We start from the raw sequence: 72,089 nt of genomic DNA on the forward strand, positions 1-72,089 counted from the left end.
ATCTTTATCCCTAGAATATAAGCAGCTTCTTCAAGGTCCTTCTTAGCGAAACACTTCCCAAGCTAGGACTTAACCTCCTACATTTTTTGGATGTCATTTCCTATGAGTAGTATGTGATCTACATACAACACCAGAAAGCTAACTATACTCTAACTAGCTTTGACATATACACATGACTCATCCTCACTTCTTGAGAAACCAAACATTTTGACTTTATCATCGAAACAAAGATTCCATCTGCAAGATGCTTGTTAAAATCCATAAATGGATTTCTCAAGCTTACACACTCTATTAGGATACTTTGCATTGACAAAACCCTCTGGCTGATTCATGTAAACATCTTCAGCCAACTTCCCATTAAGAAAAGTGGTTTTGACATCCATTTTCCATATTTCATAGTCATTAAATGCAGCTATGGCTAACATAACCCTTATAGATTTAATTTTGGCCATTGGTGAGAAGGTATCATCATAGTTAACTCCAGGAGTTTGAGTAAAGCCCTTCGCCACCAATCGTGCCTTATATGTGTGTACTTTCCCAACCATGCAAGTCTCTTCTTGAAGATCCATTTACATCTGACTGTCTTACGGCCTGGTAAATTGTCAACCAAGTTCCAAAAATGATTTTCATACATGGACTAAATCTTGCTGTCCATCGCCTCTTTCCATTTAGTAGACTCAAGGCCTTCCATGGCTTCCTTGTAGCTGTTAGGTTCATCCAAATTTACCAGTGTGCTATCACTGATAAGTGTATCACCTTCAGTAGTAATATGGAAAACATAAACCTCAGGTGTATTTATAACTCTACTGGAACACCTCAGAGGTAAGGACTCGTCAATTGGTTCAATAGATGTTTCCTCCTCGGGTTGAGCGTTAGTGTTTGAGGTTCCTTCATCACTTAACTCTTGAAGATCTTCAAGGTCAATTTGCATCCCACTGTCCTTTTGTCATATGAGTTCTCTCTCGCGAAAGACTCCCCTCTTTGCAACAAAGATGATATTTTCACTCGGTCTATAGAAGAGATATCCAAAAGATTTATGTGTGTAGTCAATCAAAATACATCGCTCACTACGAGGTTCAAGCTTGTCGTGAGTCTCGTCTTACGAAAGCCTCGCAACCCCAAACCTTGATATGTGCTAACAAGGGAACCTTCCCTGCCCACATTTTGTGAGGTGTTTTGGCAACCTTTTTAGTTCGAACTAGATTAAGGATATAGGTGGTAGTTTAAAGCATACCCCCAGAATGAGATAGGTAACGAAGCTCAACTCATCATAAAACGAATCATGTCTAGCAAGGTTCGATTGCACCTCTCAGCCACACCATTAAGTTGGGGTGTCTTAGGCAGCCTTAATTACGTAAAAATTCCACATTCCTTAAGATAATCGTGGAACTCGATACTAAGATACTCTCCTCCATGATCAGATCGAAGCATCTTTATCTTCCTACCCAATTGATTCTCTACTTCTTGCTTAAACTTTTTCAACTTTTCAATGGTTTCTGACTTATGCTTCATTAAGTAGATATAGCCATATCTGCTGTAATAATCAGTAAAAGTCACATAGAAGCGGTTAACATCCCTTGTGGTAGTTCCAAAGGGTCCACACACATTGGTGTGTATGAGATCCAACAACCTTCACCCCTTGCACAAGAACCAGTGAAGGGTGACTTGGTCATCTTTCCAAGTAAAGAAGATTCGCATGTGTCATCCGACTTTAAGTCAAATGACTCCAACACTCCATCCTTTTAGAGTTGGGCTATACTCTTCTTGTTGACATGTCCAAGACGACAATGCCATAAGCATGCTTTATCCAAATCCTTGGATGAATCAATAAGCAACACATTATTTCCTAAGTTATCTACAACCATCATAGTTTCATATACACCATTACAAGGCAATGCTTCAAAATAAAATACACAATTATAATAAACATTAATACTACCAATTTCATTATTAAAATAAAAGGTAAAACCTTGTTTATACAAACTATAAAAGAAAATAATATTTCTCGCCACACCAGACGAGTAGCAATAATTATTCAAATCTAAATTTAACCCACTACTAAGCAATAAAGAATAAACTCCAATCGTGGTGACAAGCGACTTTTTCCTATTCCCCATGATCAAGTTTAACTTCTCGTGCTCCACATCCCTACTTCTTTTTAGACCCGATAAATCATAAAAAATGTGAAAACCACATCCCATATCAAGGACCCAAGAATTAGCATGTGATGAGTTAGTAGATAGAATAGTATCAATACCAACAAAAGAGGGCTTGATATTCCCAATCTTTATTTCCTGCTAGTATTTGGGAAAGCTCCGTATCCAGTTCCCTTTTTCATGAAAATGGAAGTACTAGGCTTCCTTTGGATTGGAAGAGGGTTTAGCAGAACCAACTTTGGTCCCACTAAAATAGGATCCATCATGGGACTTTCCATTGTGACTCTTGGAAGGAGTTTTCCTCTTCTTTCCCTTCTCATGTACAATTGCCAAGACAGGGGTTGATGAAGTAGGAGTAGGTATAACAGATTTTCCTTTCAAACTACTTTTAGCAATTCTCAAGAGACCTTGAAGCTTTCTTATAGTGACCTCATCCTTGTTCATATGATAAGTCATATGGAACTGATCATAATAGGGAGGTAAAGAGTGTAGAATAATATCTATGGCTAACTCTTCATCGAAGTTGACATTCAACTTCATCAAGTCGTCCACAAACCTTTTCATATTTTGCAAGTGGGCCGTGATGGACTCTCCATATTTCTTTTTGGTCGTGATCATGGAGGCAATGATCTCATACCTCTCCTGCTAAGCACTTTGATGGTACTTTTCCATCAAATCCTGGTGCATTTCATAAGGACAAAAGTCCTCATAGGACTTCTGCAGCTTAGCAGTCATAGTAGCGATCATTATACACGACACTTTGGTCGCGTCCCTCTCACGAGTCTTGTACTCGACAATCTGTTCGGGAGTAGCAGTATTTTCATCAATCTCCTTAAGCTCTTTATCAAGGACATATTATTTGTCCTCGTAGCGAATGGCCATGCGGATGTTTTGAATCCAATCATTAAAATTTGATCCATCAAAGATGACCCTCCCACATAAGTGTTGGATAAGGTGTCTAAGTCCATAACTATTTCTGGTATGTACTTGAGTCGGTTTAGCATGGTCCATTTGGGTTGCATGGCATCATGCATTTGGATAGACTAAAATGAGAGAAATAACACTTAAGGTTTATTATTATATTATAAGTTCTAATATATTAATAATATTATTTAATTAGTATTGATCAAGAATTAATTTAGAATTAATTAAGTGATCAAAAGAATACTAATTAAATATATAGTGGGCTAATGCTTCATGGATTATCAAGTTGGGCTAAAACCCATAGGATGCTCCATAGATGCTCCATGTAGTTTATAGAAACCATGGTTCATGGAAATGAAAAGTCATGACAATTAGGATTTACATGGTGTAATACTAATTGTAACACACTATATAAGCTTCATGTTGCTCACCAAAATCAGCCACTAGACATACAAGTAAGGGCTAACCGATTTCAAGTAGTGTGACATTTCTCTCAAGATTATTCCAAGTGCATTTGGTGTTGTGTGAGACATTTGAGGCATCACACTTGAGGTGCTAGGCTCACAAGGTTTTTCAAGGAATCCAAAGTACTACAAGGTATTTTTTTTTCTTACCAACTTTTATGTTTAAAAGTTCCCCATGTATGCTAGATAGTATTATGAACCTTGTAAAAATCATTTTGCATGTTTTTAGTCAAACATAGATCCAAGGTTTCTAGGGTTGCGTATACACCTTAGGAGTGTTAGAATGCTCAAAACCCTTCAATAAGTTCATGATGGAGAAAGATCCGAAAGGTATTGAGTTGGAAACATTGTTTAAAGTAGACAATTGAAAAGAAAGACAAAGTTTAGATTAGATAAGTATCCTTAATATGTCACCCAAATGAAATATTAAGGCTAGGAACCAACACAATATTCTACAATTTGGAAGAGGGATGTCGTAATCCAATTGTAAAATATTTGAAGGTATGTAAATGATTAGTTTACTAATTTCCACCATGAAAAATGAAATTGAAGATTAGGTCTTAAATGAATTTAAATTCCTATATGCTTTTAAGATTCCTTGAGCTTTTCAATGACATGTTTAAATCTCGATTATGTCCTTCAAGTTTGTGACTGGGATGCCGAGGATCACAAACAAGGTGTAAATAACCATGCAAATGTGCTTGGTACTCTTAATGATAAATATCACCCAATCAATGTGTCAGTTAACCACACACGCTCCTTTAATCCATGATTAACATCAATCTACCCTTTTCCACACATTACTAGTTTCATATTAGTGCGTCAGTTAACCATGCACGCTCCACTAATGACTTAGCAAGGTGCAAAGTGCAATTTCATGGAATAACACCATTCTCACATTTTTCTTAAAGTAACTAAGATTGAGATTTATAAGAGTTTAGTTACTTTAATAATTATCATTATACTTATTAATGAGAATTAATGTCCTATCCTACCCGTTCGACTAACGACCCTCCACCAGTCAAGGAAGCGGTGGCTGAGAGTTGACACCCATTAAAACCCAATTTTATAGGCAGTAACCTTATACCCCCTTATAGACCATCTTCGTGAATGATGCCTACTAACGGTAAGACTGACTTGTCTTATACATATATAAATAATAAACTTTAATATTATAATAGTATAGGGTTGAATTTTAAACTTTTAAAATTCTATGGTTTGGAATTAAAGTTTCATTAATGTAACTTTTCAAGTTCCAAAACTTGAAGGAAAGTTTTGTAACTTGTCAAAACTTTTGATTTCCATAACTTATGGAATTATTGTTTCATTGATGAGACTTTTCTAATTCCATAAGTTGAGGACAAGTTATGGACTTTACAAGACCTTTGGAATTTCATAACTTATTAGAATTAATGTTTCATGAATAATGACTTTCCACATTCCATAACTTGAGGACAATTTATGGAACTCTTCAAGAAACACTTATAGATCAAATTAACTAATCAAATTATCATATAATGATCATTTACCAATTTGACCTAATTTGATTCATATTACATGATAACTGTTGGAATAGTGTCTAAGGCTGCAACTATATTAGGCAAGTATTTGACCCGATTGTGCATGGTCCTTTTGGGTTGCCTTCACCATAGCAACTTGGTAGGATGATTTATTATGAGAGAATAGATATTATTAATATATTATGAGAATAATATAAGGAATAATAATATATTTATTTGATTAATATAAGTCATATATTAATTAGTATTAATTTGGTGACTTAAGGAGATTAATTAAATAAGAGGGTATAAACTGTCAATTGTTTGATAGTTAAACTTTAGACTGTAAATCCTTATTGGATAAAGGGTTGGACGAATTCTAGGCTAGGATAAGTCCTAAATTCGTCCAAGGCATTATCTTGGAAGGATCTGGATTGCTTTGAGTAATAGTTATCCAACTAGGGTTTAAGTTGTAACCCTTAAGGAGTCTACAAGTATAAATAGACCCTATGGGATAGAGAATTCGACACATATTCTAAAGTAAGGATACTCTGGTCGAATTCCATCCCTTCTCCTCTCTCTCAAATCATCCTCTTTGCTAGTTGGTGTTTGTAAGCCATTAGAGGAGTGACAATTGTGACTCTAGAGCTCCAAGACAACAAGATCAAACAAGAGAATCAAAGGTATGTTTCTAGATCTGATTTTGTGTTGTTCTTACACCTAATAAGTCATTAGAAGTCTTGGATTCAAAGCATGTTTAATAGAGAAACCTAGATCCAAGCATTAGGGTTTGTATGCGCACTTAGGAATGTTCTTATGTACAAAACCCATCAGTGGCATCAGAGCCTTGATTGGTTTCTATTAAATTGATGCTTGAATGTTTGAATCTTAACTGAAAATTTCAATTTTTATGTTTCTGAGTCATGGACTCGGCGAGTCCCATAGTGGACTCGGCGAGTTGGCCTGACTCGGCGAGTCCAGTGTGGGTACTCGGCGAGTCCGAGCGTCAGGATTAGCCAAAAACGGGATTTTTTCATATTTGTCTTATGGAAACTTACCTTAATCATATTAGATCAACCCTAATCCGATTTTGTGATATATATGACTATATTTTTGATCTAATTGAAGATAATTATCAATTAATAAAATATTTGATTTCCTTATATGATAATTATTAATCAAATATGGATAATTATGTGACTAGATTATTTGTTATTTGATCCTTTATGTTTTAAATGTTTAAAACTAGTCCTCAAGTTTTTGAAATTTATGTTTTGTGATTAAAAGTTTAATTTAGACAATTTAAATTTCAAACCCTAGAATTTTACAAGTTTAAAATCCAACCCTATATTAATATAATATTACAAGATTAATATCTATATATGTATGACTTAAATGCTAGTCTTACCGTTAGTAGGCCTCATTCACGAAGCCGGTCTATAAGGTGGGTATAAGGTTGCGGCCTATAAAATGGCGCTTAATGGGTGTACACTCACACCCACCGCTCACTTGATTGGTGGAGGGTCGTTAGCCGAACGGGTAGGATAGGGCAACCTCATCCTCTCATTAAAAGTATAATAAGAAATACAAAGTAACTACATGTTTTCTTAAAATTTCCCAATCTTAGTTACTTTAGGAAAAGTGAATTGATGCAATCCCATGAAATTACACTTTGCACCTTGCTAAGAAGTTAGTGGAGCGTGTGTGGTTTACCGGCACACTAATTGGTTCTAAGCGAAGGTGGCAAAGGGTGAATCATTCTTTATCATAGTTCGATGGAGCGTGTGTGGTTTACCGGCACATCGAATAGGTGATCGTTACAATGAAGGCACCATGTGAATTTGCATGGTAATTCACACCCGCTTTGTGATCCTCGGTATCCCAATCACAAACAAGAGGGGCATATCGAGATTTAAACATGCCATTGAAAAGTTTCAATGAATCTCATCCGAACCTAGGAATTCTCAATACATTTAGGACTTAAAGTTATGTTTTTCATGGTGGAGAATTAGTGAATCGTCATTCACTTACCTTCAAATTGTTTGCATGTTAGATTACGGCATCCCTTTTCTAATGTGTAAATATTGTCGTTGGATCCTAGCCCTAATTTTCTTATTGGGTGAATATTAGGGATTCATATTCTAATCTATCTTTGTCCTTTCTATAGATGTCGAACGCCAACAATGCTGCTGCGAGTTCTTTCACTTTGATGAGCCTTTGTCAAAAGGTCACCTTTGATGGAATGAACTTTAGCGAATGGATAAGATACATTCGCACGATTGCTCGCTATGAGGATAAGGAGTATGTCCTCGATGAGAAGCTCGCGAAAATCAACCCCGAAATTGCTACTCCCACCGAAATCACCGCTTTTGAAACTCACGAGCGTGACGCAACGAAAGTGCATTGCATCATGATCGCGACTATGAACTCCGAATTCCAAAAGTCCTACGAGGACATGTATCCATACGAAATGCACCAAGACTTATTGGAGAGATACCATCAAAACGCGATACAAGAGCATTATGAGATTTTCACAAACATGATTTCCGCTAAGATGGGTCATGGAGAGTCTCTTACCGTGCACTTGCAAAAGATGCAAAGGTATGTCGACCGCCTTCGCAAGTTAAATGTTGACTTTGGGGAAGACTTGGCGATCGACATGGTGCTTCACTCTTTGCCTCCGAGCTACAATCAATTTAGGATGACCTATCACATGAATAAAGAAGAGGTCACCCTAAGCAAACTCCAAGGTCTCTTGAGGGTCGTTGAGAGCAACTTCAAGGACAAGTCTGTTGCACCAACTCCCAATCCGCCCGCTGCTCCTGTCTTGGCAATTGGACAAGGAAAGGGAAAGAAGAGGAAGTCTTCGTCAAAGAACCATCGCAAGGTGAAAGCCCGAGATGGCGCCTCTTCTAGTGGGACCAAAGTTGATCCCGCTAAACCCTGATCCAACCCAAAGGAGGCAGAGTGCCACCACTGCCACAAGATAGGACATTGGAAGAGAAGCTGCCCGGAATACCTGCAAGCCATCAAGGAAGGAAAGATCAAGCCATCTTTCGGAGGTATATATACAATTCAATCTAATGATTCCCACAATACTTCTTGGGTTCTTGATACCGGTTGTGGTTACCACATTTGTTCTAATGTGCAGGGACTAAGAAGAAGTAGAGACGTGGAGCATGGAAGAATAAATCTAATAATGGGGAACAGAAGATCGTCGCCTGTGACCAAGATTGGAGTGTATTATTTAGTGATTAGGAATAGTTTATCTTTAGATTTGAACAATTGTTGATATTCGCCAGAAATGGCTAGAAACATCATTTCTTTTCATGGTTTGTTTAGACAAGGTTTTAGATTTTCTTTTAATAATGAGAATGGTTCTATTTTAGCTTATCTAAATGGTGTCTTTTACTTTGAAGCTATACCATGTAATGGAATTTATGAAACTGTTATGATTGTTGATAACTTAGGAAATGATGTTTTGTACTTGGATTCTTCCAATAGTATGGATAAGGCATCCTTATGGCATTTTCGTCTTGGACATGTCAACAAGAAACGCATAGCCCAACTCCAAAAGGATGGAGTGTTGGAGTCATTCGACCTTAGGGAAGATGACACATGCGAGTCTTGTTTACTTGGAAAGATGACTAAGTCACCCTTCGCTGGTACGTGTGAAAGGGGTGAGGGTCTATTGGACCTCATACATACCGATGTGTGTGGACCGTTTAGATCTACCACGAAGGATGGGAACCGCTTCTACGTGACTTTTACCGATGACTATAGTAGATATGGGTATATCTACTTAATCAAGCAAAAGTCAGAAACTTTTGAAAAGTTCAAAGAGTTCAAGAATGAAGTGGAGAATTAATTGGGAAGGAAGATCAAGATGCTTCGATCCGATCGAGGAGGAGAGTACCTAAGTCTTGAATTCCACGATTATCTCAAGGAGTGTGGAATAGTTTCACAATTGACGCCACCTAGGACACCACAATTGAATGGTGTGGCACAAAGGCGTAATCGAACTTTGTTGGATATGGTTCGCTCTATGATGAGTCGTGCTTCGCTATCTATCTCTTTTTGGGGGTATGCCTTAGAGACTGCCGCCCATATCCTTAACCGAGTCCCTACTAAGAAGGTTACCAAACCACCTCACAAGATGTGGATGGGGAAAGCTCCTTCGTTAGCACATATCAAGGTTTGGGGTTGCGAGGCTTTCGTAAGACGAGATACTCACGACAAGCTCGAACCTCGTAGTGAGCGATGTATTTTCATCGGCTACCCGTAGAAATCCTTTGGATATCTCTTCTATAGACCGAAGGACAATGTTGTCTTTGTTGCGAGGAGAGGAGTTTTCTGAGAGAGAGAACTCATAGGACAAGGAGATAGTGGGAGGCAAATCGATCTTGAAGAGATTCAAGAATCGATAGATGAAGGAACCTCAAACGCTGGCACTCAACCCGAGGAGGAAACTCCGGTTGAACCAATTGACATATCATTACCTCTTAGACGTTCCGAGAGGGTTAGGTTTCAGCCCCAGTTGTATGGTTTTCATATTACTACCGAAGGGGACACGTATATTAGTGATAGTACACTAATAAACCTTGATGAACCTAATAGCTATAAGGAAGCCATGGCAGGCCCGGAGTCTGCGAAATGGAAAGAGGCAATGGATAGCAAGATCCAATCCATGTATGATAACCAAGTTTGGAATTTGGTTGATAATGTGCCTGGACGTAAGACCGTTGGGTGCAAATGGATCTTCAAGAAGAAGACCGACGTGGATGGAAAAGTACACACGTATAAAGCGCGATTAGTTGCGAAGCGCTTTACTCAAACTCCCGAAGTTGACTATGAAGAGACCTTCTCATCAGTTGCGAAGATAAAGTCTATTAGAGTGATGCTAGCTATTGCCGCATTTCATGATTATGAGATTTGGCAAATAGATGTCAAGACCGCTTTCCTTAATGGAAAGTTGGCTGAGGATGTTTACATGGCTCAGCCAGAGGGGTTTGTGGATCCGAAGCATCCGAATAGAGTGTGTAAGCTTGGGAAGTCCATTTATGGACTAAAGCAAGCGTCTCGCAGATGGAATATTTGCTTCGATGAGAAAGTCAAAGAGTTTGGATTTGTACGAAGCAAAGATGAATCGTGTGTATATGTCAAAGCCAGTGGGAGTGTAGTAAGCTTTCTCGTTCTATATGTCGATGACATATTTCTCATAGGAAACGATGTCCCGACTCTGCAGGAAGTTAAGTCCTGGCTCGAGAAGTGCTTCGCTATGAAGGACCTCGGAGAGGCTTCCTATATTTTGGGTATAAGGATAGTAAGAGAAAGAAGTAAGAGACTAATAGGACTTAGTCAGAACACTTACTTAGTGTCACACCCCCAAACCAAGGATGGCGGAAACGTCCGGGGGTGGAGGACTTCATGTACAGTATCACAACAACGTGTATAATAGTGCTCAAAGTAAATACAACCACCATAAATATAATTGAAAAAGTTACACCAAAGTATATGTTTACATGTTTCAAAAATCAATTACATTATGATGACAAAAATAAATTGTTGACGGTTTAACGTCCCATCCTCAAAGCGATGAAGTTTTCCTGTTTCACTGATTTCCTGAAAATACAAGTAGTTTTGAAAAGTGTCAACAATTAAGTTGGTGAGTTCATAAGAGTTTTGTTTGAAGTAGAAACCGTTTTCTTTGTAAAATCGATATAGTTTGGTTTGCAGAAAATCCAGTATTTTCTTAGTTAAGTGTGAATAGAAATATTCCTTTATGATGCATTAATGAACCCTAGAATGACCCGTAGAGTTCCTCTATAATCGTCCAGCGTATATAAGTTATATAAGATTTAAATTAGATAAAACGTTGAATATAGTGGGTCTGCCCTAGGTCCACAACCCAACGAGGAACAGGAGATGAGGCGGGCACCACCAATTCTAGGCCAATCGAGACTAAATTCTTATAGGACTCAAACATATACGCTCAGCGATTATAGTTGAAGTCTAACAATTCTAGATGAAATATAATTTTAATATCATAATAACTATCTTAAGTGAACCTGGTACTTTGTATCGGTACCCCCTTTTTTGTATAGAGACCCGGCACTTTCTATTTGTACCCCTTTTGTATAGAGACCCGGCACTTTGTATTTGTACCCCTTCTTGTATAGAGACCCGGCACTTTGTATTTGTACCCTTTTTTTTGTATAGAGACCCGGCACTTTGTATTTGTACCCCTTTTTGTATATAAACCCGACACTTTGTATTTGTACCCCTTTTTGTACGAATATGTTATGTAAATGATCATAAACTATACCTATTATAGTTTATTAAAATGTTTGAAATGTATATGTACCCTAACTATACCTATTATAGTTTAGTATATTTCTTTGTGGTGTTTAAGAATCTCATTCTATGGAAGTCAAATGTATAGTACAATATAGCTATGTTTAACTTGTTTTGTCTTGTACTAATGATTATGATGGAGGATTCTTATAAATTCAGCAAGTAATTTCCTATTATATAAATATATCATAACAAGAAATACATGTAATGTATGAAGTTATCAAAGTTTTAACACTTTGCTCAACATGTTACAAAGTGTTTTGATAGTTAGAAGCTGTTAATTAATTCTTAGTCTTTCAGCACTGTTTTAGAAAAATCATACAAAGTCGAAAACTAGATCCGTAAATTCTGAGAGTTCGAAAAATGTGTCTAGTTTACTCATAATTTTTATCAAGATTTTTAATGACCTCAAATTTGGGTGAAACAGTCCATTATCACAGACTGGTCCGGATTGGTGTTTGAAATGATAGACAGTTTTGTAAAATTCACCATAAATTGTAGAAAAATCGTATAGAGATGTGCAAGTAGTCATTTTAAAGCTAGGAACTTGAAATATTTTCACCTTGTACAGTTTTGAAAAATAAAATGTTTAAGTTGTCCAAAACAATCCGTGAATGGAGTTGAACTTTTCTGATGAAGGCTGTTAGAAAATTTTAGTTATGTTCTTGGTGTTTTAACTTGTATTCCCCCCCCCCCCCTGAAAACTTGAGAAAACATGAAAATGTAGGGGTATGAACTCACCTTGAGTGATTTCAGTAGATAAGTGTTGAAGAAGAGAAGTGTTCAACCAAAGAACACTTGAAGAATCACTTGAAGATTCGAAGCTCTAACGCTAATATGATGGAGTGTGTGTAAGATATTCATGATTTGAGTAGACTGAAGTGAAATAATCATAAAGAGGATGAATTATACTTACTAAGAGTGGAAGAACACTTGAAAATCAGCCTTGAATCTCGAAATTGGAGTGGGAAAAGTTTGAGAGAAAAGTGGTGTTTGATACTTAGTGAAATGAGGGCAAATGAGAGAAAATGAGGAGAGAGGATGTTTGTTCCAGCTCTAAAAATGTGGGAATGAGTGTAAATTGAGTGTGAGGGACATTGAAGTGACCTAGGTAAGGTGGGGAGGTGTGGTTAGTCAAAGAGTGGGTGTGGGGTGGTTGCTTGTGACATTGGATAAGACAAAGTCAACACTCCACCTTTAATAATTCACCCATTTGATTTTTATTATTTAGATAATGATTTTCATCAAAATATGTTTAAATTATGAATATTTAGAGTTTATTATGTTAAAATATAATTTCTGGAGAAAATCCCGCTTTAAAATCACGAAAAACGGGCTTAAAATGTTAAAAATATCAAAAATGGGCTAAAAGTGACAAATTTCCGAATTCTGGCCGAGGTTCGGCCTTCTGATGCTGAAACCGAGAGGAGGGAGGGTAGAAACCGAGAGGGAAGAAGAGGGAGAGTAGGAACCGAGAGGGGAGAAAGGAGAGAGAGGGAACCGAGAGAGGAGAAGAGAGACCGAGAGAAGAGAAGAGACAGAGAGGCGGAGTACAGACCGAGAGAAGAGAAAAGACAGAAAGGCGGAGTAGAGACCGAGAGGAGCAGAGTGGCGGAATAGAGACAGAGCGGCGGAGTAGAGACAGAGAGGAGAGAAGAAGCAGAGCGAGAAGCGAACAGAGAGTGAGAAGCAACAGAGGCAGAGGCTCGGTCTCAGCTACATGGGCTCGGTCCTCCGGATTCAGCCAACAGAGGCTCGGTCCTCTAGGTTCAGCCAACAGAGGCTCGGTCCTCCGGGTTCAGCCAACAGAGGCTCGGTCCGTCCAAGGTGCTTTCGGCCTTAAGGAGCTTCGGCTCCTTGAGAAGGGTTTCGGTTCCTAAGGTCCCGTTTTCTCGCTTTTACCCCGTTTTAAGCCGTTTTTGACCCGATTAAGGGCCGGAATGACCCGAATGATTCTAAAAAGTTACGGGAAACTTTTGAGAGAGATTTGGGAGAGATTTCTCACACTTGGAGAGATTTGGGAGAGATTTGACATTCTTGGAGAGATTTCTCATACACAGAGATATTTGCGAGAGTTTTCACATACTTGGAGAGATTTTACATTCTTGGAGAGATTTCTCATACAGAGAGATATTTGAGAGAGATTTCACATACTTGGAGAGATTTGGGAGAGATTTTACATTCTTGGAGAGATTTCTCATACAGAGAGATATTTGAGAGAGATTTCACATACTTAGAGGGATTTGGGAGAGATTTGACATTCTTGGAGAGATTTCTAATACAGAGAGATATTTGAGAGAGATTTCACATACTTGGAGAGATTTGGGAGAGGTTTGACATAGAGAGAGATAGAGTGAAAACGATTGAGAGAGAATCCATGTGTGATAATTATGAGTGTTCGGCATCGCAATGCATGGTTCGTAAACCCTGTTAAGCCTTGTTTAAGGATCTTACACACTCCCGATGAGTATGCATCATTGTTTTATCGGTTTGGCTCGCCACGTACTACAGTTTTAGGTTAAGGAGATCTAGATGTTCGCACTTTTTGCTTTATGATTTCTCATTAGAATAGAGAGTTATTTTGTAGTGTAAATTTTAGTACCCAAGGGAAAATTGAGTCAAACAGTTTGACTTGCTGACTTTAGTTGACTTTGACTTGACCGGAATTTGACGGTTGTCACATCATCCCCCCGTTAGAGGGAATTTCGTCCCGAAATTTGCACTTCGAATGGAGATCCAAGAATTTAGAGAAAAGATGGGGATAACTTTTCGTAGTACAAGAATTTGATTATGGTGAGGAATAACTCGCCCGATGTCACATGATTATTACTATGCATGCTTTAATCGATGCTAGATTTAACATATAAAGAAATTCGGGATTTAAATGTCGATGTTAGAAACACGTACTGATATTTGCGGGCAGTTCCGGGGTGGTTTCTCCCTCGGTGATTGCAAGCACCCTTCCACCACCACCAGCATCTCTTGTCCTTGGGCATTCCCTTTTAAAGTGTCCCGTTTCTCCACACTTGTAACAGGTTGGGCTTACTCCAAAGCCAGGGACCTGGTTGATGGGTCGTGCTGGTGCCTTACAGAAACGAGCAGTGTGCCCCTCTCTGTCGCAGTTTTTGCAATGCATCTTTCGGCAAGCCCCAGTGTGATGGAAGTTACACTTGTTGCATTTCGGAAGTGTTCCAGCGTATGGTTTCATGGGAGTTGGCGTGGTGAGGGTTGTGGCAGCATGAACAGCAAAGATCTGTTGCTTCTTAGCGAGGCCTTGGGCTGAATGGTCCTTCTTGTTGTCCCAAAACTTTCTTTCATTGTTCCCTCCTCTTGCTTGGGTAAGGGTGGTTGTCATAGTGTCATGGTGGGCATGATGGTCAATGAGTTGTTGTGCTAACTCCTTGGCGCTATCGAAGGTAGTTGGTCTTGAGGCCAGCACGCTATCTTGAATTTCGGGGGACAATCCCCAGAGGTATCGCTCCAACTTTTTGTCTTCCAGGGTGACCATAGCGGGACAAAGGAGTGCTAGATCACAAAATCGGTTGGTGTAAGTTGTAAGGTCGGAGCCTGCCATTCTGAGATTCCATAGTTCTTGCTCCAGCTTTTGCACTTCACCTCTTGAGCAATATTCCTTCAGCATCATCTTCTTTAAGTCCTCCCAACTTAACGAGTTAGCCACTACAAGCGTAAGCGACTTAACTCTGCCGTTCCACCAAGTGAGAGCTCTTCCGATGAAGGTGAATGTCACGTACTTGACTTTGCTCGCTTCGGGGCAAGCACAAATCTCAAAGATTGCTTCGGTCCTCTCGAACCATTGAATTAGTGCGAGGACACCCCCACTTCCATCGAAGGAATCGGGTTTGCCATTTATGAAGTCCTTGTAAGTGCATTCCCTCGTGCGTCCTGCACTATCCCCGTGGTTAGGGTTTGTGGCTCCAGATCCAGCACCACCAGTGCTATTTGTGCCAATTTGTGACATTGCAGCTACCACGGCTGCTGTTACTGCAGCTTGGAACATTTCGGGATCAAACTGAGGAGGTGGCGTCGGAGGTGGTGGCGTTGTGCTGCCCGAAGGTCTGGGTCTTTTCCTTGGTGGCATCGTTCTGTCATGAGTTTGCAAAAAAAATGATCAGATGGTGAGTTTCTACTAGTAAAGACAAGTCAGTTGTTATAGAATTAGATTTTTCCTGCATTATTCTCCGATTTAAGAATTCCTTGTATATAATTCATAAAGGAAGTCCATATGAATGAACTTCATGAGTTAGTAGGTTTTGTGGTCTCTCTTAGATTTTTCACGAGTGTGCTCAAGGCGATTGGTGCGGATCGTATGTATTCTTGTATTTGCATCAACCTCTGCGATACTATGGAGAGTTGTTCTACCCTGAATCTCATTTCGGGCAACTCTACGGACCAGGATTGGAAAAAATTCTATATGTTGAGCTTCCTTCGTTTATGTTGTAGAAGCTTCGTTCTCTATTAAACGACATATGTTGGTCTTGTTCTTCGCTCCAGGTTTCCAAGCACTCTACCCAAGGAGGCGTCGAGCCTTGAAAAGTTGGACAAGGGTTAGGATTTGGAACAAGAGTCATCGGGGTTAAGTTCTTCACTTCAGGATCGGGGTCAGAACCATCAGCATAGCCTTCAGTTTGGTGACCATTCCCAGGGGTTGGGTAATCATTCTCTGGCTCCTCTCCGAGCCATTTGGTATTGTCATGGTTAGGGTAGTACGGGTCGTTGTGTGGATGGAATCCAGCCATGATATCTTCGCGAGAAATGGGGATATAAGAAATAACTAAGCAAACGTACTAATTAGCTAATTATATGATGATCTTTATCAGGTACTTCAACATATTGTTTAGTGCATACTAGTTATATGTATTCGGGACAGGATAGACCTTCGAATAAGCGACCCTAACTCTAAATCCCCAATCCAACGAGAACAAGAAGTAAAGCAAAGATCCACAGATTCTAAGTCTATGACGTCCTGGATACATATAATTTTAATGTATCCCCTAAGCAATTATTGACTTATTGATAAAAATCTATTTTGTTCTCAGATAAGTAATTATAATAATGCCAAAATACCCCTATGGTATTTCATTGTGGTAATGTTGGTAATTTTTTTTTTTTAAGACTTGTTGCCACATCACAACCATTCTTGGGCATATGCTAATCACTCCTCGGACCAGCATAGTTGATCAGGCTATGCCACTCCCAAGACTGACCATACATCCCCAGGCTTACCTGTGATATCCAACAATCATTACTTTTGTTTTGTCCTAGAATGATGCTGACCTTAGTATGTATGCATGCATGTATACTTTTAACAAAAGCTATTTATTCCTAAAGGTATAGTGGTTTTGAAATCTTAAAATCAGAGACCTTAGTCCCAATGCATTTATAGTTTGTATATCTTATGTGGTTCGATATACTTAGCTCACTATAAACAATGCTCTGATACCAATCTGTCACACCCCAAACCAAGGATGGCGGAAACGTCCGGGGGTGGAGGACTTCATGTACAGTATCACAACAACGTGTATAATAGTGCTCAAAGTAAATACAACCACCATAAATATAATTGAAAAAGTTACACCAAAGTATATGTTTACATGTTTCAAAAATCAATTACATTATGATGACAAAAATAAATTGTTGACGGTTTAACGTCCCATCCTCAAAGCGATGAAGTTTTCCTGTTTCACTGATTTCCTGAAAATACAAGTAGTTTTGAAAAGTGTCAACAATTAAGTTGGTGAGTTCATAAGAGTTTTGTTTGAAGTAGAAACCGTTTTCCTTGTAAAATCGATATAGTTTGGTTTGCAGAAAATCCAGTATTTTCTTAGTTAAGTGTGAATAGAAATATTCCTTTATGATGCATTAATGAACCCTAGAATGACCCGTAGAGTTCCTCTATAATCGTCCAGCGTATATAAGTTATATAAGATTTAAATTAGATAAAACGTTGAATATAGTGGGTCTGCCCTAGGTCCACAACCCAACGAGGAACAGGAGATGAGGCGGGCACCACCAATTCTAGGCCAATCGAGACTAAATTCTTATAGGACTCAAACATATACGCTCAGCGATTATAGTTGAAGTCTAACAATTCTAGATGAAATATAATTTTAATATCATAATAACTATCTTAAGTGAACCTGGTACTTTGTATCGGTACCCCCTTTTTTGTATAGAGACCCGGCACTTTCTATTTGTACCCCTTCTTGTATAGAGACCCGGCACTTTGTATTTGTACCCTTTTTTTGTATAGAGACCCGACACTTTGTATTTGTACCCCTTTTTGTATATAAACCCGACACTTTGTATTTGTACCCCTTTTTGTACGAATATGTTATGTAAATGATCATAAACTATACCTATTATAGTTTATTAAAATGTTTGAAATGTATATGTACCCTAACTATACCTATTATAGTTTAGTATATTTCTTTGTGGTGTTTAAGAATCTCATTCTATGGAAGTCAAATGTATAGTACAATATAGCTATGTTTAACTTGTTTTGTCTTGTACTAATGATTATGATGGAGGATTCTTATAAATTCAACAAGTAATTTCCTATTATATAAATATATCATAACAATAAATACATGTAATGTATGAAGTTATCAAAGTTTTAACACTTTGCTCAACATGTTACAAAGTGTTTTGATAGTTAGAAGCTGTTAATTAATTCTTAGTCTTTCAGCACTGTTTTAGAAAAATCATAGAAAAATCATACGAAGTCAAAAACTAGATCCGTAAATTCTGAGAGTTCGCATAATGTGTCTAGTTTACTCATAATTTTTATCAAGATTTTTAATGACCTCAAATTTGGGTGAAACAGTCCATTATCACAGACTGGTCCGGATTGGTGTTTGAAATGATAGGCAGTTTTGTAAAATTCACCATAAATTGTAGAAAAATCGTATAGAGATGTGCAAGTAGTCATTTTAAAGCTAGGAACTTGAAATATTTTCACCTTGTACAGTTTTGAAAAATAAAATGTTTAAGTTGTCCAAAACAATCCGTGAATGGAGTTGAACTTTTCTGATGAAGGCTGTTAGAAAATTTTAGTTATGTTCTTGGTGTTTTAACTTGTATTCCCCCCCCCCCCCTGAAAACTTGAGAAAACATGAAAATGTAGGGGTATGAACTCACCTTGAGTGATTTCAGTAGATAAGTGTTGAAGAAGAGAAGTGTTCAACCCAAGAACACTTGAAGAATCACTTGAAGATTCGAAGCTCTAACGCTAATATGATGGAGTGTGTGTAAGATATTCATGATTTGAGTAGAATGAAGTGAAATAATCATAAGGAGGATGAATTATACTTACTAAGAGTGGAAGAACACTTGAAAATCAGCCTTGAATCTCGAAATTGGAGTGGGAAAAGTTTGAGAGAAAAGTGGTGTTTGATACTTAGTGAAATGAGGGCAAATGAGAGAAAATGAGGAGAGAGGATGTTTGTTCCAGCTCTAAAAACGTGGGAATGAGTGTAAATTGAGTGTGAGGGACATTGAAGTGACCTAGGTAAGGTGGGGAGGTGTGGTTAGTCAAAGAGTGGGTGTGGGGTGGTTGCTTGTGACATTGGATAAGACAAAGTCAACACTCCACCTTTAATAATTCACCCATTTGATTTTTATTATTTAGATAATGATTTTCATCAAAATATGTTTAAATTATGAATATTTAGAGTTTATTATGTTAAAATATAATTTCTGGAGAAAATCCCGCTTTAAAATCACGAAAAACGGGCTTAAAATGTTAAAAATATCAAAAATGGGCTAAAAGTGACAAATTTCCGAATTCTGGCCGAGGTTCGGCCTTCTGATGCTGAAACCGAGAAGAGGGAGGGTAGAAACCGAGAGGGAAGAAGAGGGAGAGTAGGAACCGAGAGGGGAGAAAGGAGAGAGAGGGAACCGAGAGAGGAGAAGAGAGACCGAGAGAAGAGAAGAGACAGAGAGGTGGAGTAGAGACCGAGAGAAGAGAAGAGACAGAAAGGCGGAGTAGAGACCGAGAGGAGCAGAGTGGCAGAATAGAGACAGAGCGGCGGAGTAGAGACAGAGAGGAGAGAAGAAGCAGAGCGAGAAGCGAACAGAGGAAGCGAACAGAGAGTGAGAAGCGACAGAGGCAGAGGCTCGGTCTCAGCTACATGGGCTCGGTCCTCCGGGTTCAGCCAACAGAGGCTCGGTCCTCCGGGTTCAGCCAACAGAGGCTCGGTCCGTCCAAGGTGCTTTTGGCCTTAAGGAGCTTCGGCTCCTTGAGAAGGGTTTCGGTTCCTAAGGTCCCGTTTTCTCGTTTTTACCCCGTTTTAAGCCGTTTTTGACCCGGTTAAGGGCCGGAATGACCCGAATGATTCTAAAAAGTTACGGGAAACTTTTGAGAGAGATTTGGGAGAGATTTCTCACACTTGGAGAGATTTGGGAGAGATTTGACATTCTTGGAGAGATTTCTCATACACAGAGATATTTGCGAGAGTTTTCACATACTTGGAGAGATTTGGGAGAGATTTTACATTCTTGGAGAGATTTCTCATACAGAGAGATATTTGAGAGAGATTTCACATACTTGGAGAGATTTGGGAGAGATTTGACATTCTTGGAGAGATTTCTCATACAGAGAGATATTTGAGAGAGATTTCACATACTTAGAGGGATTTGGGAGAGATTTAACATTCTTGGAGAGATTTCTAATACAGAGAGATATTTGAGAGAGATTTCACATACTTGGAGAGATTTGGGAGAGGTTTGACATAGAGAGAGAGATATAGTGAAAACGATTGAGAGAGAATCCATGTGTGACAATTATGAGTGTCCGGCATCGCAATGCATGGTTCGTAAACCCTGTTAAGCCTTGTTTAAGGATCTTACACACTCCCGATGAGTATGCATCATTGTTTTATCGGTTTGGCTCGCCACGTACTACAGTTTTAGGTTAAGGAGATCTAGATGTTCGCACTTTTTGCTTTATGATTTCTCATTAGAATAGAGAGTTATGTAGAAGTTTCGTAGTGTAAATTTTAGTACCCAAGGGCAAATTGAGTCAAACGGTTTGACCTGCTGACTTTAGTTGACTTTGACTTGACCGAAATTTGACGGTTGTCACACTTAGAGAAGGTACTAAAACGTTTTAGAATGGAAAACTCGAAGAAGGGAGAATTACCGATACAAAGCAATGCCAAGTTGAGTAAGACTCAAAGTCCGAGTACTGAAGCCGAGATACCTGAAATGAGCCGAGTTCCATACGCTTCCGCAGTTGGCTCAATCATGTACGCTATGACTTGTACTCGCCCTGATGTAGCCTTTGCTTTGAGCATGGTTAGTAGATATCAAGGGAATCCAGGCAGAGCCTATTGGGTTGCGGTGAAGAATATCCTTAAGTACCTTCGGAGGACGAAGGAATGGTTCTTAGTCCTTGGAGGGAGTGATGACTTGAAGGTGCGAGGGTATAGTGACGCCAGTTTTCGGACCGACAGGGACAACTACCGTTCGCAGTCGGGATGGGTCTTTACCCTGAATGGAGGAGCAGTAACTTGGAAAAGTTCCAAGCAGGAAACCATAGCTGATTCAACGTGCGAATCAGAGTACATCGCAGCGAGCGAAGCGTCGAAGGAGGCAATATGGCTAAAGAACTTCATTGGAGATCTTGGAGTTGTACCTCCCATAAAGGAGCCCATGGAGATTTTCTGTGATAATGAAGGTGCGGTTGCCTTGACCAAGGAACCGAGAGATCATGGTAGATCACGACATATCGACAGAAAATATCACTTTATTAGACATCGTGTAGAAGAAGGACAACTCGTAGTGAAGAGGATATCATCAGAAGATAACCCAGCAGATCCGCTTACGAAGGGACTAAGTAGGGTTAAGCATTTGCAGCATGCTAGGAGTATTGGGCTGAAGGATGATATTAGCATAGATTAGATAGTATTAGAAACGTGTAATAGATAAATGTAATTAACATTTGATGATTAAATAAAGGAGTTTTATTTATAAGTAATGTTACTATCATATGTTAATTGTTTAACTATTGTTTCATTTTGCATGTTTTGACTTCCAGTATAATTGAGTTTATTAAGAATAATCGAATTGTTCAAATAGTCCACAATCGTTCATATGTCGGAAGTAGATATGAATGAAGATTGTCATGAATAGGTGTGCAGAGTGTCTAAATGGTGTTAGACATAGCAAAAGATTGTTGCAACGTTCATGAGTGCTTATGAACTAGGTTTGAGCATTGGAACAAACCCGCACTTGCTGGAATCACCTTATGGAATGTGATAGTAAAAGGGTGATCGCAAGACGACAATATCATATAGTCTTAAAACCTAGATATATGGTTTGTTATTGGTTAATTGATTGTACATTGATAATGCGAAACCGCATTGGTAACTCGATATTATAAAATGCATTGTTGTGTGTAGTTGGTTAATGAATAAGTAAATGCATATAAGTCAAAGTTTATATGTAACTTTTATCCTAAGAAGGAAAAAGTGATATCTCGGCCGCTCGATGATTTGATTTGACTTATGTGTCGGGCCCGGTTAGAACTGAATTGATGTGTTCGATTAAGTTCTATGTCAAATAAATCGGAAATCGAGAAACCAAATGCTAGACTAACTATTCCATAGTATTGTTAGCATGATATCTTACAGAGCACTGTACGATCCCTTATCTAAAGGACAAGATTGATTAGATCAAAGTTTGACAGCATCTTTGAGAGCTACGATTGCAAATCGGAATATACCTGCGCATATAGTTACTAGACTTATCCAAGTGGGTGACTGTTGGAATAGTGTCTAAGGCTGCAACTATATTAGGCAAGTATTTGACCCGATTGTGCATGGTCCTTTTAGGTTGCCTTCACCATAGCAACTTGGTAGGATGATTTATTATGAGAGAATAGATATTATTAATATATTATGAGAATAATATAAGGAATAATAATATAGTTATTTGATTAATATAAGTCATAGATTAATTAGTATTAATTTGGTGACTTAAGGAGATTAATTAAATAAGAGGGTATAAACTGTCAATTGTTTGATAGTTAAACTTTAGACTGTAAATCCTTATTGGATAAAGGGTTGGACGAATTCTAGGCTAGGATAAGTCCTAAATTCGTCCAAGGCATTATCTTGGAAGGATTTGGATTGCTTTGAGTAATAGTTATCCAACTAGGGTTTAAGTTGTAACCCTTAAGGAGTCTACAAGTATAAATAGACCCTATGGGATAGAGAATTCAACACATCTTCTAAAGTAAGGATACTCTGGTCGAATTCCATCCCTTCTCCTCTCTCTCAAATCATCCTCTTTGCTAGTTGGTGTTTGTAAGCCATTAGAGGAGTGATAATTGTGACTCTAGAGCTCCAAGACAACAAGATCAAACAAGAGAATCAAAGGTATGTTTCTAGATCTGATTTTGTGTTGTTCTTACACCTAATAAGTCATTAGAAGTATTGGATTCAAAGCATGTTTAATAGAGAAAACTAGATCCAAGCATTAGGATTTGTATGCACACTTAGGAATGTTCTTATGTACAAAACCTATCAATAACTTCAAATTTTACAAATAACTAGTATTCCATAAAAAAACAAGTATTTATTTTAGAATTTGACAAACATCACGTTTTGGATGGGATAGACATTACCATATCATGAAAATCGAATTTTATGAACCAAAACAGTTTGTGGTAATGATCCTAATCCAAAACAAGCAAAAAACTCGAAAATTCACCCAACTGACGAACAAAATCGTCGAGTGCACATATGAACACGACGATTTCATCATCATAAGGCACCTACTCGTCGAGTTTATACATGGACTTATCGACTAGGCCCTGCAGAATCCATAATTGTCATTTTTCAGCTTTTGAAAATCACACAATTGCATCAATGTAATAGAAAACACTTATGGCTTTGATACCACTATTGGGTTTTATGTACTCTAACATTCCTATTGTGCACATACAACCCTAATGCTTTGGATCTAATTTTTCTCTAATTACACATGTAATAAACATTTTCCCAAAGCATGAAGCCTAAACTATCATGCAAGGTGATATTTGAATCATAAAAACTAGTTAGAATATTACCTTGTGTAGTAGCTTGAATAACATGGCTTCAAAAAGCTTATCACCCCTTGTTTGATGCCTTAAATGGTTCACAAAACACCAAGAGAAACTAGGATGAAAATGGAGAGGCTATGGAGACTCAAAAATTGCTTCTCTTTTCTTAGAGTGTAAAGGTGTGGCAAGGTGTAACCGATTTTAGGCTTTATATATATATATATATATATATATATATATATATATATATATATATATATATAAGGAAATTATCAAATGAGAACACCTAAAAGGTTGAGAACGCGAGAACAAGTATATTCATTTGTGATTCCATGTATTCATTTGTGGCGAAATGATAAATTTATATGCACAATCAATATGAATATGATTTTTCTTTTCAATTGAAATTAAAGGTGTAAAAATTTATCATTCCTCCACAAATGAATACATGGAATCACAAAACATATACTTTGTTCTCGCGTTCTCAACCTTTTTGGTGTTCTCATTTGATCCTACTCCTATATATATATATATATGTGTGTGTGTGTGTATGTGTGTGTGTGTAGAGAATTCCAAAGGGTCATGTGTAACCCTAATCTATACACATAAGCTTATGATCCATCAATTTGATTTGGATAACCACTTCATGGACTAACCCATAAGCCCATCAAAAATCAATCATGGATCATTAGCCAAACTCATATATATCAATTTAATTAGTCTATTTTGATCACTAAATTAATTCTTGATCACTACTAATTTAATAATATGATTCCTCAAATATATTATACTTATAATATGTTAATAAATCATAATTAACCTCTTAGTCAAATATCCTTCCTAACAAATTGCTTGGATGAATGCAACCCAAATGGACCATGCTACTATCGGGTCGAGTACATACCAATTATAGTTATGGGCTTAGACACCTTTGCCAAAAACTATAACTAATAAATGTATCACCCTCAACAATTATATGGAATCCATATAACACGGGTGGAACACTAACTCTACTGGAACGTCTAAGAAGTAAGACTCGTCAATTGGTTCAACATGACTCTCCATCCTTAATTTTGGTTTTTACTAACGAGGCAACTATCTCGTACCTCTCTTGTCATTCACTTTGATGGTATTTTTCCACAAAATCTTGGTGCATGTCATAAGGCCAATAGTCCTCATACAACTTTTGAAGCTCGGGAGTCATAGTGGCTACCATGATGCACGACACCTTTATCGCCTCTTTGCATCGAGCCCTATACCCGGTGACTTCTTCCGGACTAGCAGTAGTTTCATTGATCTCGACAAGTTCTTTGTCGAGAATATCTTCCTTGTCCTCGTACCTTAGGGCCATGCAGATGTTGTGAATCTAATCATTAAAGTTGGATCCATCAAATGTGACCCTCCCACAAATGCCCAAGAGAGAGTGGGTTCGAGGAGTTTGAGCCTGACATCTAAGAAAGAAAAGAGACAAAGTTTAGATTAGATAAGAATCCTTAATACAACACCTAAATGAAATATTAAGGCTAGGACCCAACACAATATTATACAATTCGGAAGAGGGAGGTCGTAATCCAATTGCAAAATATTTGAAGTTAGGCAAATAACGATTTACCAATTTCCACCTTGAAAAACGAAAATGAACATTAGGTTTTAAATGAATAGAAATTCCTAGATTCATTGAACTTTTCAATAGCATGTTTTATTATCGATTATGCCCTTCAAGTTTGTGAGTGGGATACCGAGGATCACAAACAAGGTGTGAATAACCATGCAAATGTGCTTGGTACTCTCAATGTCACTTATCACCTAATTAATGTGTCGGTTAACCACACACGCTCCATTGATCTATGATAAACATCGAGCTACCATTTTCCACCCTTGTTAGTCCAAGTTAGGGTGTCGGTTAACCACACATGCTCCATTAATGACTTGGCATGGTGCAGAGTGCAATTTCATGGAATAGCATCATTTCACATTTTACCTAAAGTAACTAAGATTGGTAATTTTATGAAAATCATTTAGTTACTTTATAACAATCATTATACTTATTAATGAGGAATTAGTTGTCATATCCTACCCGTTTAGCTAACGACCATCCACTAGTCAAGAATGCACTGGGTAAGAGTTGATACCCAATGACAGTCATTTTATAGGCCGCTTCCTTAAACACCCCTTATAAACCAACTTCGTGAATGAGGCCTACTAACGGTAAGACTGACTCATCTTATACATACATATATATATATATATATATATATATATATATATATATATATATATATATATATATATGTATATATAAGTATTAAGCTTTTAATATTATAATAGTATAAGGGTTGTATTTTTAAACTTTTAAAACACTAGGGTTTAGAATTTAATATTTCAAAATTAAAACTTTTTAATCAAATTTTAAATTCCAAAACTTGAGGGAAAGTTTTGAAACTTTTCAAAACTTTCTAGATCAAATTTAAAATAATAATCATATAATTTTACCATTATCTAAATTTGATCTTACCATTATCTAAATTTGATCTAATCCAATTTTATTTTGCAAGATAATTACAATTCAAAATTTACAAATAATTAAGTTATCATATAATCAAGCAATTATCTTAAATTTTGACCATTATCTTCCAATTAGATTAGGATATCCATTACCATAATAGAAAAATCGGATTTTGATAGAAAAAATAGTTTAGGGTAATTATCTAAATCTAATTTAGGCTTAAAATCCGAAAATCTTGCAATCATACGAGTCAACTCGTCGAGTCAGGCTTTGGACTCATCGAGTTGCCTCAACTCGTCGAGTCCCAATATGGACTCGTCGAGTTCATCTGCCACGGGGCAGAAATTGATTTCTTTCAGCTTCGAATAATCAACCATGGCATCAAATACAACAGAAAAAACAGCCTAATCTCGGATACCACTGATGGGTTTTGAGCACTACAACATTCTTATGGTGTACATCCAACCCTAATGCTTTGGATCTATGTTTTTCGCAAGTTATACATGCAAATCAAATTATCCAAAGCATGAACCCTAACTAGGATACAATTTTCGGAATTTGTAACATAAAACAAAGTTAGAAGGATACCTTTCACTTGTAACTTATAGATCTTTCCCTTCAAGAGCTTAATGCCTCAAATGTTGCACCTCAAATGGATCACAAACACCAAGTAGCAAGTTGGAAGAATATGAGAGAGGTTTAGGAGGCTCAAATTCGGCTAGGGTATTCTCTTAGAAGCAAGTGTCCAATTTTAAGAGCCATAGGGGTTTCTTATATAGTTGAGCAATTAGGGTTTTTGACTGAAACCCTAATTCTCTGCTTAGGGCTTAGGGAATCCAATAGGCCTCTTATGGATGAAATCTATGTGGGATACACATAGGATTCCGTCCATTCCTTCTTAAGGATCCACAAGCCCAACTTTGCAACTATTAGATAATTGCAATACAAGTCTCCTTAATTCAATTAGTCTCTTTTAATCACCATATTATTTCCAAATTAATTCCTGATCAATATTAATTAAATAATATGATTTCTTAATATATTATTTCTATAATATATTAATAAATCACAATCAACCTCTTTCTTCATAATTCATCCAGTCAAGTTGATATGGTGAAGGCAACCCAAAAGGATCAGGTTATTATCGGGTCAAGTACATAGTAATTATAGTTATGTGCTTAGACACCTAATCTAACAATCTTGTCTATCTAATTCGTCGAAGGTGATCTCTTTTTTGTTTGTGATTATTGTGTTCTTTTGTGGTCCTTTCTCCTTCTCCGTTTTGGATAACTAAGTGTGCCTCTTTGTTGTAGAGTAAGAGGTACCACAAATGTCAGATCCTCTAATGATCACATTGATTACCTTGGCATCAGGAGGAGGGGATACTGGTCTTTCGAGGATCTTCTGAGGATCCTAGTCTTTTTCTTTGGATCTTTACTTTCTTCTTCCTAGTATTTCCTTGAAGTATCCTTTGCCTACGAGATAGTTGATCTCCATCTTGAGAGCTATGCAATCTTCTGTAACATGACCAAAGTCTTCATGGTACGCACACCATTTGGACTTGTCTTTCCAAGCTATGGATTTTTCTCCTTTTCGTGGCCATCTCGCTTTGTCTCCGAGATCCTGCATAACAAATATTACGCATGAAACATCCACAAAAAAACAATAGTTAATCATCTTAGGGAAATCTTCTTCCTCTCCTTCATCTTCAAGGGTATTGACCCTGTGATGATCGGGTTTGGAATAAGGTTTCGATTTATAGGATCTTTGGGCCGAGGAATCGACCTTCGTATTGGGGAGATCATAAGAATTTGGTGGGTTGCTCCTCTTTTGGATCTCTTTGTCTTCTTCGAGTCTGATGAACCTCAATGCTCTAATCCTGACTTCGTCCATACTCTTGCATGGAATCATCACGAGATCTTCATAGAAGGGAGAATCCTTCTTTAAGCCCATTTTAAAGGCTTCAATTATAGTTGCCATGTCAATGTTGGGGATACTTAGAGTTTCCCTACCAAAACTGTTCACAAAAGTCCTAAGGGATTCCTTAGGATCTTAAACCACTCGATAGAGGTCACTAGTGATCTTTTCGAATGATGTACTATAAGAAAAATGATTGTATAATAAGTTAATCAAATGAGCAAATGATGTAATTGAATAAGGAGGAACGTTAAGCAACCATTTTAAAGTTGATCATGTGAGGGTGGAACCAAAACCCTTGCACAAGTAGGCTTCTTTCAAGTGAGTAGGGATGGAAATGATCTCCATCCTCTCCCTATATTGTGTCACATGCTCCTCGGGATCCGTAGTTCCATCATTAGGCTTCATGCTAGGGGTCTGGAAGTGCTTTGGAACTTCGGTATCAGCTATCGCCGGGATGAATCTGGAGATCATGTGGCTCGCGGGGGATAATTTTGGCATAGGTTGAACTACTTCGGGTATGCTTAAGACCATTTGTCTTAATTGTTGTAGCTTTTTAGCCATGATTGGGCTTAAACCTATATCAAGATCCATAGAGTTAGTGGGAAATATATTGTTATTGACAAGGTTACCAGGATCCTTGTTATTGGGAGTAACAAAGGTTTTGTTGGGATCCTGGGTCGTATGAGTTCGTTCTCTTTGAGACGTGCCCCAGGTAGCAACAAAGGCCAGTACTGAGGATCCTATTTTGCGGCAAATTGTTGAGGATCCTATGTTGTCAAAGTTATGTATCTTAGGCTGCAAGATCGAGGGTGCTGCTTCCTAAGGCATGTGGACTTTTATCCTTATTATTTCCATTTCCTTGAGAATCGTCCTATTTTCCTCCTATTGTTAGGTGACCTTTCATTGTGGTTTTTTTCATCATGGCAAAGATCTAGTTGTTGGAAATCAGCACAAGAGGGTCTTGGGGTCCTGAGGTAACGACCGAAGAAGTATTCTTCTTCGGTGCTTCTGAGGCCTTCTTGGTAGCTCCAGCTGGAGGAGGTGGAAGGTTTTTGGAGGAAATGGGCGGAGTGGAGGAAGTGGAGAGGGTCTATTGTGTAGACATGACTTTCTGAAGGATTTTGAACAGCACGGCCCCACGGTGGGCACCGAATTGTTTTGGTTAGAAAATGAACAAATTAAGATCGATCAAAGTGTATGAGAAGTTGTGATGTTCACAATAAAGCAAGTAAGTAATGTAAATCAAAGCAACACAAGTTGTTCACATGTAAAGCCCTTTATCCTTCCTAGGATCTCCAACATAAAACTATGGGAGGTGATAATGATTACCTGTCTTGATGATTTTATTGATTGAAATGGTTGGTTACTGAGAAAAAGTAAAGAATGTAAGTACAAGTGTTATCGTTCTTCTAAGTATCGTTTGTAGTGTGATGAATACAAGTGATTTATATAGTCAAAAGCTAACAACAAGAACTCTGAAAATTCAGGGATCCTCCGAGATCAACTTATAGACGTTGCATGACTTGGTCCTTCGGATCTTTTGCATGGTTGTGACTATTCATTGAGACTTTGACTGGTTATTACTGCACATGTGAGAAATACAATAGAATATATGACCGTTATAAATATTATAATAATAGTGATCAGGATCTTGAAGTATGTTAGGATCCTGAGGTTCGAGGATCTTGAAGTTTGAGGTTCCTTAGGCTTGAGGATCTTATTGTAGCTCTGAGATTCTACCCCTAACATAAATTTAGATAATCTTTTTAAATATCTAAGTTGTAGTAGTAATATTCGTAAGATAGCAACATGTAACGGAAACATATAAGTATATTTTATGTTTTCAATAACAATGTATAAATTATTTTAAAAAAATACATATACCGATTAATAAAATGTAAATATATTGCTACTAGGTATAAAAAGAAAAGACACTTTATTGTTATTATGTGTTAAACATAAATATAACGTAATTATATTCTTGTTATAATTAAAAAGTAAAATTGATAATATTGATAAAAAGAAAAATATTGCATGTGTAAAATGCTAATTTTCCATTTAACCCAATATATGGGAAAATGTAAAATATAGCAATGTATTTTGTTTGTTTCTTAAATCAAACATCTTATTTTACCTTTTTTTTTTTTTTTAAAAAAAACATTTTTCGAATTTAAAATTATTTATTTTATACCAATGTACTTTCAAATTGTTTTTTTTTTTTTTTAATTTATTGTAAGGAAGATGGTATATAAAATTATTGTTATATTTGTATGTTAGACATCTTTTATGATTTTAAATAATACAATTATATTACCATGTATGACAATTTTTTTTTCCAATCTATTAAATTTTATATTGCATTGTACACATCATGATTTTATCATTAGTTATGAGTTAAATAACATTAGTTTTTGAAACCATTTTACATATTAATTTAAAATAACGATATATTTATGAACAAAACATCCAATTAAAATAACTGTTTGCAAATTTTATGATTAATCATTACGATTTATATAGACTCTATGCATGCATGACCTAATAGGGTGGGCAAGTCGGACGTAGGGTCCCATGTCTACTTGGAGCCCAAATTTACGTCTGTCTATATATATATAAAATGTACAAAAAAGTTACAAATTGATTCTTGTTTAATTGGTTAAGGCGTTTTATCGGTTTGGAGAATTACCAGGTTCGATTCCCATAATTCCACATTTTTGTTTTCTAATTTTTTTTCTCTGCTGTTTACAATTTTTGATAATAAATTCATGTTTATTTGGCATTAAAGCTTCTTTCTGTGAAGTATACGCAGACCTAGACCTAGGTCCCTATCACGACTTAATTTAATTCTATTAATATTTATTTACACATGTTTTAGTAACTTAATTCATTTGTTTATTTAGTAATGAAATTTCTTTCTATAAAGTATACTTACGTTATATTCATGTCAAACACAGAATGTTTTTCTAAATTCAAATTTGGTTTACATTATTATAAACATATTAAAAAGTTCATACATTATAAGCAATTCTTTTTTTATAGAAAACATAATTTTTTAAAATACTTGGCGAAAAAACTTAAAAACCTTGATGCCTCTAAAAAAACTTTATATAAAAATTAGCTCAAAATTAAAAGTCATATGATATTTTGATAAGGGGCCCTACATTTTATTATCTCTGAGCTCCAAAATTCTTTGGACTGCATGACTCTATGTTATTTTATTTTATCAAAAGAAACATTTCACTACAAAGAACTATTACATCCAATGTTGTATAAAAATATCTTTTTTGAAAATTTATGGTTTATGATTATAATTTTTTGTTATTTTTGAATAATAGTAGTTTATTGCTTAAAACTACCTATTTATTCTTCATTTAACTTATATTCTATTCAAATTTATATTAAATTGTACAAAATCATGATTTTATCAAATATATACAAATACATAAATTAATAGTATATATATATATATATATATATATATATATATATATATATATATATATATATATATATATTAATTTTAACTAATCGTTATAAACTTGCATACAAAACTTCTATCTTCATAAATTAATAAATAGTTTGTAAATATTTGATTAGTCATTACAATTTGGAATTATCAATAGTCTTTTTTCTTTCTTAATCGTAGTTTCCATGGATTTAAACCTAGTTAAAATTATATTAAAATTATATATTGAAAAATAAATCAATGATTTTATCGTTAAGTAACTTATAATATATGAAATTTTGTGAAGATTACTCCTAATTGTGTAAGCAAATATTTTTTTTAAATGTCTTTTTCATGTTAATATTTGTGGATTTTGATCTTCTATATTTAAAATAAATTATTATTTTCTCAACAAATTTTCGTAATTTAGTAAAATTTACATTTTGGTTGTTTGCATTTGGTGAATTTTTAATCGATAAAATTTTATGTTTGTATTTATTAAAATTCTTTCAACTTGTTTGTAAGTGAACAGATTGAGGTTTGGGAATACAAAATCTTTTGCCTAGGAATGGCAATGAGGCGGGTTCGGGGCGGGGCATGGATTCCCAAACCCGCCCCGATAACTTTCAGGTATCTTATCGGGGCGTCCCATTGGGTTTCGGGTTTCCCCGTCGGGTTTCGGGTATCTTATCGGGTTTACAACAACTGATAACGAAATCTTTATTCTCTTTTAGGGTACCCTAATGTCTTATAAAATATACATGTTCTAGCAACTCTTTTAAATTAAAAACATGATGCATCACTTTAATAAAATAAATTGGACTTTATATAAAAAATTATTTGATTTAAGTTTTGTTTAATACGTCAAAACACATAAAAATGATCATTAACACCAGATTGTTAATAACTAAAAAAATTGTCAACGATAAGTATTTTATATTTGAACGTGTACAATTAACAGCAAAATTTTTTGAACATATTATATTATATTATATATATATATATATATATATATATATATATATATATATATATATATATATATATATATAATCGGGGCAGGGCGGGTCGGGGCGAGGATAACCCACTCCCTGCCCCGAACCCGATAAAAAACCCGATAACGACCCGTTACCCGATCCGAAATGATCGGGTTTCGGGTTTCCCCGTCGGGTTCGGGTTTTTTTGTCATCCCTACTTTTGCCTTCTATTTATTAACATGTATTTGATTATTCATTGAAAATGTCTTTTTTGTATCAACAAATATAATATTTGTTTATTTTATGCTGAATATAATATATATCGTATGGATTTGACAATTTGAAGATGTTATTTGATAATCCATAAAGGATCATTGGACATGGTTACGAAACATTAATTTATCAATTAATAATTATTACTTGCAATTGATAATCTTGATTATGATACTTGAGTATAAAATATCTTCTTGTACAAAAACGAAAAATAGAAGTATGTGTGAAGTAAAAGGAACATCATATGGTATATGTCGCACTTTGTTTGCTTGTACTTTAATGATGGTTTAATAAGGATATTGGGTATACATGGGTATTTTGAGACTGAGTTTGTAAACAAAAGAGCATTTTTTAGTAAAATTGTTTCTTAGTTTATATAGTTATATGGTACCGTAATTTTTTTTTTTTGATTTAAAATTTTGGATGAATTTATGAGGTGCGGTGACAAAAAGCTATAAATTTACAAATATTTTGTGTGTTCGCTAAATCTGCTTATAAATGATCAAAAAGGGAAAGAAATAGAGAACAAAAAGAAAAGAGAGCAAGGCAGCAAAGATATTATAGTGATTTTATATGATATTGTGAAATCGACTGGTGGGACTTAGTTGGAGGGTGATTTCAATGTTATGTTGATTTTTAAGAAAACACAACTTTTTTAAAAATAATATTAAATTTTGGAATAAGCACTCAAAGTTGCAGATGAGACTAAAAAGATTTTGTTGGAATAAGAAATTGATAGTATTGATAGTCGGGTGGCTCTAGATTTGCTTTCTGAGTCTGATTAACAAAATAGAATTAATTTCATTTATGAACTTCAAGAGATGCAATATTCACTGACTTTGATATTGTTCATAAGGCGAACATCAAGTTTGGGAGGGGGTTGAGGGTGACAATAACTCCAAAAAAAATCATGTTAGGTTTAACGGGAATAGAAGACATGTGATTAGGGGTGTTATGGGTGGTTGACCTGAATGAAGTTAAAGATGATTTTTTTTTTACGATATTTCTAAGCAGATTGGCTTATTAGATGCTCCTTTTTTCCTATGATGATATTCAAACAACTGTGTGGGATTGTAGGAGTGATAAGGCATCGAGTCTAGATGAATTCTTCTTTGCTTTCATTAAGTGATATTGGGGTGTGATTGCACAAAATATCTTTAATATTGTTTAGTTTTTTCAGCACTATTGTTATATTTCGAAGGGATGTAATTTAGTGTTTTATTGCCTTGATTCCAAAGATTAACGACCCACAAGTTACAAATTATTTTTGATCTATTAGTCTCACTAGATGTATGTATAAAATCATTCGCAAGTTGCTTACTAATGTGATTTATATTGTCTTTGACTCGGTGGTTAGTCTAGAGCAATATACTCTTATAAAGAGTCATCAAATTCTTGATGGTCCTTGTATGCTCAATGAGATTTTTGGAATGTGCAAGGCCAATAAGGGTAAACTCATGGTCTTCAAAGTAGATTTAGAAGAAGCTATGACTCCTTATCATGGTTTTTTTTTTACTTGAAGTCATGGGGTAAGATGGGTTTTAGCACCATTTGGTGTGATTGGGTGATATGTGTTTGTACAATCCCGCTTTCATGAACCGATAACATATGAATCCACAACTATAAGTCAAAGTTTAGTGAGTACCCCCAAAATACTCCATACAATACACATACAATGCATGCACACATGAGCCTTCGGTCTGACTGGACCGCCTTGCAAGACCTACAGTACACATGGACTGCTCTCTCGAGACTACAGTCTAATTGGGACCACACCTAGGAGACTACAGTATAGCTGGACCGCTCCCTTAGGCCTACAATCTGACTAGACTACCTCACAATGCCTACATTACACTTGGACTGCTCGAGAATCTTAGCCTAAAGCACTAAGCAGGATCGCCTCAACCCAACCACAATATCTCGACATATGCAAACAAATAAACAATAACAAGCAAAGCACATGTAATCATAGCAAATCTATCGATCTGATAGATCTCTATAGTATACCAACATTCGAAAAACAAGGATACATATTGCAATACAAAGTATAGTGAGAAAACTCACCTGAGCTAACTAGTAGAGGCTCAACAGCAAAACTCAACAATCGAACAACTGACGAAAGCTACCTAAAACCAAATTGGAATTAGTCCTTAGCTAAAAACTTAATTGTATCATAGTTTGACCAAAGGTCAAACTGCCCAAAAAGTGAATGGTCAACAAAAGCAACGGTCAACCAATTCAACGGCCGCCACTTGGTGGTGAACTCTCGGCCATGTCGTGCCCAAGTCAAGACAAAACAGTCAAGATGTAGAACACCACCATGTTGTGGGCCTTCCTTTGCCACGTCATGGTCTCTTGCAGAAAGCCCTTTTCTTCATTAAGAGCTTAATCCATAAATATCAAGGCTCATAACATCAGATATGGTACCTAATAGCTTCATAATGGCTAAAGTTTCCAACTTTATCCATTAGGATGGTCCAAACAACCAAGATCTAAACTTTAAGTATCAAGGGACCAAGAACGCATCTTTCTCAACTTAATCCATTAAGTCCAAGTCTCCAGCCTTGATATCTGAATCAAAATGATGTTTAGATGGATAAAGTTTCCAACTTTATCATAATAATGCCACAAACTTTCAAGATCTAAACTTTAATACACCAAAATGACCTAAAGTACCAAGACAAGTTGTAGGGCTTAAATGGAGTGCAAAATATCATAACTTTCCTTGTCCATGAGATCTAAGGGGCATTCCAAACTTGATCAAAAGATATTGTAGTCTACTCAACTCCAAGATCACCAATAAAATGTACCAAAAGTGCCACCCCCCCCCCCCCCCCCCCAAAAAAAAATAAATAAATAAATAAATAAATAATAATAATAATAATAATAATAATAATAATAAATAACAAGCTAGGAACTTTATACTCACAATAGTCCATAAATCAAGTGTCATTGATGGATCCAAAATTGAAACTACATTCCTTGCAACCAAAAGAACTTTTTTTTATTTATCTTCAAGCTTCATCAAATCACCACCAAAATCTCCCAAAAGAGGTCATAGGAGAGATGAGGAGCTTAATATATGAAAGGAGGCTACGGTTTTCTAAAAAGAGGGTTTCTTGGTGCAACGGAGTCTGGAAAATGAGCTAAAACAAGGGGTTAAAGCCCTTAAATACAAGCCAAAACTTAATTTAATGGGCTTGGGGTTATACAATGCTCCTCACCATGCAGTGCAAAACTCGTTTTTCCTAATATCCACTTCAGCTTCAAACGACCATAACGTCTTCGTTTCAACTCTGTTTTCAACGATCCTTATATGCACGTGAAGGTATTAAAGAGCCCCACAATTATATCTAGTTACTTTGACTAAAAACATACCAAACTAAAATTATTAATTCATGAAAGAATCCTAAATTATCACCTTTCCCATTTTACCCTTTGCTTCAAGGCACAATTCGAGGGATTTAATCACTTAACCAACATTATTAATATTCGATAGGGTCTAAAATATATTACTTTGAAGCCCAATACCTTTAATCGATCAAATTACAGCCCGTTATCCCGAAATTAGGAACATCATGGAAACTAAATGCTACAATCCTCCTTTACTTAAACTGGATTTCGTCATCGAAATCTGACGTGGTTAGTGATATTTGCATATTTATTAAAATGCAGAGCTGGAAGCAACAAAAAGCGTGCCAAGTCAACAAAAGTCAAAATATACATGAATTTTGAAGCCCACAACGTAGAGATCCTTAGCCACGTCGTGGTAAGGAGAAGATTCGCGATCAGAGAACTACCTTGGGGAATACACATTTTTCATGGGTGTCATGCCATGGAGCCTATTCGTCATAGTGTGCGAAGTAGATTTGTGGAAACTTTATATATTATGGTTCTGTATTTAAACCGGCCTTGTGGTTGAAGTTATTCTCGAATTTTGAAGACCAGAGACATGCTGGAAGACTGAGAAAGATCTAAATTTGTTTGGAGCTTAAGTGTTGAAGAGATATAGAAGAAAACAACATTAAATCTTTCGATTTGCTAGCTTTAATCATGTCTAGTCTTATCTGCTTTGATTCTATGTGTTTTTCTGCTATGATTATGGGCTAAAACCCTTCTACTTTCGTTTAGTATAGATGAACCCTAATACTATGTGTTAGTTTCTAGCTTTCATGGATTTTATGAAGTTAGTTTAGCTTGTATTTGATTATCAATACCTAGCATGCTAAAAAAAAAAATACCTAGCATGCTAAATTTTAAACTTTGTTGCTTAGATTCAAGTTATGTATAGTTGAATGACCTTTTTAATTGCATGAACGTGTTTACTTAGTAGTTTATGATCATTATATTGTTAGAGCTAGGATTGGTCAAATTCTAGATTAGGTAATAAGGGTAACGACTTTAACTATGTTAGAGAACATAATTTGATCATAATTGTGTTTGGTAATCTATCTTGGTTATCTTAGATATATCTTGCATAGCCGAATAATCTTATATAATCAATTTTGTGGTCACTTGTGTATGATCTTTTCATAGAAGTTCATGAATTAGTGAAAACATTAGATGATCGGATCAAGCTTCTTAATAATATCTATGTTGGTAACAAACTGAATAAATCCATGTTTTGAAACTAACCATAGGAAAAGGGGATTCAACGTTAAACGAAAGTGTCTTCATAATCTTGATTACACTCATCTTTATTTAAATTTTTTCTTAGTTTTGAGTTAATTAAGTAATTAATTTATTTTGATCATGCAAATTCTCTAGAAGCCCACCAATTTTAGTTATTGTTTTAGTTTAATTATTAGTAGTTATTCTCTAAATTAAAATTCCGTTCTCTGTGTTCACACCCGACTTACCTAAACTATTATATAATTTTGACTAGGTACACTGCCTAAGTACAATTAGTTAGTTAAGTAGGTTAGGTTTATAAATTTAAAACTAGTAGTATAAATTGCACGTCATGTTTTTGATGCCGTTGTTGGGGACGGGTTATTTTGACTTTTAATTTAATTACTCTTAGTTAATCAATCCTTTGTGCGGTAAAAATCGCAAAATTTTATTTTTTTGCATTGTTTTAATTTTTCAGTGTATCCGTCTGCAAGATGTGGTCACTATGCGAACATTTTTTTATTTATTTTAGTTTGTTTTCACGCATTTATTTTCTATTTTGTTTCAGTGATTTATGACTAGGGGATCACAACTTCCTATCATACAACCACTTGAAAATCTAGAGTCCGCTTTCCATAAGAAGAATGATAAAATGGTTGACGAATTGAGTAGCACTTTTGATTTGGATAAATTTGAAAGTTTTGAGAGAACTCCAAAGAAGAAACACAACAATGACGATGGAGGAATACAAAAGGAGAGTGTGTAACGATAACGATCCCGATCTTGTTCCACCCGCAATACCAGCTGCCAAAAACTTTGAGCTCAAGGGCACATTCTCGCAATGCTCAAAGGCATGCCGTTTTCTAGGAAAGATTGCGAAGATGCCTTTAAACATATTGATGAAGTATTAGACATTGATAACTATTTCAATGTTCCAAATGTTGCGAGAGATGCGGTTTTGTTAAGGATGCTTCCAGTGACATTTACTGGATATTCTAAAATTTGTCTGAAGTCATTGGCACCTGGAACTATAAGAACCTAGCAAAACCTTCATGAAGCATTCACAGAAAAATTCAGCCCTCCTTCAAAGATAGCCAAACTAAAAAAGAATATTGCTAATTTCCAACAAAACGATGGCGAGTCCTTATACGAAGCTTGGGATAGATACAAGGGATTTCTTAGGAATTACCATCAACATGATTTAAACGTGTAACAAGAGGTTTCTATATTTTATGATGAGGGTGAATGTTACCACAAGGCAACTCCTTGATTCTCAAGGACCAATGATGAAGAAAGATCTAGCTATGATCATAGAGTTAATAGAAAAATTCGTGAAACATTCAAGAGAGTATCACACCCTCAAGAGGATGTTACAAGAAGTAAAGGCAATATAGCTTCAAAGGATATAGCAGTTGTGATGGAAAAACTATAAAATATGGACCATAGGATGACAAATATGGGTCAATCAATACATGCCATGAGAATAGGAACCAAAAAACCCAATTTGCTACTCTAGTGGTGACCAATTTGATGAATATTGGAGGAAGCCCAAGGGAATGGTTGCCATATAAAGAATACAAGAAGCAAAAAGAAGAAAAGTATCGGCAAACCAGACACGGCTTTCACCAAAAAGAACAACCACCACCCAAGAAGAAACTAGATTTCGAGTGAATGCTCCATAGATTCGTGGAAGCTTCTAAAAAAATACATGATGCTATTAATGTTCCCATTAGAAACAAACAATCTTCTATTAAAAACATCGAGACTTAACTCGTGCAATTGACTAAGCTCATTAATGAGTGGTTACCATCCAAAACTCTCGATCCAAAACCGCAACCTCACACCATGGCCATAACCACTGACGAAGACACCATTTCTAAGACTCTAGTGATCTTAAATGAAGCCTCAAAGCAACCCTTTTCTATAGCTAAAAGAAGTGGAAAAGAAGAAAAAAAAACAAGATGTTGGCCAGCGCCCACGATGTGGTGACCACGAGGCCACGTTGTGGCCACTAGAAAATGAAAATCCTTCCTTTTTGAAACCGTATTAGCCTTTGCATCCTTATCCCTCTCGATCTATGAGAAACCCACTGGATCTGGAGTAGAAAATGTTTATGGAACAACTACTATCTCTCTCGATCAATGCCCCCATTCCTCAAATCCATGGCTAAACTTCCAAATTTTGCTAAAGATGTAATGACAAATCAGAAGGAGTTGGAAAAAGCATCCACCATCGTGCTTAACGAACTATGTTTTGCAGCAATTATGGAGATATGACCAACAAAAATAGGAGATCTAGGACGATTGACTTTACCTTGTGAATTTGGTAATTCCACTATTATAAATGCTTTAGTTGATTCGAAGGCGAGCATTAATCTAATGCCTTAATACTTTTACAAGATGTCTGGGTTGCCAAAATTGAAAAGCATAAAAAATGACAATCCACATGGCAAATCACTCAATTACCTATCCATGCGGAATTGTAGAAGATTTATTAGTCAAGGTTGGGAAATTTGTTTTTACTGTTGACTTTGAAGTTCTCAACATGAAACAAGATGATGACATTCCCATAATTTTGGGACGATCGTTTTTTAGTACCACACGAGCCATTGTTGACATCCATGATTCCAAGATTACACTTAGAGTGGACAATGAAGAAATAACTTTTGGGATGAACCAACGAGCAAGTCAAAACCAATCTATGAATGAAATGTTAAGAGTAAATGATTTAGATAGGGTAATAGAGAACAAGGAAAATGAGGAAGGAGTCAATGAGTTAGAAGAAATAGAGAAAATGATGGAGGATGAGATAAAAGTTTGGAAGATACCACAAAAGCAAAAGGATGTTAAGCCCACAAAACCTCGAGCTTCAATTACAATGACCTTTGAAGTATTCGTGCTCACTACACAGAGGTGGAAAATGAAAGAAACTTTTTTGATGGGGAACTGAGTGACAATGATATGGAACAAGACATAAAAGAGCCGATCCTCGAGAATTTGGAAGTGGAAATAAAAGAACATCAAGAAAATAAAAAGAAGGTTACAATGGATGGACAAAGAAAAGGTTTGAAACGCAAAAAATAGGACAATACCAACATGAAGGAAAAATAAAACACAAAGAAGGTGTATATAAGGCGAGTTAAGGCTTACAAAAGAAGGTGAAAAGACCAAAAGGAGGAAAAGGAGACCCCACTCCCACTCGCAACAATGTAGAGTGGAAAGGAGTCTGGCCCACAACTTTATCAAAAAGTAGAGCATATCGGGAGGCAACCCGACATTTTTTTTTAGAGTTTGCATTTTCTTTCCTTTTTTTGTAGTTTTTTTTTCTTTTATGAGTTTTATATTCATTTATGTAACGCCCCAATTCTCAGGTATTGATTTATGTATGAACCTTTTTGGTTTTTGGGTCTACTTGATGAGTTGGCCGCCCTACTCATCGAGTAGTAGCAGGTTGGTCCGTGTGTTTTAATGATCTACTCGTCGAGTCCAAGAGCAGACTTGACGAGTAGGAGCTACTAGATGAAACCCTAGATTTCGGGGGCATTTCACCCTATTTAAAGGATCATTGGCCTCCCCCAGCCTCCCTTTTACTGTTTCTTGTCCCTCTTAAACCTAAAATCGAGTGTGTGTGTTCTTTTGGTGTGTTCAAGCTTGGAGGAGGAAACACTTGGGGAAATCAAGCAAGTAGAAGCAAGAACTCATGGGATTCAAGATATACATTAGTGGACATTCTATTGAAGGTATTAGACTATTTCCTTGGCTCATGTTCATCAAAAATCTCTTTTGGATGGGTTTTATGAAAGGATTTTTATGTTTGAGCTAAAATATAAAGTTGTAACTTCAGATCTGGACTCTCTTTGACCTCTACATCGATAAAGCTATCATACTTGCCTAGTATGAGCCTTCCCTCAAGTGTGAGACTTCATTGCAAGCTTAGTTTTGTCATTTAAGGGCTTTAAAGCCTTCCATGTACGTAAAGTTTGCAACTTTACGTGATAAGCATGCCTAAGGAGGTTGGATCTGCAATCTAGAACCTTTGCATGGCTTACAAAGAATCTGTATTGATAAAGGATAGAAGGGACTCGGCGAGTCCCATGGTTGACTCGATGATTCATATGAAGATGGTCTAGAACTCGAAGAGTTGGATGACTAACTCGGCGAGTCCGATGAAGATCGTCGAAGACTCGGCAAGTGAGTAGAGTGACTCGACGAGTCAGTTAGGGTTTTTCCCAACCGTTGGATGCGTGTGAGCGTGTCGAGTTGCAAGGGGGAAAAACTCGACAAGGGGTCATGGGGCTTCGACCGCGAGCCTTAGGAACTCGAGAAGTCACTCCGGTGAGTCAAAGAGCGGGCGTGTATTACAAGGAACTCGGTGAGTAGCTAAGGGTACTCGACGAGTTGAGGTCAACATGGACTGTTGACCTTGACAGTTGACTTTGACTTTGACCATGGGTTAACCAAATGACTTTTGGAGGACATTTTGGAAAGCAGGAAATTTACAAGTATGGTTTACAATGAATATAGGTGGTGGAGTTCATGACAGTGATCCGGGAGTTCGAGCCTATCTTACGAGTCGACAGTTGTGAAGTGAGTTATCCTTACTATATTAACAGGATCTAAGGCACCAAGGCCGGACCTTTATGGATTGTATTTGGTTATGGCATGATATGTTTACTGATTACATCCTGGTAGTTAGGATGGTGATATGCTTATATGTAGTGACTTGGTTAGGTCAATGTTCTAGTTATAAGATGATGCTATGTTAGTGACCGGTTAGGTCTATACCCCAGTTATTGGGGACGTTGCTATGATTAGTGATTTTATAGATCGGTTTGACTGTTATATGATATGAGCTGACATATAATATTTATGTGCACATGTTTTTTTTGTTGATTGAGGGTTGGGTTGAGGCGGTCCTGCTTTGTGTTGTAGGCCAACATACCCGGTGGGCGGTCCGGATAGATTGTAGGCCCTGCGATGCGGTCCACTCATGCTGAAGGCTCGAGAGCGGTCCAAATAGGTTGTAGGCTCTACATGGAGATCCAGTCAGGCTGAAGTCTCATTATGCATGTTGTTCTATATTGTTATATGTTATGATTATATTGGTATGGAGTTGGTATTTTGGGGTAGCTCACTAAGCTTTCCGACTTACAGTTCCAGTTTGTTGTTTCAGGTACTTCTGGTGATCGAGGGAAGGCAAAGGTTTGATCGTACCGCTCCTCATGATTTGTTTATGTTTCTGGGAAAAAAACTAATATTTGTCATGATTTTATGGATTGATACTGGGATACTCTGATAATTACTATTTTGAAAACAACCTTTGTAACGATGACTGGTTTTAAATGTTTTGCAAAAGTTTTAATTTGGCATGAAATTTTTGGGTATTACAATTTAACCAAATGATGATGTGTTTTTCCAGATCTAATTCTCATTTTGTACTATTAAAAGAAGTGAAAGTAGCAAAACAGATTAATTGAAAAAAAAAAGTCGAGAGGTGTTAGAAGACAACAATCGAGAGCCTAAGTGAGGGGTACAACTTGCAAGTTAAGAAGCGTTTTTTAGCGATTTTTCGAGTCCAATCGCCATAATATCTAAAGAAACCGATCTAAAATCGGAATAGATAGGTATGCCATCCCGATATCGCTTTTTCTCAACCAAAATCGCAATGGACATAATGCAACATTTTTTATGAAGTTCCAGTAGCCACGACGTGGAATCACGAGACCACGATGTGGCCATGAGAATTTTTGTGATCCAGTTTCTGAATTTATTCGAAGACCATGGTGTGGCTAGGCTCTGCCATGGTGTGAGGAGTCTCAAATACAGTTCTCAAGTGCTCATTTAGTTTCTATTTGGAGTCCTTTTTCTTGGAACAAAAAAGCATGTTCCTATAGAAGTCCAGAAGTATTGTTTTCAAGCTATTATGTGATATGTCAACCACACAACAGTCAGATTCGATCTCGTCAAAACTACCCCAAGGGAGTATGTTCATTTTCTCCCTTTTATTTAATTTTATGTGCTTTATTTGATTTAAGTATGCCATAAGGACCTTCCATTAATTAAGTGTGGAGTAAGGGGTTGAATATAGGAATACAAGCAAATTGATTTAAAAAAAATAAAAATGATTAGGATTAAATTTTTGTAGAGTATAAAGACTTGAAACAATGGTTTAAATTTAAACTTTAGTTAAAAAATTGTTATATTGTTGTGTTGAGACTTAGGTTGCTAGTGTTGTGTGGGATGATCCAATTCGAGTTTCGATGTTTAATTAAACCATTATATGTTTTAGTGTATTTTTGGCTTCCTTTTCCTAGTGAAATCATGAGACAAAAACATAACCTTGTTTAGTTTGAGGGACATAATACGTTTAACATCATTTACTTGAAATATATATAGGAAAGCTTATGTAGTCATTTCACTTTAGACTAATGCCTATAATCAGTAAGGGTTGAAGTTAAGTTTCCTTGCTTAAGCATATGTTTTTCTTTTTAGGATTCTTATTTTTTAGTGAAAAATGTGAGTTGTGAAAAAAAAGTTTTAAAAATTTGGGTGAATAAGAGACTACAAAGTTATGAAGATCAAGAAATGTTATGAAGTAAAGTTGAAAAGTTCCAAAATTGAAAACCCAATTTGAAGAAAGTGAAGAATAAAGTGAATTTCCAAGTAATTAGTTTTGTAATTTTTCTGTCTAGGTTATTTTTCCATATGTATGCTTATGAGCTTAATCAAAAATTACCTTGAGGCTACGAACGATTTCTAATGATATATTCGAAAGGATGTATAAAATGAATGTAGTTAAAATAAGTGGGCAAGTGCTTATAAGGATTGTGAGTATTTAGGATTGGGTAAGTACTTAGGAATCATTAGACACAAATACATGCATTACGGTTTCACTGTAATGGATGAGCTCAAAATGGATTGTCTTGTGCGATAGTGGTAACTAAGGTTTTAATGTGATGGTATGATGATAATAAAAAATCAGTTTTGCTTGGGGGCAAGCAAACGTCAAGTGTGTGGTATTTTGATATATTCATATTTAGTCATATATTTTGTGCATTATCTTAATTTTTTAGCTACAACTGTGCTTATTTTAGGATTAAAGGTGCTTAATATGTTTAAAATATGTTTTGTAGAAGTGAAGACATTCTCGGGATTTAAAGGAAGTAAAATGCAAAGCTAGAAGCAGGAAAAAGTGGGCGAAGGAAACCAAACTCAAAATCTCCATGAATTATGAAGCCCACGTCATGGAGATCCTTAGCCACAGGGTGGTGAGGAGAAGATTCGCGATCAGAGAAACGCCTTAGGGAATACGCATTTCTCATGGGTGCCACATCGTGGAGCCTATTCGTTATGACGTGGGAAGCAGATTTACGAAAACTTTTTATATTATGGTTCTGCCTTTAAACCGGCCTTATGTTTGAAGTTATTCTCGACTTTTGAAGACCAAAGACGTGTTGGAAGACTTAGAAAGATCGGAATTTGTTTAGAGCTTAATTGTTGAAGAGATCTAGAAGAAAACAACATTAAATCTTTCGGTTTGCTAGCTTTAATCATGTTTATTCTTATCTTCTTTGATTCTATGTGTTTTTCTACTATGATTATGGGCTAAAAACCTTCTACTTTCATTTAGTATAGATGAACCCTAATACTATGTGTTAGTTTCTAGCTTTCATGAATTTTATGAAGTTGGCTTAGCTTGTGTTTCATTATTAATACCTAATATGCTAAATTTTAATCATTGCTGCTTAGATTCAAGTTAACTGTAGTTGAATGTTCATTTGAATTGCATGAACTTGTTTACTTAGTAGTTTATGATCATTAAACTGCTAGAGCTAGGATTGGACAAATTCTAGATTAGGTAATAAGGGTAACGACTTTAAATGTGTTAGAGAATATAATTTGATAATAATTGTGTTTGGTTATTTGTCTTGATCATAGATAATTATCTTAGATATATCTTACATAGCCCGCTAATCTTAAATGATCAATTATGCATTCTTTTGTGTATGATCTTTGCATCGAATTTCATGAATTGGTAAAAACATTAGAATATCGGATAAAGATTCTTAATAATATCTATATAGGTAACCAACTAAATAAATCCATGTTTTGAAACTAACCATAGGAAAAAAGGGATTCAAAGTTAAATGAAAGTGTCTTCATAATCTTAATTACAATCATCTTTAGTTAATTGTTTACTTGGTTTTGAGTTAATTATTAATTAAGTTATTCTGATCTTGCAAAAATAGTAAAAAAAAACCTATTTTTACATTATTGTTTATAGTTTAATTATTAGTAGTTATTTTCTAAATTAAATTCCGTTCCCTGTGTTCGATACCTAACTTACCTAAACTATTCTATAATTTTTATTAGGTATGCTGCCTAAGTGCAATTAGTTAGTTATGTAGGTTAGGTTTATAAATTTAAAACCAGCAGTATATAAATTGAACATCAATTAAAATTCTTGAAAACTCAAGAGACCATGTGGACTCCAACTAATGCCAACAATCAATCCAAACACTCAAAAACAAGCAACTGCAACAACCACCTCTCTCTCCTCCAATGACACAACCTCATTCATAGAGAAACTACTCAAACATGGGAAAAATCTTGACACTACAACTGAATTTATTCACACCTCACAATACCGGGAATCCATCAACTTAAAACTCTAGGGACATACATAACGGCTGGCGATCATCCATTTCTCCTGGTTACCCCAAGTCCCTGACCATGAACACCACTATACCATCTAGAACGAACACTCAGTCCAATCCGATTGTGAAATCCCAAAAATTTCAAATCCAGAAACTACGTTTAAAAGACCTCAAATGCACACTTGACTTTTTAAAAGTCCTCACATATCCACTACCCCCAAGATCGCAACAATGGTCGATCCCGAAGAAGATCTTGGGTGGCATCCATATTGCCTTATGCTCAGGGCACAACCATCTAAAAAATCATCCAAGAGACTTACAATGACCTGCATCACTGGTAACTTAACTTACATGCAACCTTCTCATAAAATGAGCACAAATCCACTAAGAAGAAACCAAATAATGAACTACTAATATACAACCATGGCTTTTCCAACAAGTCAACATTTTACAAAAGTCCGACCAAAACTTTTATGTTGTTAAGCCTTCAGTAATATCTCCATACTTCTCAAAATACCCTACTATGCCAAAGACTAACAAACCAAACACATGGGACTCCATAATACAACTATTGTCCCAACACACATAAGTGCAATCCATGATGTTTCTTGACACGCTATGACTCTATCCAACCATTGGAATGAGAAGCTCATGGTTCCTCGTCGTTCTTGCCATTACCTAACCACATACATGAAGACGCCCGACTAGAACCCAATGGGCATATAGGCATACGAACATCATCACACCAACATGTAGGAACCCAGTCAACATCTCACTTAACACCTACCAAAAACCACAAGAGCCATACCATTCTATAACATGCAACCCTTCCACAATTCATGATGCCATCGACGCATCATTAGACGAAAATATGGTCGCACGCAACCAGAAAATAAAATAGATAGTTAAATGCTTGCTCCAACTTGAAATCAATAAATTAGACAAGAATCATGCCATAGAATCGGACCAAGTGTTCTCAGGCTATCTTACTCGGTCCACATGCACCCCTTATGAAAATTTTTGTTGAATTGCCAATATTTCACACTCCCCAGAGAAAGCAAGACGCCCCCTAGGCCTACTCTGTTATTTCTTCATCATAACCTTACCCAAAATGTGAAGTTCTAGCAGATCAAATGAAACGAAGAATCTTAACCGATAACAAAAACATTCTCCTAGTAATCAAAACAACCACACCTTAAATGAAGTTGAACAGATCCACCAATATGCAATTAAACCAATAGAACTTCCAAACTTGGAGATAAATTCCAAAAATTAACTAGATATGTTTCCAACACCATGTTCAAATCAATCCGAAAACCAACCCAGCCAAAATTGGACACTACGTAGGACACAGACACGCCTTAAAACTAAACAATATCGCTCCAAAATCTGGACTCCCAATAACCAAGGACAAGTGTCAACTAAAGCATACTGGGAACAACAATAGAAAAACCAAACAGTCGAGATTACATATACATAAACACCAATATATACACCTTATAGAACTTGACGAATAGTTGACGTCTCAATTGCACCTTCAACTTATACAGCCTGAAGCATTCAAATAACCTTAGCTGTTGATGATGAACAAAATAACAAACAATCATAAATAGATCAAAATCTAAACTTTGAAGCCGATCGATAGAACAATAATTACCCATCTCAACCAAGGATAATTGACCCATATTGCAAGCTAAACATGTTCTCTATAATCAATAACTAACCTAAGAGACTCGAACAATCATCTTTCAAGATCACAAGCGCTTCAAAAAGGAACTACTAGCCACCATGAGGTTCTTACTCGTCAGCTTCTTGCTAAGAGGATAATATATATGTTCTTGAAGACATAAGACTTATGGAAACTTGCTATGCACTCATAATCTGACAAATCCATAAATTCTTCGTGACCATGGAGGACTCCGATGGATCCTTGATAAACACAATGAGAAAACTTCCTAATAATAAGTACTTCAATGGTATCCCAACTTCATCTTCTTATGCAACAATAACCTTTCACCCAAAACCTTGCACACTTAAACCATAGATTCCATCGACTCATTACAGTAAACCCACAAAAATCAAGCACATTGATAATATTCCAAGTAGAAGACTTCATTCTCCCCTACTTAGGGTTCGGACTACCACTAGTTGACATCTGCAAACAACAACGCCTCATATCGGCTCAACCAGATACATACCAACCTTGACTCTCAGAATGCATAGCACAACACCGGATGAAAATCCGAATAATAATCAACCAATCATAAAGAAAATTTGAATCTCAGATGGAGACCTCGAAAACTTTCCCAACGTCACTGCCTCATTCCTAGCAAAGTCAAATAAGATATCATTGGGTTGATAAGGCGCCATACGATCGAAACTTCGTGCAACCAAAACTTGAATTTGAAGAATTCATCCATGACCTTATCCTCCACTGAAGCTTTAAGATTCCCTTATAGATGCTCAATTATTAGCTCAGGAAAACTCATCATATCAATAGAACACTCATTTTTGAATCAAGAACACCTTAATGCCTCATCGGTTACACCCGATCTTCTCAAAATTGTGTCATATATCCGACTTGTGACATAGTCTTCACCTAAGACACTGAACCAAAAGAACAAGCGAGTATTAAAAATTCCCTAGTTGAAAGACGAAAATGATTCACCACAAAACCGAATAATACCCTCTTTCAGCAAAAACTGATGTGGTGAACACCCTCCCTTTCTTCCATCTATCGACTGGCACACATCCGATTCATTCTCCCTCAAATATAGGAGGATGGAAGAACATAACCCCATCGTAGAGAATGACATCCCAAGCTACAAAGCCCAGTTTTTGGTATGAACTTTTAACTTGAGGTTGGTCACGACACGGTGAAGGGATCACCACGATGTGGCAATCAACATGAAGCGTGTATTTCATTAAAGATTACCACGACATGGCAGCATGTGTGCCACGACATGACGACGATAGATGAGCTAAACCCTAATTTTTGGGCTTAAGGCCCTATTTAAAGAAAGTGATGGCTAGGGTTTCCCCCACCTTCAACCTCCATCATCTCCAAAGGACCCACATCATAGCCATATGTTAGCCACAACGTGGAGGTCAACTGGATTTGACTTTAACTATGAACTTAATCTTTGTCTTTTGACATGGTTTGACTTTTAGTCAAATGACTAGTTTTAGAAGGTAGACTAAGGATTTATGTAACGTCCCAAAAATTATGATTTTTAATTCAAACATTAAAACACCATTTAGTATTACCAATCATTCAAAAGCATAATAATGTAAAACGTTTATCAGAGTACAATCCCAAAATCATAAGGTTGCGGAAACATGGGTGGGTGCAGTGTAGTCACGTCGGGCCCTTCTAATTTGTAGCAGAAGTACCTAAAACATAAACTAAAACCGTAAGTACAGATGTTAGTAAGCTCCCCCAAAATACCACATACCATACAAACATATAGTCAAGCATATCTAGGTGCTTGCATCCCCCTTCAGACTCTTTCAACCAGATACTATCAAGCATATATGGGTGCTTGTATTCCCCTTTGGTCTCTTTTAACCAGATACTATCAAGCATATATGGGTGCTTGCAATACCCTTCGGTCTATTTCAATCGGATACCAAGTCTATTTCACCCCTACTACTTCCACATAATATCATAATAAAAATCACAGAGTCGTGAAGAAAATACAGGCATAACTGACAGCTGTTACAAAGACAATCATCATAATACAACATAAACTAGTGGATCAGCCTTGGTGCCTTCGACCCATGGATACTGCAAAAGAAGACTCACCTCAAGCTGTTGAATCTCTTAGATAAAGTCTCTATCTACTGATCCGGAAAAATCACTGTGCGCTATCACTATCAAATAACATCCAATTAATAATTGGATCTCGAACCATAATCAAGAATCTACATTACTTACCCAATGACCAGGGTAAAAGACCATTTTACCCTTTTCTTACTTAGCCCAAAACCAAGACCCAACTCATTGCTCAAAATGCCCAATTTCCTAAACAGCATCCCAAGGCCCAATATGGCCCAACTTCTTTATTGGGCGCAAAAACCCATCTTGGACCTAATTCCAAGAAAGCACATATTTTATCCATGCCCCAAGGTCACAAGTTCAATTGCCCATCAAGGCCCAATTTCTAAAACGCCCAAAATAAATGCGTTGGGGAGTACGTCCTACATACTAAGAAAGTACGCCCCGTATACTCGCCTCTTAAGCACCATGTACAAGTTGCCTATGTACAAACCTGCATTACGCTTAGAGTACTCCCCCTCGTACGTCCAACATACTCATCATAGGTCCACAAGTCCATAATAAGCTCTTAATGGTTAAGACAAAACCATCCAAACACTTATCTTGACCCTAAATGATGTCTTAACCCATAAAGTCGAAACCTTTAAGCCTTTGCATGGCTAAAGAGGGTTAAATCCGCCAAGATCTTTACTTTCACAACACTCAAAACCACTTAATTCTTGCATGGTTCTAAGGAAACAACCAGGCAAACATTTTATTGACTCATAACACTCTAAGACCTTAAAAAGGACAACCAATATGCTTTGGAGTACTCCATACTCACAAAGATCTAAACTTTAGGACAAAAGCTTATGAAACCATGGCATAACATGATCTAAGAATAGAGTCAGCAAGTGTGAATCTTTATACCTTTAGAAGGTAGATCAAGATGTACATGGTTTGGATAAAAAAGCTTCAATAAATTGCACACTTCTCCAAGAAGCTCCTCCTTCTTCAATGAGCACCAAAATGCATGAAATACCACCAAAAGCTCAAGAACCACACCAATGGGGGCTAAGATTTTGTTTCTAATGTTTAATGGGATGGAGGTTGAAGATAAGGGGGTTTGGTGTTGAGGTAAGGAGCTTAAATAGGGTCCAAGGCCCTAAATTAGGGTTTGGGTCTAACTGGAGTACGCCATGCGTAACTCTGGCACGCCCATCATACTCCAAGGAGCACCCGAGACTTCCTTGCCTAGTACGCCTAGTGAACTACCATGTACGCCCCACTTACTAGGCTCAACCCTAAAACTTCCAAACTTTCGTAGGCTATAACTTCTTCGTTCTAAGTCTGTTTTCGACGATCCTTATATCCCCTGAAAGGTAACGAGAATCTATACACTTCTATCAACTCATCCATGACTAAAAACTTTCCAAACTAAAATCCAAAAGTCATATAAATCCTAAATATCACTTTACGGTTAAACCCTTGGGTTCCAAAACATAACCGAACTCGGTTCACCTATATTATAATACCCACATCCAAAAAGGGTCTAAATCTCTATTCCGCTAAGGCATGAAGCCTTATGATAACTGATTTTCAGGTCACGACTCGAATAATGAAATGATTCGAAACCGAGTGTTACAGTTTACCTTTTTTGATTCAGTAGGTGGTGTAGCACCCAATTCTTGTCTTTGTAGGTTGGTTAGTTTTTTGCTATGTCTATGAGGCGAGTCTTCTCGCTATACTATGTAGGATGCTAGTTTACTTTGTGAATCTTCCATGGAAGACTAGGGTTTGGCTCGTGGAAATGGTATGGAAGACCAAGATCAGGCCCGTAGTACATGTACAAGTAAATATCATGATTTTCCCCAAGAAATAAGTGATTATAAGACTATGATTTGGCCCATAGCATTCACCTATGGTTGAAATAGACCCGTTATGTTATATATGATAATGGGGTATCTTGAGGAACTCACTAAGCTTTGTGCTTACGGTTTCATGTTTAAATGTTCTAAGGTTTTCTTATATTAAAGGAAGTATGTAGCTTAATTCCATCGCATCCATTGGAGATTTTCACTCTTTATAACTTCATGATGATACTCTGATAAATTGTTTGAATCAAATGGTTTTATCTTGATCTTTAAAGTTTTGATTTGAACAAATGATTTTGTTTTTAAATGAAAATTTTGGTTTGAAATTTGGGCATTACAAGATGGTATCAGAGCCTTGGTTTGACGGAGTTGGGAATAATTTTCGGTGTGTCTAAACTGAAACTGAAGATTAAAATCTTTTTAAAAAAGGAAACAGTTTTTTCTAAAAAGATTTTTATAATAAAAGGGTGTGATGAATACATTCAGCCAAGTTCATGTAAGTAATTCCCAAAATATCAATACATGTTTATATGTTATATGTGTTATAGTATGTTATGCATGCTAGAAGTAAGAATAAGGATCTGTTTAGGTTTGCATGTTAGAATTCCGGCTTAGGAGAGATTCCTTTTACGCCTGATATGTGAATTAGTAGAGATGCTTGATAGTGAGTAGGCTAGGGTCTTCAGAAATTATGTGCAATGATTGCCTGATCTTTATGATGCCTTATTTCCAATAGGTTTTGATGCTCAAATGTTGCTTGATTTGTGCTATGTGAGGCCTATACTGATGTTAATTAACTATTAAGCGAATACTTTAGGTTGCATGCCACAAAGATTAAATAATTTTAGATTGCTTGATTCAGCTCTACTGTACAACTCTTGTATCAATCCAACCATTGTACCGCATGTTCTTTCAATCCAAATATTGTTTAATCTTTTTTGAATGTAATTATATTCGTAAGATAGTTAATTGATATTGGTAGAAATTTACTTTGAGGCTGAGAGCAAGGTAAGGTAGGGTTCCCAGTGGATTAGGAACATTGTTAAAACATGTTTATATGGGAAGTAGGATCCTAGGAAGTGCCTTAGTATGATGTTTAGTGCAACTATATATGAGAATGGTTATAGGGAAGTGAGTTAGAGGATCCGGGATGATTCTTTAGGAAAGTAAGGATAGTTGTGGAAGGTAGTATTGACCCCGTACTATTGTAAGAATAAGATTCATACTCAAATCAAGGGAAATCATGGGGATTCTAAGGTGCTGGTTGAGGCTAGATAACATGGTATGGCACCATGATTCATTGTATTGTTTCCATATTTATCGGTTTTTCATTTATGGTTGTCCAAGGTAAATACAAGTCTAGTATTTCTCTGGGCCTTAGTGGACATGATAGTTTGGATCTAAAGGGTACATATCTATATGGTTTAGTTGATCTCAAGGTGTCGAAGACCTTGTTCAAAGTAGTGTTAATTTGAGTCGTGGGACTCATGTAGGAGGCAAATGTGATGATCGACCTGAGGATTGCAGCCTCAGGATGAGTGGTCGGTTAATGGATTAGGATGTCGTTCGTTACGATGAGGTTATGTTCTTCCAACTTCTCGTGTTTGGGGGGGGGGGGTGGGGAGGGATCAGATGTGTGTTAATCTATATATATATATATATATATATATATATCATTCGATTCGTGGCGCATCATTCCCATCTTTTAGCAAGAGAAGGTCCGAGACTCAATTGTTCTTTTTGTTCATTAGCCTAAGGGAAGATCATGTCGTGATTCAGATATGTAATGCATTTTTGAGAAGATCGGGTGTATCCAAAGGGGATCGAGATGTTTTTGATTTGCAAATGAGAGTTCTATTTGTAACATCCCATAATTTCCAGGTATTTATTATTGGTGTTTTTTTTAGATTTGTGAGTGGACTCAACGAGTTGGAGCTCGAACTCGCAGATTAGGATCGCGATTTTGGACACGGGTTTGCGTCTGGACTCGGCGAGTCCACGCTGTGTAATGAAACCCTAATTCCCAGGGTTTAAGACCTATTTAAAGGGCCTTATGGCAGTCATTTGTGCTCACCAATCCATAGAGAGAAACCCTAGAGTGCTTGAGCGTTTTGAGAGAGAAAGGAAGCCATTCTTGACTTTTATGGTGTTGTTTAGCAAGAAGAAGGAGGTCTTAGCAAAGAGGAAGCAAAGGAGGTTGCTATACTGTGGATTTGAAGCTTAGATCATCGAACTTAAGGTATCATTTCAGCTCATCTTCTGTTTTATGAAGTATATTTGGTTTTAGGGTTTCTTTTGGCCTTTGTTGGGTTGATTTGATGCCCAAATAGTCCCTTTCTAGTGGTGAGGCTTTGGATCTGGATCCATAGAGGTCCAAAGAGCCTCACTCATCAAGCTTTATGAAGAGCAATGGAGGTTATGACCTTGAGTTGTGGTATTTGGGGCTAAATCATCATATATGGTCATATAGATGTTGTATGTACATCAAGATAGCAACTTTACGTGACAAATAAGCTTGGAAGGACTGGATCTATGAGTTAGTGGAATAGATCTGACCTCAGGAGTGAGTTTTAGTCGTTGCATGGCATGGACTCGCTGAGTCCAAGAACAGACTCGGCGAGTAGCATGAAGATTGCCCAGCACCACTCAGCGAGTGGTCTTACCGAGTTGAGGGATTGACTCAGTGAGTCAGGGAGAGTCAGAGTGGGTTGACAGGTGGACTGAGTCAAGCTAGGACTCGCCGAGTTGTTCTTGAGACTCGGCGAGTTGAGTCATGGAGGCCCCATAACTCATGCCAGATGGAACTCGTCGAGTTAGGAGAATACTCGACGTGTCAAGTGAGGATTCCAGGGAAATCAGTGTATGCGCTTAGACTCGCCGAGTCGTTATAGTGCACTCACCGAGTCTGGTCAAAGTTGACCATTGACCATTGACCAGTGTTGACCTATGTTGAATTGATTAAGAGATAGTCAACCTTAGTTGGGAAAGTGTCAATTGGAGATGTATTGTGTTATACGAGGACTATAGCTCGGGGGATCGAGCACTAGTGATTTCAGGGATTTACGAATTACCGAGACACGCGAGGTGAGTCTTCTCACTATACTTTACCTTGAGTAGGTCAATAGAGTTATGTGATACAGTGCTTGTATGCTATATTTATATGTTATGTGTTGCGCTGCATTATTCTTTGTGATTTATGTTGTGCATGTTTACAGAGTTAGAACCTGAGGGTTCACATAGCTTGGGTGCACAGACCCACAAAGTTATAGCCTCGAGTGGCTAATATGTGTTATATGTGGTATTTTGGGGAACTCACTAAGCTTTGTGCTTACAGTGTTTGGTGTTATTTGTTTCAGGTACTAGTGACAACCGTGGGAAGGCGCCGGCTTGATCCGTACACACGCATAGGATTTATGATTTTGAGATCTTGGGATTTTTGTATTAATTGGATTGAATGTTCAAATATGGTTGTTTTATGAATATTAAGTGAATTATGTTTTATAAAATTTGAAAATTTTACTTTGAAATTTACGGTGTCACACTATTATTATGTTGTTTTTAGTGAAGCTATTGTCTAAGAATCTGTAAGGGATTGTTGAAGCTTCAGATGAGGATAAGGTTGTAGATAAATTATTCTATTGCAAGTTTTAATTGCAAGAAGTTCAGTTTGTAATGTGCCTCGTCAATCCAATGGTATAATGATCGATTTCTCTAAAATTGAGGCGACGATGTTAGGGAAAGTTTATGGGTCTCTATATGAGGTTCAAGGTTTCTTCATGACTGTTTGGTCATTATTTAAAGGATCATCATATGCGATGTTGCATTCAAAGAATCAAGGTTAGTATGTATCTTTTTAATCCAAGTTGAGGCTTTGGTGTGGTAAATGTCAGTGAATGATGGTTTGAACCATAAGTAGGGGAGAACTAGGTACTCTGCTTGGAGGATCATCAGCCGATTTGATATTATGGTTTCAGATCAATGGTTTTGGGGAATCTATTGTGCAGGTATGCGATATTTTTTGTTCGGTTATTACGGCACAAGAGAAGGAAGATGGGATACCATCAAAGTTCTTAGAGTTTGGAAGTTTCTCGTCACATTCCAAGAATTCGTCGGAATCCTTCACGGTTACAAAATAATTAAGTTTTGGTTATACCATGAGTGCTGAGTTAGTTGTCATCTGGCTTCTGCCTTCAGGGACGTGCATGTTGTCCTCATATAACAAGCTATGCAACAAATATATTATTGTGGCTATTAGTCCCTTTCGGGGACGCTTAACATTAGGTTTAGATGCACTTGAGCCACTCAAATTGAGTATTAGTTGTTGAGGGATTGGTTAGCTTGTTGTATCAACTGCTATGTGTAGTAGGGGAAGAGCGGTTGTTGATCTGTCAACCAACTTCAGGGTATGGTATGTGTATTTTTCACATGGGATTTTTTCAGTAGTGGGTTGAACCATTGGACTAATTGTCAATCCATTTTCAAAAGTTGATTATTTTCATCATCGTCATCAACTGAAATTGTTTGAAGGATTTGAGTTGTATCAGTTGAAAGTGCTATGGACACGCCAATCTTTCGTCAAGTTCTGTTTGGTGTATATATTGTCTCCTGGGTATGTCTACCCTCAATTGATGGTTGTGGTTTTTAAGGACCAAGTGGTGTAGTGTATGGATTAGCCCAAATTTTGTATGGCCATGAAATATTGGAGCCTAGCTAATTTTAAGTGGGAATGAGTACCCTCCTTAGGACTCAAGATCGTATAATTACAAGTTATCTCAAGGTTTGTATTCAAGGTTAGAAGGCAACAGGCTTGGGTTGTTGTCAAGAAACTTATGCAAGGAAATGTTGTCCAGCAGTTGGTAGTGACCCATGAAGTAGATGCTGAAGATTCAAGGTTATCTCCTCTGAAGAATTGAAGCATCAGTAGTGGCGCAATATTGAGTTAGTGTCTAAGATCAGGTCAATAGTTTTAAGAGTTCCTCTCTTCCTATTCTTATCTTATGAATCCTTTGGGGTTCAAATCATGACCCAAACTCCTGATGTGGTCTAGTAGGCTAGGGGTCTAAATCGAATTAGTTCATGTTGGTTATCGTGTAGTTTTGTTTAAAATACCATGGGGGCCCATGACAACTGTAGGAGTGTTGTAAGACTATTGTTTAACCCGTAGAATTCACTCGAGATGAGAGGAGACCATTATTTGAATAAGATGGAAGTGACTATAATTCTATGGTTAAAATTGATTGTAAGACTATTATTTGTACCGTAACATTCACCTGGAGTTGAAATAGACCCGTTATGTTTTGTATGGTATGTGGTATCATGGAGAACTCACTAAGATTTGTGCTTATGGTTTCCTATTTAAATGCTTTCATGTTTTTTTATATTAAAGGAAGGTCACAACTCGACTGCATCACATCCATTGGATATTTCCGCACTTAATAACTACATGATGATACTCTGATAAATGTTTTGAATCAAATGGTTTTATTTAGATCTTCAAAGTTGTAATATGAACAAATTCTTTTGTTTTTAAATTAAAATTTTGGTTTGAAATTTTGGACGTTACGCAAGCCATCGCCGACCACCCATCCTCGGCCTGCAATCCTCAATGCGATCATCACATTCACTTCCTACATGTGTCTCGCGAATCAAACTGGCACTACTTTGATCAAGGTCTTCGACACCTTGAGGTCAACTAACTCGTATAGATCTGTACGCTTCATGTCACACCCCTGACCGAGGCGGTGAAACATGTCGGGCTGTGTGAATTAGTTCATGGATCACATGTAAAGTGAATATATAGCACAAGTACAACAATAAAAAAAATAGCTTTTCCATCTTTACGTTTGAATACAAGGTTTTTACAGATAACAATATAATACATAAATTGCCTTAAATAGGTAGGCAAATACAACAAAAGCTAGTAAACTAGATCGCCTGATATCCATGACTATTTCATTTTCTAAAGACTTGTTAGAGATTTCCTGAGAATACATGTAGTTTTAAGGGTCAACACAAGGTTGGTGAGAGTTAGAGTGTAACACTCGTAAAATTTCATAAAACTTTTAAACTTTTTCAACCAATTAAAAATCATAATTGTTTACATTGTAGTTTTCAAAATAGTTTAGACATCAGAGTTTTTCCCAAAATCATAAAACATAATATGAGGAGGTACATGATCATGCCATCGTCTTCTCGCGATCCTCTGAGGTACCTGAAACATAATCCAAAACTATAAGCCCAAAACTTAGTGAGTTCCTCCAAAATACCGATACATAATAAATAACACAAAATATAATAACAACATACAATGGGTCCACAAATAACATACTGGATCGCCCCTAAGCCGACAACATAAGTTTGACTTACCCATTGGGCCAACAACTTATGTATGGCTTGCTCCCCGGCCCGATCGATCCATGGACTGAACACCACTAAGCCATCAGTATGAGTCTGCCATGCCCTTCTTGGCACTCAAATCGTATCTGGAATGCTCATGAGCCCTCAGTATGAGTCTGGCATGCCCTCCTCAGCCCTCACCTTATATCTAGCTTGCTCCAGGGTTTGTTAGCTACAGTACAGAGTAGTACCACCTCAACCCAAACCACATAATATGTCAATATATAACAGATAATATCATATACATATAATATATGGTATCACAGGTAGTCCTACAGATCTACCAGACTAGCATATCAAAACTAGCATATCAAGACTAATATGCATATCAAATCCATACTCGGTATATCAACAATATCAGGTTATCAAACCAAAGGGTTGGCCTTGGTGCCTTTGACCCGACAATATAGTGAGGAATAATCACCTCACAAATGGTGCATAATTGATAAGGCCTGACTCTGAATCTCAGCTCACAACTCAAATGCCTACAACCATCAAATGACCAATCCCATCAAGACCTAGATTACCCAAAATACCTTCAAGTTCAAATTAGTCAAATTCAAATTCAAAGTCAAGGTTGACTGTCTGGGTTGACCCAATACACCATGTTCTCTTTTTACCACTTTGTGTTCCATGAACAGTTCCACATATGGGAAATCTTCAGCCAACACACAATATTCGCCATATTCCCAATAGATTAAGATATTTAGCTGCCTTTTCAATCGCAAGAGAACCATGGCTCAGATTTGGACTAGAAATGCGTTAGGAAGGGTAAAGTTTCCAACTTTATCCTTTAGGACCGCAAGAAGGTCCAAAAACCCAAACTATATGCTAAACCATGAAAAGGTCAACCATAAAGTCCTCAATCCTTAAGATCCAAAGGCCCCTCCTTCCAAAAGTGGTTCAACCACCTAAACCATTCCAAAGATTTGTGCTTTATAAGACATGCATGTCCAGTGCATGTATTAAACCCATATTAGGTCAAAAAGGGAATTTATGACCTACTTTCCATCCATAGCATCAAAACATTGGTTGGAACTAGATCCAAACCACTACAAGGTCTCCTTGACCCGGAGATTCACAAAACTGCAAACTTTATGAGATCCCTCCATGCATCAAGAGATGGCAAAGAGAAAGGGGATATAACTCAAGATCTAGAGACTAGGAATGGTAAAAATGGAGGCTTGAACACTTACAATGGTCCAAAAGAGTGCTACACTGAAGTATGATGCTTGCTAGCCAAAACCTTGCTTCCTTCTTTCACTTTCTTCCTTCAAAACACCAACTATCATCACAAATGGGAGAGGAAAAGATTAAAGTTTCTTCTTGAGCTTGAGAGGGAAGATGGAGGTTGTGGGTGGACAAAACCTAGCCACTTTAATCCTTAAATAGGTGACTAAACCCCTGAATATTAGGGTTTCACACACAAAGGTCAACACGTCGTGCCCAGAGAGAAAACATGCCGTGTTGCTCAACCAAAGCACACGTATTTTATTTTCTACACACGTCGTGTCTAAACACCAAGATTTCAACCACCAAACCAATTATCATGACTTGAAAGAATTTAGAAGTACCTGAACATCGGGATATTACAATTCTCCCCCATTTGAATTAAACTTCATCCTCAAAGTCTGCTAATGCAAACAATTTCGGATAATAGTCCCGCATCTCAACCTCTAGCTCCCAGGTCCACTCGGAACCAATCTGATGTTGCCATCGCACCTTTACTAAAGGTACATCCTTGCTACGCAAAACTTTTACCTTCCTCTCCAGAATTGCTACAGGCCTCTCCACATAGTTCAGGCGCTCATCAACTTTAACATCATCCATAGATACCACTGCATCCTAGTATAATACACACTTCCACATCTGCAAAATATGGAAAGTGCTATGAATCTGCCTGAGCTCGTCGAGAAGATCCAATATGTAAGTTACATTACCAATCCTAGCAATAACCCGATATGGACAAATAATTCGGGGAGCTAATTTTTCCCTATTCTTGCACCAAATAACACATTTCCATGGTGAGACCTTCAGTAACACCATGTCACCAACCTAAAACTCCAACTCGGATTGGTGTCGGTCGGCATAGCCTTTTGCCAACTCTTAGCAATCTGCAATCTCTGCCTGATTTGTTGAATTGTTTCCGTAGTTTGAAGAACCACCTTGGTCCATCCCATAACCCTGTGTCCAACCTCACCCCAACAAATTGGGGAATGACATCTCCGGCTATACAAGGGTACCAAAGGCAGATCACTAATTATGGAGTGAAAACCGTTGTTGTAGGAGAACTCCACAAGAGGTAGGTAGGAGTCCCAACTCCCACCAAAATCAATGACATAGGCTCGCAACATATTCTCAAGAGTCTGTATCATCCGCTCACTCTGGCCGTCAGTCTGCGAATGATAAGTCGTGCTGAAGTGAAACCTCATGCCCAGTTCGTCATGGAACTTCTGCCAAAAATGGGAGGTGAACAGAAGATCACGGTCTAAAATGATGGAGACCAGAATTCCATGGCAAGCAACGATCTCGCGAATATACACATCATACAACTTCTCGGCCGTAGAACTCTCCCGAATCTTCACAAAGTGGGCACTCTTGGTCAATCAATCCACAATGACCCAAATCGCATCAAAACCCCTTTCCGTCTTCAGCAGCTTGGTGATGAAGTCCATCGAAGTCTGCTCCCATTTCCATATGGGAACCTCCAGAGGCTGTAGCTTTACATGCGGCCTCTGATGCTTATCCTTGACCATCCTGCAGGTCAAGCACCTCTCCATGTACCAGGCGATCTCCCTCTTCATACATGGCTACCAGTAGCTCAATCTCAGATCCTGATACATCTTGGTGGACCCTGGATGGATAGAAAAGTGATACGTATGAGCCTCCTCCAGCACAATCTATCTGACCCCACCAGAAATAGTAACCCATAGCTAACCGCAACGGATCAACAAACCGGGACTAACCGGAACAAATCTGGTGATCTCACCCCTGATCCTCTCAATCTTTCAATTCTCTTCCTGGACACCCTCAGTCCAAGCCTCCCTAATCAATCCCACAATCGGAGAAACCACTGATATCCTCATACATGACACCCCATCAGAAGGTCAGCCGACTTACGGCTCAAGGCATCCACCGCCACATTCGCTTTACCCAAATAGTAAAGGATCTCGCAGTCATAATCCTTGACTAAGTCCAGCCACCTGTGATGTCTCATGTTCAGGTTTAGTTGACCCATAATGTGTCTCATAATATTGTGATCTTTGTAGATAGTACAACGGACTCGATAAAGACAATGCCTCCAAATCTTGAGGGAAAAATCAATGCCCCCAACTCAAGATCATGCTTGGCATATATCATCTCATGTGGCTTTAGTTGTCGCGAAGCATAAGCTATCACTAGTCCTCTTTGCATGAGAACCACCCCTAACCTAGTGATGGATGCATCACAGAAAACAAAAAAATCCTCAGTTCCCTCCAGGAGGGTCAAAACTAGGGCATCGCATAATCTCTGCCAAAGGGTCTCGAATGTAGACTGCTGCTCAGGGCCCCACTGGAATCCACCCCTTCCTCATCAAACGAGTGAGGGGTACTGCAATCTTATAGAAATCCTGAATAAGGCTATGGTAGTACCCTTCCAACCCCAAGAAACTCCTGATATATGAAGTAGATTTCAGAAACTCCTACTTCATCACTGCCTCGATCTTGGCCGGATCGACCAATATCCCATCCTGGTTAACGAGGTGTCCAAGGAACTGAACCTCTCACAACCAAAACTCACACTTCGAGAACTTAGCATAAAGTCGTTCTCACCTCAATGTCCCCATAAGCTCGCGAAGATGCTCCTCATGCTGCTCTCAACTCTTGGAATATACAAAGATATCATAAATAAATACAATAACCGAACGATCGAGCATCGACATGCATACCCGATTCATCAAATCCATAAATACCGCAGGCGTATTGGTGATCCCGAATGGCATCACCAAGAACTCGTAATGCCCATAACGAGACCAAGAACGCGGTCTTCTCTACGTCCTCCTCTCCCACCCTGACCTGATGGTACCCAGACCTTAAGTCTATCTTGGAGAACCAAGATGCACCCTGAAAACTGATCAAAGAGATCATCAATCTGCGGAAGGGGATAACAGTTATTTACCATTATCTTGTTTAACTCCTGGTAGTCAATACACATCAGATGTGAACTGTCCTTCTTCTTAACGAATAAAATCAGTGCTCCCCACGAAGAACTACTCAGTCTGATGAAATTCTTGCCAAGTAGCTCCTGCAACCAAGATGACAACACCTGCATCTCGGGCAGTGCCAAATGGTACGGTGCCTTGGCAATCGGGGGTGCACCTGGCACATGATCAATCCTGAACTTGACCTGCCTCTCAATAGGCACACAGAGTAACTCCTTTGGAAATACATCAAAAAACCTAACCACTGGGACCTCTAAAACTGAAACCTGATCCCCAACACGTGTACCCATCATGTAAGCCAAATAACCCGCACATCCGAGCTAAATATACCATCGAGCTCGTGCTGTAAAACAAAACCTTGTACCCATCCTGGTGCCCACTCCATAGATAACCGGTTCTCTCCCACTTGGGTTTTGAACTACCATGCGTTGACCCACACAATCAATCATAGCACCAAAACAGCTCAATCAATCCATACCCACAATCACACAGATATACCCCACGGGGATTGGGATCAAATCAATCGGATAAGGCACCCTAAAGATTCAAGAATACAACCCTGATATATTGAAACCGCAGAAACCCAATGCTCGTTGGCGATAAAGACTCGCAACGGACACTCTAACTCCCTAATGTGTGTATCAAACTCCCTACTAAATGATCAAGATACAAAAGAGTGACTCGTACCCAAGTCAAACAACACTAGAGTAGGCAAAGAGTTCATTAGGAACTTACCTAATAGAGGTACAAGCATAAGCATAACACAAAACATAATTAGCAGGATAAGGAATAGAAACATACCAGTCACAACATTTGGCGCTGCTATGGCCTCCTCGGCGGTAAGTTGAAAAGCACGACCTCGAGCGTTCGAGGGCTCCGCCCTGCCCTGACTCCTGTCAGTGATCCTCAAAATACTTATTACCGGAACCTATATTGGCCTAATGGCAAGAGATGGGCAGGTGGCCTTCACATGGCCAACCTAGTCATAATGATAACAAATCCTGGAACTGAGTGATGGGGCCTACTGGTGGCAATCCCTCTCCATGTGGCTCTGCCAGCCATAATTTTGGCACCCATATGATGATTGCAAAACCCGCATGCACCTTGTCGTACTTCCCGGAGGTGCGTCCCTTCCGTCCCCTAGATCTGACATCAACGATCTTAAATCTCTTTGGCGTAGGTTGAAACTAAACCTGGGCCGGCCTTTACTCCCTCATCTGCAGATCAATCTCAATCTCACTCCGCCTGGTGGCCTCCTACAACTCCAACAATGAACCATAGCGTTGAGTAGAAACAAACTGCTTGATCTCTGTCGTCAGAATACTCAAGTAACGGGTGATCTGAGCCTGCTTAGATGTAGCAAACTCAGGGCAAAACATATCTCTCTCTGTGAACATCTTGGTGATCTCTGTCATTGTCTCAGTACCTTGCCTCAAGTCCAATTACTCCTGGTCCAACCTCTCTCGCTCCACCAACGGAACATCTCAGAAAACTACTCCTAACTCACAATAGCTCTCTGCTCAGCAAAATAGGAATTGGTAGTGATCCTCCATCAATCCTTTGATCTGATCCTCAAAAGGGTCTGAGCAAACCTAACCTTCTGGTCAACAAGGCACAAGAAAGTGAAGAAACATCCATCTACGTCAGATAGACACCTCATGGTGATGTTCGGGTCTAGCACCCTGTTGAAATCTGGGGGCTTCGTATTGTCAAAGTCTCGATACCGAAAAACTCGACCCGTCCAACACCTGCAGTGGCCACGGCTGTAGAGGGTGCAACAACAGCAGTCTCAACAACGATTGCATATCTGTCATAAAAGAACTCCATCATCATGGTATTAATAGACCCAAATAGCTCTGATATATGATCTTGGAGAATAGTCACAACCTCCTCATGGAGAATCCTCCTGATCCTAGAATCCAACTCATCTGATCCTATTTGCCTGTCGGTGCCAGATCCCGATCCGAATCCGGTGTCAACTTGTCTCGTAGTCACCATACTGAAAATACACCAGGAAGATATTAGATAATACACATATCATAACGGGGAACCAACTCCTAAAAAATCCCTAGGGTTTACAACTTCTCTATTATGCGTACGGGTCTTGTGCTTTTAGTAGTAAGGGCCCATACTACCTTCCACACCTACCCGTAGTTGTCTCAGAGAACCATCACAACACCCTAACAATACTCGCTAGCATACTCATACGCTCAATCCTCACACCCTAGAGGTATGTTATATACACACACACACACACACACACATATATATATATATATATATATATATATATATATATATATATATATATATATATATATAAACTGGCCGACTGACCCCACACGACTTGGCCATGAAAATTCCACCAACCCTGCAACACTTGTGTATGCTAGCCATACATAACGTTGGACCATATAGACATTTGAATCTCTGATCCTACTCTAAGCCCTTCATCAAACAAGAATAGGAAGTAAGGCTAAACCAAACATTCTCATGCTATAAGATCTTAGTTATGTATAACCATGATGCATACACTAAGCAACTATAGTAATGATGTCAATTCCATTAAAGAAGAACCCTAGGCTATCAGGCGTCATATAATCAGACAACTCTATTATGAAAAACCCGAAGATCCCTAGCCTATCACTAGCATGTTGTTCTAACATATCACAATATCAAATAACAGTATGGTATTTTGGGGTCTACTTACTGGCTTCAATTGATCTACACATCACATCCTCCTTGATTATTTTGAAAACAATTTGAAAATCATTTAAATCTTTTTCCTTTTGTTTAAGAGTGGATTCACACGATTGTTCCTCCAATTCACTCAAACCAGGACTCTAATACCAACTTATAACACTCATAAAATTCATAAAAATTTTAAACTTTTTCAACCAACCAAAAATCATAATTCTTTACATTGTAGTTATCAAAATAGTTTAGACATCAAAGTTTTCCCCAAAATCATAAAACATAATATGAGGAGGTACATGATTATGCCTTCACCTTCTCACGATCCTCTGGGGTACGTGAAACATAATCCAAAACTGTAAACCCAAAACTTAGTGAGATCCCCCAAAATACCGATACATAATAAATAGCAAAAAATATAATAACATCATGCAATGGGTCCACAGGTAACATACTGGATTACCCTTAAGCCCACAAAATAAGTCTGACTTTCCCCTTGGGCCCACAACTTAATGTCTGAATTGCTCCCCAGCCCAATCGATCATTGGACTGAATACCACTAAGCCCTCAATACGAGTCTGGCATGCCCTTCCTGGCCCTCAGCTCGTATCTGGAATGCTAATGAGCCCTCAGTATGAGTCTGGCATGCCCTCCCCAGCCCTCACCTCATATCTATCTTGCTCCAAGGATTGTTGGATACAATACGGAGCAGTACAACCTCAAGCGAAATCACATAATATGTCGATATATAACAGATAATCTCATATACAAATAACAGATGATATCACAGGTAGTCCTATAGATTTACCAGACTAGCATATCAAAACTAGTATATCAAGACTAGAATATCAAGACCAGCATGCATATCAATTCCATACTCGGTATATCAATAATATCAGGATATCAAACCAAAGGGTCAACCTTGGTGCCTTCGACCCGACTGTACAGTGAGGAAAACTCACCTCACAAACGGCGCAAAACTAATAAGCCCTGACTTTGAATCTCAGCTCATAACTCAAATGCCTACAATCATCAAATGACCAATCCAACAAGACCAGATTTCCCAAAATACCCTCAAGGTCAACTTGGTCAAATTCAAAGTAAAAGTCAAGGTCAACAAGTTTTGTTGATCCAACATGCCGTTTTCCATGAACAGTTCCACAGATGAGAAATTTGCAGCCAACACACCGTGTTTGCCAGATTCCCAACAAATTAAGATTTCTAGCTACCTTTTCGATCCCATGAACACCAAGGCTCAGATCTGGACTAAAAATGTGTTAAGAAGGGTAGAGTTTCCAAATTTATCCTTTGAGACCGCAAGAAGGTCCAAAAACCCAAACTACAGGCTAAATTATACAAGGGCTAGACCATAAAGTCCTCAATACTTAAGATCCAAAGTCCCCTCCTTCCAGAAGTGGTTCAACCACCTAAACCATTCCAAACATTCATGCTTTATAAGACATGCATGTCAAATGCATGTATTGAACCCATATTAGGTCATAAAGGGAATTTAGGACCTAATTTCCATGCATGGCATCAAAACTTTTGTTGGAACCAGATCCGAGCCACTACAAGGTCTCTTTGACCTAGAGATTCATAAAGTTGAAAACTTTTTGAGATGCCTCCATGCATCAACCCATAGTAAAAAGAAAGGAGACATCAAGATCCAAAGACTAGGAATGGTAAAAATAGAGACTTGAACACTTACAATGGTCCATAAGACTGCTACACTGAAGTATGATGCTTGCTAGCCAAAACCTTACTTCCTTCTTTCACTTTCATCCTTCAAAACACCAACTATCTTCACAAATGGGAGAGGAAAAGATTAGGGTTTCTTCCTGAGATTGAGAGGGAAGATGGTGGCTGAGGGTGGACAAACCCTAGCCCCATTAATCCTTAAATAGGGGACTAAACCCCGGAATATTAGGGTTTCACACACAGCGGTCAACACGTCGTTCCCAGAGGGAAAACATGCCGTGTTGCTCAGCCAAAGCACGTGTCTTTTATTATCTAGACACATCATGTTGGTGCCTCCAACACGCCATGTCTAAATGCCAAGATTGCAACCACCAAACCAATTATCATGACTTTAAAGAATTTAGAAGTACCTAAACATCAAAATGCTACATATGGGTTTTCTGCTAATAGTGGTGATACTTTTAAAAAATGTTCAAAAAGTATTTTCTTGGTAAGTAAAAAAAATACTTGTAATTGTGTTTGCAAAGGCTCTTTGAATAACCTTTGAAAACCAAAATGTCTCTTTATAAAAGTAAAACCGTACTAAAAATATTTTTGTGAGGAACTAAGACCATGGTTTGTAGTGTGAGAGAAAGATAGGGAGAGAGAGAGAGAGAGAGATTCCAGTTAATGTTTAGAGTGAGTCCTATAACTGAGCTATATGAATGAATGTACCTTATATAACACTTCATTGTACGTTGTAGTAACGACTGCAAATACTTATCACCCGCTTTGATTGATCGATCGAGGTTGTAGCTAGCAACCATAGGTGGGGATCTCAACCCCGTATAGATCTATACATATGTATCTACTCTATGGATTAACGGTTATAGTAGTGTGGGTATGCTAAGTGTTTAGACTTAGGTAATGAATAGTGTCTTACTATAAAGCCCTTAACTAAGGTATGTAAATAACTCTCAACCCTAACTTATATGTGCATAAGTCACTCAGCATAATTAATTTCGTTGTATAAAGTTTAGAACAAATTACTGAAATAGCCCCTGTGGTTTGGCTAAGGTTGTGCGTTTGGTCCCTATCTTTTGTTTTACACTCGGACCATCCTCATGTTTTCTTTTTATTACCAGCATGGTCCCTGGGTCCGTTAGTCGTCAATTCCAAACGTTAAGTCCCCCACGTGCTTTGCACATGATGGGTATTTTCATCATTTTATACATGACGCCTAAATGCAATGCCAATCATTTCTTCATAACGATCATTTTATACATGACGCCTAAATGCAATGCCAATCATCTCTATCTCTCTTTCTCACTTAATCTGTAACTCATCAAAATCAAGTAAAAACCCTAACTCCTCAAAATTCTACAAGAATCATCAAAGCAACAATGGTGGGTTGGAGGATTAGAGCAGATATGGAAGAAATAGACGTTGAAAAACATTACGGTAACCCCTTATTTTCAAAAGTTAAATTTATCACCTACAATTTCAAACATATAAGTTGAAGGTTTCTCTTTTAAAACTGGTCATCCAACTATCTTCTCCATCAGATTATTCTATGGTGGAGAGTTTTCGAAGTTTCCTGGAAGGAGGTACGTCAAGGGCAAAGAAAGATGCGTTGATCTATTGAACATTGATGAGTTTTGTGTGCACAATATTCATGAGATGATGGAGACCTTAGGCTGTGTTAAGGAGTGTAATTTGCTCTATTACCACTTCAAAAGACCCTTTTTAGATTTGGATTTTGGGTTGTTTGCATTGGCTAGTGACAGTGATATTAACCATTTGGGTACATACGTGGGTAAACATAAACTAGTTGAAGTTTATGTTGAACAAGGTAAAACAATGTTGCATACATATACAATGTCATCTGCCCCTATTAAAGTTGGGATAGAGGAAATCGTTGATCAACCTTCGTGTAGTAGAAGGCTATTTTTGGAATGGAAGGAAACTGAAATAGGGGATTGTATTGGATCAATTAAACTAGACGTTATGCCAACAAAAGAAATTGAAAGTGATCAAATTGATGCCCAATGTGAAACACAATGTATATTTGATGAATTTCATGAAATTCTAAATGAAGAACCTGTAGGGATTACTCATGAAAGTGACAATAGAGATGATGTTGGTGATAGTGATAATAGTGGGTTTATAGTAGACTTAGATAACCTCCTAGATGAACCTGGGATAGACATGAATGAGTTTTTTCTACATATTGATGAAGATATAGAGTGGTTGGGTGATCTTAGAGGGTCAAATGTCAAGGAAACCTAAACAAGGGAAATTAATGATATTGAGGTTGTAAACAATGATATATTCTTATATGAGTCATCATCTGATGAAGGTGGAAGCAACAGGAGAAGAAAGTCAATTAAGGAAATCCAAAGGGCAATGGAAAATAGTGAAGCAAAAGTTAGTGATCCATTCTATGTGTACCAAAAATTCACCTCATCTGAAGAATTGAAAGATGAAATAAGAAAGCATGCTGTGGAGACAAGGAAGGAACTACACTTGATAAAAAAAATGACAAAAATAGAGTGAAAGCTATTTGTAAAGGTGCTATCCCAGACCATGGTCAATTTGACCCATGTGGGCCCAGTCAAAGCAATAAAGAAAGTAAAGAAAATAAGTGTCCATGGGTACTTTACGCTAGCAAGTGGGAACAAGATGTTGACTGGGACATCAAGACCTACGAAAAAGAGCATATATGTCTATAAACAAGAAATGTGAAACCTTGTACCTACAAGTTCTTGGCAAAGAAAATAGTGCAGTAGATTGAAAGCAACCCTACAATCCCTACACAAGCTTTACAAGAACAACTTCAACGTGAATACCAAGTAGATATTTTGAAGATGAGGGTATTTAGGGCTAAAACAGAAGCATGGAATCAAGTAAGGGGCGATTATGCAGGGAAATATAATACACTAAGAGGCTATGCTCAAGAACTTCACACTCGAAACCCAGGGACAATAGTTAAGATAAAAGTCGAAAGTGATCCAAACCCAGCTTTTGAGACTAGAACTTTCAAACGGATCTACATTTGTCTAGAGCCATTGAAGAAAGGTTTTCTGGCTGGTAAAAGAGATTACCCTGGTTTGGATGGAAATCTTATGAAAGGGCCTTATCCTGGAATGATACTCACAGTAGTGGTAAGATGTAAATACATATCTTATGCATTTTATTCCATTTTATTTAAATTACTAACTCCTTCACTATATTTAGGGTATTGATGTAAAACTTTACATATCCTTTGGCATATGTTGTCGTAGAGGCTGAGAATATAAATTCATGGACTTGGTTCTTAAGGTGCTTGGGTGATGACATTGATTTGCAAGCTAATTCCAAATTTACCTTTATATCTGATAGACAGAATGTAAGTAATTTCAATGGACTTGGTCCTTAGTATACATTGTATACATGACATCTAATGTATTTATTTTTGTACAGGGCTTGTTGCAAGCAATTGGTACGTTGTATCCATGTGTAGAACACAGGTCTTGTTCGCGACACACTCATGAAAACATGAAGAAAATATGGAGGGGAAAGGTGTTTCAAGACATGTTGTGGAATTGTGAAAGTATAACAACAATACAAGAATTCAACCATGCTATGGAAGAATTAAGAAAGCTAAACAATAACAGCTACGAATGGGTCAAAGCTATTCCTCCTCAGCATTGGTCTAGGGCACACTTCACATGTCTGTTTTACTTTGTTGGGTTAATTGTTACCAAATGATTCACTTTCTCACATAATTTTTTATTTATATTGTAGGCAGGGCTCATTGTGATGGGCTTCTGAATAACTTGTGTGAGACCATAAATAATCAAATTAAGAAAGCACACGACCAACGAACTATCACATGCCTTGAGTTCATTAGAGAGTACCTTATGCTAAGTATTATGAGTGTCTAAAAGTTAATTGATAAGGCTGTTGGACCAATAACTCCAACTGCAATAAGTGTGCCTGAAAAAAACAAATCTTATGCAGCTCAATGTGTGGGTAAGTTCTGTGGGAATGGAAAATATTAGGTGAGTGGTCCATAGATGGACCAATGTGTGGTAGACATGATTCAACACACATGTTCTTGTAGAAGATGGGAACTCACTGGTATACCCTGTAAACATTTCCTTGTTGCTATATGGGACATGCGAAAAAATAAGCAAATGTTGGCGTACCTAAAGAATTGGTTCATTCTACTTACTGGTTGAAAACTAGGAACAAAATGTATTCTTTCAAGATTGAACCGATTAATGGTAGAAGAATATGGGAAAATTTTCCATGTCTAACCACTTTGCTTCTTCCCAATCATCATGTCCCCATTGGAAGACCAACGAAGAAAAGAAGGAAGTCAGCTATTAAATTAGAAGATATGGTGAATGGTGGTAGGGAATCAAGGAAGGATAAGAGTGTGACATGTTCAAAATGCAAAAACTTGGTCATAATAAAATAAGTTGCAAAGGTCAAAGTGCATGTAATGATAGTTCAAGCAAGAAATGGAAGGCTGGGAAGAAAGCTAAAAGTGTAGGTGATGGTAGTTCAATCAAGAAAGGGAAGGATGGGAAGAAATATCAAAGTGCATGTGATGGTAGTTCAAGAAAGAAAGGGAATGTTGGGAAGAAAGCTCAAAGTGCATGTGGTGATAGGCAAAGTGGAACTCAAAGTGCATGTGATGGAATTTCAAGCAGGAAAAGGAAGGCTGGGAAGAAAGGGAAGAAAGGGAAGAGTATTGCTTAAGTTATGATTGTGTATTCATATTTTTTTGTACGTGTTATGAACCAATTATAGTGTTATGATCTTTTGTGTTTGTTATATTTGTCATTATGTTTTGTGTCTATGTTATAAACAATTATGATATGACTTTTGGGACATGTTGTCTATGTATTGTATGACTTTGAATGTATCTCTATTTTTCAATTATAGTATGAACAATTGGTGCTATTAATCTATTGCTATGTTTTTGTTTTAATTCCGTTCCATTTAATTCAATTCTATTGAATGATTCAATTCAATTCCATCAATCATTCAATTCAATTCCATTCTAATTCAATACCATTCAATTCTATTCAATCATTCAATTCAATTCCAATAGAAAACCAGTCAATTACATTCCATTACAAACCACTCAATTTCATTCCATTATAAAACAGTCAATTCCATTCCATTCCATTATAAAACAATCAATTGCATTCCAGTACAAACCACTCAATTCCATTTCGTTACAAACCACTAAATTCCATTCCATTATAAAACAATCAATTCCATTCCAAAAGAAAATTGCATTCCAACAGACAATTCTATTCTAATAGTCAATGTCATTCATACATTGCCATTCTATTACATTACTACCTTGATGAAACAAAAGATAAGTACATTGATAGCATAAATTAAAGCTTGTAAATTAAAATTGGCACAAAAAACCCAATTGAACACTAATAACAGCCTCAAGGCCCTATTCTCATGTTGAAGCTCGCCAATGACTTCTGCAAATCAGGGGAGATACTTTTTTCAGTTTTTTCAACATTAAAGTTGTCCTCATCAACCCAATCTATAAAACCACATCTTGCTCATTGTATTTTGAGTAATTTGTTGTGTGTTAAAGGTATGTGATATATATATATATACACAC

General features: G+C 37.3%; 1 non-coding gene across 1 annotated transcript; it reads right to left on the reverse strand.

Annotated features, from left to right (window-relative positions):
* Positions 1–38,289: 38,289 nt before the first annotated feature.
* Positions 38,290–38,396, reverse strand: LOC144999024 (small nucleolar RNA R71). Its single transcript, XR_013660552.1, has one exon. It is a non-coding gene; the product is annotated as a small nucleolar RNA R71 (small nucleolar RNA).
* Between the last annotated feature and the right edge of the window lie 33,693 nt (positions 38,397–72,089).

This window comes from Lactuca saligna, chromosome 5, assembly GCF_052625555.1.
Source record: "Lactuca saligna cultivar CGN05327 chromosome 5, ASM5262555v1, whole genome shotgun sequence".
Classification (NCBI taxonomy): domain Eukaryota; kingdom Viridiplantae; phylum Streptophyta; class Magnoliopsida; order Asterales; family Asteraceae; genus Lactuca; species Lactuca saligna.